At 52.7% G+C, this 58,283-nt stretch overlaps 2 protein-coding genes across 14 annotated transcripts; one reads left to right on the top strand and one right to left on the bottom strand.

Moving 5' to 3' along the window:
- Positions 1-5,235: 5,235 nt before the first annotated feature.
- GRIFIN (galectin-related inter-fiber protein) lies at positions 5,236-7,012 on the top strand. 3 transcript variants are annotated; one of them, XM_037007633.2, is made up of 6 exons: positions 5,236-5,362; positions 5,695-5,753; positions 5,923-6,002; positions 6,091-6,250; positions 6,486-6,593; positions 6,867-7,012. In XM_037007633.2, the coding sequence occupies exons 1-6, from the start codon at positions 5,251-5,253 to the stop codon at positions 6,996-6,998; spliced, it is 651 nt and encodes a 216-aa protein (XP_036863528.1). In that variant the 5' UTR covers positions 5,236-5,250; the 3' UTR covers positions 6,999-7,012. The 3 variants fall into 3 exon arrangements, with proteins under 3 accessions (XP_036863528.1, XP_036863502.1, XP_073070267.1); XM_037007607.2 differs by having other exon boundaries at positions 5,695-5,807; XM_073214166.1 differs by having other exon boundaries at positions 5,695-5,807; positions 6,486-6,652.
- Positions 7,013-17,439: 10,427 nt separating this feature from the next.
- CHST12 (carbohydrate sulfotransferase 12) lies at positions 17,440-57,278 on the bottom strand. 11 transcript variants are annotated; one of them, XR_005058580.2, is made up of 6 exons: positions 57,139-57,269; positions 54,942-55,090; positions 32,662-32,710; positions 26,109-26,293; positions 23,815-24,512; positions 17,440-22,253 (listed from the first exon to the last, which is right to left on the bottom strand). XR_005058580.2 is itself a non-coding variant. In XM_037008420.2 (3 exons), exon 3 carries the CDS (start codon positions 39,302-39,304, stop codon positions 38,045-38,047), a length of 1,260 nt encoding a protein of 419 aa, XP_036864315.1. In that variant the 5' UTR covers positions 39,305-39,389; positions 54,942-55,068; positions 57,139-57,278; the 3' UTR covers positions 37,653-38,044. The 11 variants fall into 11 exon arrangements, 5 of the variants coding, with proteins under 5 accessions (XP_036864315.1, XP_036864305.1, XP_036864318.1 ...); XR_005058576.2 differs by lacking the exon at positions 23,815-24,512; XR_012122090.1 differs by lacking the exons at positions 23,815-24,512; positions 32,662-32,710 and having other exon boundaries at positions 54,942-55,068; positions 57,139-57,278.
- Positions 57,279-58,283: the final 1,005 nt, after the last annotated feature.

Genomic DNA, 58,283 nt, shown 5'->3' with positions numbered 1-58,283 from the left:
TGGCTGCCTGGCTGCCCCACTGCGCCCTGTCCAGCCCACCTGAACCCCTGTACCCGCCCAGCCACGGAGGCCCCTGGCTGCACCCAGCTGCCGGCCCAGTGCCCACGGCCTTGCTCGCTAGCCTGTCGGGGCGAGTTGAGCTTCCTCGAAGGAGGCTGCCAGTGTGGGCTCGGTTTCCACTGCTCGGGGGCCAAGTCCAAGAGGTTCCAGGCAGGCCTCCACCTGCCCATCCAGGAGGCCTCTCCTCAGCCCCCCAAAGCCATACCACCAAGAGCTTTAGAGCCCCTCAGGTACACACTTCTCCCCAGACTCCCTGGTGACCCCTCAAGAATCTCACATTCACAGCTGTGACCTCCCAGGAAAAGCACACACTGACCACAGCGGCCTCTGTCCATCCACCAGTGACAGGGGAACGGAAGCCTCTCCACGTAAACAGCCATGAGCTTGCTTGGAGGACTGCAAAGCAGAGCCCTGGTTAACACATTGAGCCAAGGAGCATAACTGTGGGAGCAGGGGGGCTCTGTCCTGCACCCCAAATCATGGCCCCACCTCTGCAGGGCTGTGGTGAAGAGCACCATTTCCCCAGTGGCCAGCTGCCAGCACCTAGCCAGCTATAGCTCGGCTCTGGGCCTCGGGCGCTGCATCTATAAAATGGGAGGTGGAAGAGGATGGGGGCGAAGGGCCCTTCCCAGGGGGCTGTGAGAACCCGGGGCTAAGGCCTGGCCCGGGCTGGCTCTGGTGGAGCGGTGTCTGGGTGGAATCCCGCTCTCTGCCCTCGGCTCAGGCCCACCAGCAGGGCAAACACTGGCCTTGCAGCCTGGTGTCTCAGCAACCCACCTTCATGTCCCTCCTTTGGGCTGAAACCAGCCTTGCTTCTGTCTGAGCACACGGGCTGTGCTCATTATCCCTTTGGGAAACTCCAGATGGAGAAACAGAGGCCCAGAGAGGGGCAGGGGCTCTCTGCTTGTCTGAGCAGGTGGGCCTGCCTTGCTTCACAGGAGGAGGGGCCAGTATGGAGGGAGGGCCCCCTGGGGTCCCCAGCCAGTGCCAAGTGTCCTTTGGAGCCACTGGCCCAACCATGCCAGAGATAGGGGCAGAGAACTGGCAGCCCCTGCTCGGCATTGGCTCCAGGAAACCTTATCAGGCCCCAAATGCCCCCAAGTGAGCAGATTGTCTGGGTGATAAGAGGCTCAGGGGAGGGTGGAAACACCGGACATGGACAATGGCTGGTCACTGAGTGGGCAGCCTGGCCAGGAACAATTCCAGCTAAATTAGGGGTGGAAGGTGCCACCTGGCAGGGGAGGCCAGGAAGGGCTGCACCCCAACAGGGCAGCAGCGGGGGTGGGGCGCTGTCTTCTCCATCACCATCCTGGCCCTCCCCAGGCCCTTTGCACATGCTGCTTCCTTTACAGGCAACACTCTACATGCTTCCCTTCTTTTGGCTATAGCCCCTCCTCTTCTGGGCTCAGCCCAAATGTCCCCTCCTCCTGGAAGTCCCCCTGACTTGCCTGGATCAGGCCAGTGCCCCCTATACGTGATTGTCACTCCCTGTCTTTTCCCTTCAGCACTTTCATCATAATGATGATTTGATAAGGTGACCCTGGATTTGTCATTTAATGTGTTTGCCCGTCCCTAACAAGGACTGAGTCTGTCTGTCTTGTGAACCACAGCTCAGGGCCACCATGTCATAGGTACTCACCAGGTATTTGTTGAGTAAAGGAATGGCAGCCGGTTGCTTTCCTGCATCAGTAACAGGGGGATGGTAGGCTGGCTGTCAGAGCAGTAAACGGTAGGCACTGGCACGGTACTGAGCACATTGTAGGGGCTCAGCTGAGAAGTGCTGAGCTTTAGATGGGCCGAGTTCTGAGGCCTGAGTTCTGGTCTCCCTTCCCTGAGCCTGGAGCCTCTGTCGGGTCCCAGTGACAGTAGTAACATTTTCCTGAAGCCCTGCTGTGTGCCAGGAGAGGGGGTTCCCGCACACCAGGCACATACCTGCCTCTTTCCCCACAGACCTCTGAGGGACCCACAGGGCCTCAGCGAATGGCTTGGAATGAAAATGACCTCTGTCCTGAGCGACAGGGTGGGATTCAGAGGGAAGGAGCCATGAAGGTCTTAGGCAGGATGGAACCAAGCTTTGAGAGGAAGGGACTCAGGACAGCTGCAGAGGCCCCAGAGGGTGGCAGGGTGGGGGCCCCTGCTGTCCCCTCCCAGCACTGGGCCGCTCCAGGCTTCAACAGGCCTCACAGGAGCCACGAAGGGGCAGCAGAGGCCAGCACTGGGTCCCACAAGCTCTTGGCCTCCCGAGCCTCAGTTTCCCCATCCGTGTAACTCCCCTGCCCTCACCCTGCCTGCTGGCCCAGAGGGCACGCTCATGTCCCAGCCCCAGCAGGTAGGGAATGAGCAAGCCTCCATGTGCCAAGGCCACCTGGGGCCACCCCTGCCAGTGGAAGCTGCCCGTGCCTCCTCCCTTGGGGACTGGGACTTCCATGTTGACTTCACAGGGTGAGCAGTTCCAGATGTGGGCTGGGGGGCAGGGCTGGGGGTCCTAGGAGTGTCTTGGAGGTTGAGGAGGGCTCTGAGGGCAGCCAGGCCCAGACCTTGCCATGGTGGGCCAGGCTGGGTGCTCCCGGGGGTTGGGGGCTCTGGACTTGAGAGGCTGGTCTGGAGGAGCAATGAACTGGAGGAGCACTGGGGGTTCAGAGGCCACACCCCTAACCTAACTCTGGGGAGATCTCTTCCATCTGAGACAAAGCTTGTCAAATTGTCCTGGGCAACTTGTGCCCGCCACCCACAGGCCCACTGAGGTGTATCAGACCTACCCGCAGCCAGCCCTGCCTCCCCCATGCCCCCTGCTGTCCCCTCTCTGCAGCACCCTGCCCTTCCACCATCTAACTCCTACTCATTCTTCAAGATCAGCTTTAGGTGCCCCCTCCTCCAGGAAGCCAACCTTGATAACCTCCACTGTGGCCTGGGGAGGAGCTCCATGTCCAAAGGGCTGACTGCTAGGTCTACATCCTGGCTTTGTGGCCTTCCAGCTGTTGACATCTCTGTGCCCTCAGATCCTGCTCTGTAAACGGGGTCATGGAATTGCCCTCCATGGCTGGGTGTGGTACACATGGTGTGTGTGCAGAGCTTAGCCAAGTGCCTGGCATTGAGTGAGCACCCAACAGAGGGTGTCTTGGGTGGTGGGGCATGATTTACCTCCTGGGCTCCAGCCCTGTCTGCAGTGGAAGCACTGGGGCTGAGGACCAGCCATAGAGCCCAGGCTGCCAACCTGCTGGCTGGTGAAGGTCCTCAACTGCTGGGTGGAGGCCCCCTGCCTCCTCAGAAGCCTGTGAAGGTCAACAGCCAGGGGCAAAACTGCACATCCGGGATTGGGGAAGGGGTGGCACCTGGCCAGCAGGTATGTTTGCCCTGGGCCCTGAGCCACAGCACCCAGCCCTGGCTGGCCAGCAAGTCCTGGGGCCCGGCTGGGGTCTGACCTGGTCTCCATGGGACTGGGGTGTGCCCGCATTGCTGGGCTGGCCATGTGGGGTCTCAGTGTCTCCCAGCCTGTAGGGCCCTTCTGGACCCCTTTATCCCAGTCGCTAAGAGCTTCTGCCGCTCCTACCCTCATGGGAGAAGTTCCAAAACCACAGTGAGGCCAGGCGGGGTGAGACCACGGCCCAGCCAGGTATGTGCTCAGGCCAGGTAACGTGTCCCTGGGCAGGTGGAGGCCCAGAGCTTGCTTTGTCCCAGGTGGGGTTTTCTGAGATCTCCAGGCTGGCATGAACTGGCCGGGCTCACAGCTCTGCCTCCTCCAGGCCCACTGGACTACCTGCAGCACAAACCCCTATTGTCCAGCAGGGGAGGCTCAGAGAGGGGGGGCCTGCTGGAATCAGGGGCCCCACAGGCCTCCTCACCCAAGCCAGGGCCTCTCCAGGCAGTGGCACATGGGCCTCCTGATCAGCCTATCTGGGGGCCAAGCCCCACCCATGGGGCCTCTGAGGCCAGTGGGGCTCTAAGCCCCTGACTCCATGGTCCCTCCCTGGGGCCCTGCCAACCACGAATCAAGGAGACAATGGCCCAGCATCCTTGGCCAGCCAGGGCTGTGGCTGCCTGGGTCACCCTCCTTGCCCAGGGGCAGGCTCACAGGGGTTGGCATTGTGGAGCAGCTGAACTCCAAGGCGCAGACAGCACTAGCTTGAGGTGGCCAGCAGGTTGGAAGCCTTCCTGGAGCCCTAATGCATGCTCTGCCCTACTGGGCCCCTGGCCCGGCCAGCGCTGAACCCACAGCACAGGCTGAGTCCCACCCAACAGCCAGCCCCAGCACCCCTGGCAGGGGGCAGGACAGGGAGTGGGGAGGCAGGGCTGGCCTACCCACTCCTGCTGGGCCAGCCTGCAGATGTGGTCTGGGAGGCAAGCTGGTATTAGGACCGTGCCACAGAGGGCCAGCTCGTCCGGTGGCACCTCCATTGCCCAGGGCCCCCTGCAGGCCCACCAGCCTGCCCAGTGCCTGGCAAAGGGGCACAAGGACACAGCCGCTGCACACCCCACACGGCAGGCCCATTGCCATGTCCCTTCCCAGCCTTAGCATCACCCGCCTTGCCTACACTGGCCAGGCACATGCTTGGACTTGCACAGGAGACCTGGGGGAAAGAATAGCCAGAGGGGAGTGATGGGGAGACATGGGGCTGGAGATTCTGCCAAGCATCCACAGGGCCTGGGGGTGCCCAGGGGCCTGAGGGTCCAGCGTTGTGCCCATCCTCTAAGACACAACTGTCAGGGAAACGACAGGGGCACCTGGAACCACACACTTGCCCTCACGCACACCTGACACACACATGGGCTTGCACACCCACACAGCCACACGGTCCTGAGCTCAGTGCATGCTCCCGCTCACCTGCACACCCACACGCTCACCCACACACCCACATGCTCACCCACACTCACCTACGCTTCCTGCACGCTCACTGCACACAGCAGCCCTGGTGCTCAGTGCGCCCAGCCCCACTCTTCCTTGGAGCAGCTCCCTGGACGGTCCATCCTGGAGGCCCCCACAGCTGCCCCCAAAGCCTGGAGGGACTGCGGTCTCCCCTGCATGCTTCCCGAGGGCCCCAGGCCAGCCCCCTCCCCCGCTCAGCTGAGAGAGGCCGAGGGGCCAGGTCAGGAGGGGCGTTGGGGTGTGGGAAAGGCCCTCCCCTGTGCCTTCTGCCAGAGCCCTGGAATGCGCTGACCACAGGGCCCAGCCTAATCCCAGCTTGGGGCCCCATGGGGCAGCTGGGCCTGCTGGAGCAGGGCAGCCAAGGGCAGCAGGGCTGGGCTGGGGGACACAGGCCTGAGACCAAGGCGGTCAGACGGGCCCCCAGGAGGCCAGGGCAGGGTTGGTAGGCCTCCCTCCTCCCCCACCTCATTGAGCATTGAGAGGGTTTGGGTCTGGGAAGCCTGGAGGAAGAGGCTGGGGGTGCCTGGCTCAGGCCCACCCTTCCTGCGAGAATAGGACGGAAGCTGCTTTCCTAGGTGTCCAAGGATCCCTGGAAGCAAAGATGGAGAGGAGGGCCTGAGGAAGTGGGTGTGGCAGGGGTCTGCGCAGCCACCCTGCCCCTGTGCCTGAAAGGGGGACCTGCTGGGGGAGTGGGGGAGACAGGGAGGGGTAGAGGGACCAGTCAGGCATCCTGTCCCACAGTGGGCTGCCCCGCCCCCTGCCCCACCCAGCTGCCTACATCCCTGGACGCGCCCTGCCGGCAGCAGAAGCCAGACAGATGGCACTGCAGGTGGGTGAGAAGGGGCCCCCAAGTCCCTGTGCTCCTTCCCCTGCCTGTCACGGAGTGAGTGTTACCCTGCGGGCGTGGGTCGTAGTAGAGAGCACGCGCTGGGAGGTCAGGGACTGGGACCAGGGCCTCCTGGACAGGCCAGCACACCAGCTTGCCTCTGCTCTCGCAGTTTGAAGCCTTCTGTGCCGGGGGCCTGGCCCCAGGCTGGAGCCTGCTGGTCCGGGCATACTCTGATGCTGGGGAGGACAGGTAAGGGCAGTACCCCCGCAGGGGTCCCGTCTTCGGCCTTGGGCAGGGTGACTACCCTGCTGCCAGTGGCTCTCATGATGCCCCCCAGGTTTGAGATCAACTTCTTGTCTGAGACGGGGGACATTGCCTTCCACATCAAGCCCCGCTTCTCCAGTGTCACCATGGTGGGAAATGCCTTCCAGGGTGGCCGCTGGGGCCAGGAGGAGGTGTCCAGCATCTTTCCGCTGGTGCTGGGGGAACCCTTTGAGGTGATGGGGGCAGGGGCGAGTTCCAAGTGGGTCAGGGAGGCCTGTGGGGGCTGCCAGCCACCCACTCGCCAAGGAGAGATGGGCTTGGTGGGGCTCCCTGCATGGGGCGCCCATCTGGGTGGGCTGGCACAATGGGGGTTGCACATGGTGAGGGGCCTGAGGCACGTCAGAGCCGGACACAGGAGCAGGACCCAGCCCCCATAGTGGGGCCACAAGTCGCTGGTTCCTGCTGCAGATGGAGGTCAGCTCAGACTCGGGGCACTTCCACGTCCACGCCCAGGAGCACAAGGTGCTACAGTTCGCGCACCGCCACAGGCCACTGACGGACATCACCCGGGTACAGGTGCTGAGCGACCACCGCCTGGCCCAGGTGGAGCTGGCCAGGAGGGACCTGAGCTGGTGGTAATGGTCCTGCCCTGGCCTGCCCGGCCCTGCCCACATCCCGCCCTGGCAGGAACGGCAGTGTGTCCTTATCCCTGGACCCATCAGCCTGGGAGGGGGCTACCATCCTACTCCTTTGCCAGGGGCAGGGGAAAGGTCTGCTGTCCACATCCTTTCCCCCAGCCCACACTGGGGGTGGGGCTGGAACTGAGGCTGGGGTCTTGGATGCTTGCAGGGATGGGGGCCACTGAGCTGCGCCCGAAGTCCAGGAGCAAGTTGGCATCAGACATCCCATGTCCAGTGGAGACCACCCTGGAAAAGCTGGTGGGGGGTTGCGGTTCTGGGCCACCCAATTCACCTTCAATAAAGTCTGAGCAGGCAGCAGGAGCTTAGCTGTTGTGAGAGAGGCCTGGGGTGGGGGGCAGCCCTAGACACCCCCACCAGGGCCAGGGGCAGGGGTTCCCTGAGACCTGTGCCTGAGGATTGTCCGACCTGTCCCTTCATCCTGGGGACACAGGCTTGTGAGGAGGGCCCTCACCCACCCACTGTGGATGTGGGGGGAATGGTGTCAGAGGATATCCAATGAGGGGAGGGCTCTGGCCATGAGCCAGAAGGTGCCAGATGGTCTTCACCCGGGACCACTGGGCTCACGTCCCTCGGGCCCGGCCCTCAGGGGCACATTCCGCGCCGTCCAAGCCAGTGTGCTGGGAGGCCCTGAAGCTTCCTCTTTGCTCTGCATCCTGTTGGGTGGAGGGAGGGATCTTTCCTGTTTCTCCTTGACCCACCTGGAGGGAACGTGCTCCTGTCCCTGTCCCTCTTGAGGGGTAAGGAGTGGAAGGTGGGGATCCTGGCGGCCCACAGCCCTGGGTTCAGACCCCAGTTCACCTGTCTGTCATCTGTCATTCACCTACCTACCATCTACAGCCTGTCTTTTCTATTGCCTACCTACCTACCCACCTACCTACCAGGAGGCCTAATGGCTACCACCTTTGTGAGAGAGCTATTTAAAGAAACTTGCAGACCGGTGAGGCTGACAGAGGTCGAGCCGGTAAGGCCTGGACCTGGGGCTGAGCTGCCCAGGTCTGAGTCCCAGGCCTGATGTGAGGCCCTGGCGCTTCTGGGGACACTGGAGCCCTCAGCTCATAGGGAATGATGAAGCCAGAGGAGGGATTTGGGCGTGAGAGGCTGGCCAGCACCTGTCATGGCGCCGCCTGTGTGGAATTCCAGGCAGTGCACAGACCTGGACCAAAAATCTTGTCCTAGGAGGTTTCACAGATGGGGAAACTAAGGCTTGGTGGGGGAAGAAGGCGGCAGCAGGGTGGGGCAGGGCCGCTGTGCTCCAAGGCTGAGCAGGGCAGAGGGGAGCGGGTGCCCCCACCCCCCAGGTGAGACAATGGTGGCCCCAGACTCCAGCTGTGCAGCTTCCTTCCTGTCTCTGCTCACTTCCCCTCCTTCCTCTCTTCCTCACTTCTGAGTCCAGCAGGAGGGCCTGGAGGCTGGTGGGCGGATGTGTACTGGCCAGGCCCTGGGAAGGATGGGCCAGCAGCAAAGGGGTTAGCCCACATGGAGTGCAGGGATGCCCAGCCCGGGTCTGTGACCAGGCCAGGCTGCCCCTGCTCTTGGGGGCTCTGGGCCCACCAAAGGGGGAGGGTCCTTGCTCATGGTGCTGGGCCCCTGCTCTGTGACCTGAGCTAGCTGCTCCCCCTCTCCTGGGGCTCGGTTTCCCTGCAGACAAAAGGCTCCCCTCGTGGTGAAGTGGGGAGGCAGAGCAAGGTGGGAAGGTGGGAAAGTACAGAACACGCCAGGCTTTCTTTGCCTGGGGTTGGGGCTTACTGAGCCAAGGAAGACCTGAGGCTCAGAGTGAGACACACTCTGTTGCTGAGTTTTGCAGGGCTCTATCTGAGGGCCAGGCCTGAACCATCTCCCAAGAATGTGGCAAGGCATGGAGAGCGGCACTTGTTTTAGACGTGAAACATGCTCAGAGAGGTTAAGGGTCTTGCCTAAGGTTGCTCAGCAAATGAGGGAGGGAGTCAGGACACCCAGGTCTGCCAGACCTCAGGCACATGCAGGCACACGCACACCCCATCCATTAATTGTTGCCCTGGGCTGAGTCAGTTTTGAATCAGCACTTCTGCCCTTCCAGGATGACAGGCAGCCACGAGGCCAATCAGCCTACAGGGGCCCAGACCCCTGCATCCTTGGGTCTCAGCCCCCATCTGTGGAATGGGGAGCAGAGAGCAATGATCTCAGAGCATCCTACTGCAGGAGTTGCATGCCTTCTCGCCCCTTCCATGACACCCACTGCCCTCAGCACAGGCTGTGGGTGCCTGTCTGGCCTGGGTGTTACTGTGCCCCAGCTCTGAGCCACAGCCCCATGGCCAGGGCTGCAGGCTGGCCCTCAGCCCAGATGACACCTCTTCCTGGAAGCCCTCCCCGACCTCCTGCTGGGCTCCTATGCCCTCTGCTTCCCTCTGTCCCCTACCCCATCACACTGCCTCTTCTGGAGACTGGGGACCAGAGCATACCCAGTGCAGTCGAGCTCTGGAAATGTTTGCTGAGTAAGTGAATAAATGAGTGATGCCTTGGGGGAATCACTTAGAGTCTTGACAGAGCTAGAGATGCCCATGCACAAGGGCATGGAACCACAGAGGCATCTGCACCTGTCTGGCTACTGCTACCCCCTCCCTGGATGAACTGGTCCCTGCACTGGTGAGACAGCAGTGAAGCCAGCCCTCCACATTGCGCCCCAAGGCTCTGCACCCCAGCGCTGCCTCTCCCCTGCCCGAGGCTGTCCTTCCCAGGCCTGGAACACACTGGGCCGGCTCTGCCTCAGGGCACCTCCCCACACACTCCTCCCAGGCACTGCCAGCTGCCTGCACCCTGGCGTTTCTTCTCCATCACCGCTGCATTTTCCCCTTTATCTGGAGTAGCAAATATGGTTCAAGGATTTCCCTGCTCACATGCTTGCCGGCTACCCCCCACTGCAGTCAGCTCCAGGACACGGGCCAGCCAGCCTGCACGCTCACCACTGGATCCCCCATCTGGAACAGGGCCTGGCCCATCATAGGCACCAATAAATAATGTTAAATTAGTGAATAAATGGAAGCTGACCCTGCTTGAACCCATCTAGGGACAGGCAGCTACCAGGCTACCTGGCAGAGTATCCTGCTTCCCTGCTGATTGGAAGCCAATGTCAGAATGGACTTTTATCTGCTCCTGCCCCCGTGCGCTCCTGCTCTGCCCCTGCACCACAGTGAGGCCCCCTGGAAAGAGCCCACACACCTTGACACCTTTCCAGATCCAAGACAGAAGGGGCTCCAGCTAGAGGAGCTGTGAGTCAGCCAGAGCAGCACCTGCTCCTGGCAAGTGAGCATCTCTCAGACAACTGGTCTTCCCTTCAGTTCTCTGTGTGGTGTTGGTCAGGGGAGGGCAGACACACCTGGCTGGGGCCTGGCTGGGGAAATACAGGGGCCTTGGTGAGGGGCTGCAGCCCTCCAAGGGTTAGATCTGCAGGCTTTCAATACCACCAACTGGCCAAAGGCACCAGTTGAGGAGAGAGTTCAAATGCCTGTGGGGCCACATGACAAAGTGAGGGCAATAGGGCCTGGTGGGGTCTGTGGCTAACAGGAAAGTACATACCTCATCATGCTCAGCTCCTTCCAATTATGCACAGGGAAATGTGGGTCCAGAAGGGGCAGATTTTCTGATTTCAAAACATCTTAAGTCGTCTGATATCTCTGTTTTTAAGTACCAGCCACCGAGGTGAGGCCTCTTAGCAAGCTGCCCCAGGGATAACCAGCTCAACACCTGTGCTCTAAGACCAACTTTTGGCCCATTTAGTCCCTCCAGGGCGGAGGTTACTGGTCACCTGGGTGGGGGTGCTTTCTTTACCCCATGTGCCAGACCTCTCCTAGAGCCCCTCAGGCCCTTGCAGAACATATTCCGGCAGAGGGCACTCCAGACACAGGTTTCCTCAGCCCTGACTCCAGTTGCCAAGACCCTTTAACGCAGCACAGGGTGGGGGCTGCACTCCAGAGCTCAAGACCTTTGTTCCCGCAGCTGGAGCAAATCACCATCTCCCTGAGCCTCAGTCTTCAATTCTGTAAGATGGGGATGGCTGAGAGGGGCCTAAGGCACCTGGCAAGCATGGGGGGAATGCAGTCCACATGTGCCCCCTACCCCTTCCCCACTGAGGCAACACAGGATCAGGCCAGAGCTGCTTCTACCGGCTCATGCACTTCCTGCTGAGGCTTAGGACTGGCCCCATGGCTCAGGGGCTGGTCTCGGACTGTGTCTCAGCCTGACCTAGGAGGGCTGGGGGCGGCTGGCCAGTGTGCTCAGGGGGCTACAGTGATGCCCCCAGTGCTGTTCCCCTCTGCTTAGGTCAGGAGGTGGGCATGAGTGGCAAAGCCCATTGCCCCCAGGACCCCTGGGGCATGCCTACAAGAAGGGAAGGGAGCTGAGGTCCCCCTGGCATGGATCCTGCATCACCGGGGGCCCTGCAGGTGTTGGAGGCAGACGTCCCACAGCGAGTGGGATGGAAGGGCAGACATGAAGCACTTGCCTGTCCCCGACCCTCTCTGGAGGGGCTCAGAAGACCTGGTTGTGGGGCTGCCTCTGAGCACATGTCCAGGTCTGGGACCTGCGGGAGGCTGGAGTGCCCTTTTAATTTGCATTTTTAGTTTTCCCCCAACATTTCGAACATAGGGAAGAGTTGAAGTAATTTTCAGTGGACGCCCGTAAACCCACTGCCTGGATGCACCCCTCAGCACTTTGCCCCCTGCTTCGCCCGCCTCTCCACCGCGGGTCCCCCGCACAATACTGGAAGCAAGGCCATCAGCTTGCACAAGACACGTCAGCACGCAGACCCTCAGCCAAACCTCACCACTTGCTCAGGATTCATTTTCTCTTCTGAAGTTTTAGTTTCCTCTTCCTGCGGGTGAAAATGGGGTGACAGCCCATCTTCACACGCCTTGGGGCCGTGGGGATCCCGGCGCTGCTGTGAGGGGGATTTGGCATGTGGAGAGGGGCAGGGGGTGGGTCAGAGCCGGAGGCCTGTCCAGCTCCCCCTCCCGCCCTCCCCGGCCCCTCGCCCTCCTCGCGGCTTCTGCCTGTGGCCGCCGGCAGGAGCTGTCTTTCAGCACCCAGCAGCCCTCTGCTTCAGTGTCTGGGCAAGGAGCCCAAGTGGCCTGGCCCACAGGCCGCACCAGCCGTGGCTGCAGAGACCCTGGGGAGGAGGAGATGAGATGTCCCAGGCCCAGGGGAACTTGGGCACCTGTGAGGCAAGGCTGAGGGAGGAGTGGCGAGCAGGAGAGACTCCCTGGAAGGAGGGGTTTGGGAGGTGCTCCTGGTCTCCACCCAGCGCCTAGGGCAGGCAGGGCCTGGGAGCAGGGGAGCAAGCCTGGCAAGCAGGGCCGCCTGGGAGGCGGGAGTGTGCCTGGGAGGGTGCTTCTCATCTTAGGAATATTTGCCAGAGACTGGTGTCCTCTACAGGCTGGGGAGTAGGGGCCCTTTTCCTTGGGAGCACCCGTCCTGGATGAGACCCAAAGATTTCCCCTCTTTGCCTCACTCCCTAGCCCAGGACCACCAGGCAGGGGTTGGGGAGCAAAAAGGGAAGATTGGAGCCCCTTGCTTGCAATCCTCTGCAGGGCACCCCAGGTCACTGCTATAGCCTCACTGAACCCCGGACGTCACCTGTGGGAACCAGGCGTACTGGCCCCCAGCCATTGGGTTGGGGCGGGGATGGCCTCTCCGGCAGGCAGTGAGCCCCCAAAACTGGATCTCCCTAGCCTGCTGGTTGTCATCCTGGAGGCTAAGGTGGCACTTGCCCTGGGAACATCCTCCCTGGCATGCGTCCTGGGGTTCTGGGGGCACGTGCTTTAGAGGCCCGTGGAGGGTGGGGTCCTATAGAGAAGTGGGCTCAGTTAGGCTTCCTCCCCGCATCTTGTCGTGGTTTTCAATTGTGGGGGTGGTGTCTCTGCCTTGCATATGGGGTCCAGCTGGACCCCACAGTGCTTCAGCCCCCAGCCCCTCCATATTTTAGGGCTCCCCAACACCTGCCTAGTCCCTGCAGTGGGACCTGGGTCCCAGCCCTCCTCCTTCAGGAGGGAAAGAGCAGCCCAGACACCGGGCAGGGCGGCCAGGGCGGGCAGCTGAATTGGCTCCGAGCAGTAGAGAGGATGGCTGGAGCAATGCGCTGGATGCCTTACCCCCTGAGGCCCTCCTTGACCCCCCACCTCCTCTGGGGGCCCCTCCAGTGGGACAGTGTCACAGCCCCAGCCTGGGGAAGGTGGTGGTGGCATCCTAGCTGTGTGTCCTGTTCCCTGGGCAAGGGGCAGCCTTTCTCCAGAGTTGGCCCCACTGTGCGTGCACACGCGCACGCACACACACATTCTTACTCCCTTCTGCAAATGCTCAGAGAGGTGGCCCATCATCATGGGCCCTGAGGTGGGCCTGCTGCTGCCTTGTGGATGAGGGGCCTCAGACAAAGGACACGTCTGCCTGGGGTCACACCACATGTCGGTGGCTGGGCTGGGATCTGAACCCAGGCAGTCTGCTTCCACAGGTTTCTAGATATTTGGGTGGCTGTGATTGGAAGAATATATATATTCAGTGCCATTTTTATCACTTTTCCTCTTACTATTGTTTTTAAATAAGGTTTTGAGTTTGAAAACATGGGTTTTGTAAACAAGGTTTTTGTGGGGTCTATGACCTCCACAGTGGGGAGGCGTTGGTCTTCCAGGACCCTGGCAGAGGCCCCAAACACATGCCCAGTCCCTGCCAGAGAGGAGGACACTGGGACAGGGCATGGGCATGCACAGGGCCAGGGCTGTGCTGCTTCCGGGGAAAGCCTGGAGGGGACCCCATACTCTGGTCAGATGCCTGGAACCTCCTGGAACTTGGAGAAGGGGGCAGCCTCCTTCAGAGGGGACAGCAGTGGGCAGGGTGTGGGATGGGCAGAGGTGCTCTTATAGCCCTGCAGGGATCACACACAGCAGGCACAGTGACCCAGTCTGAGCCTGGCTATGGTTATAGGACTGTGGAAACAGCTCCCTGCCCTCAGCTCAACCCCAAACCCTCTCTGGCCAAAGCTCCATTCCCAACAGCCAGTCATGCAGAGCCCGCCAGCTCTGCGGGACAAAGCTGTGACCAGGGCCACGGGCCCGGCCAACCTGGATGGGCAGTTGGCTCTGCTGCCTTGCAGGACCCCTCACCATGGTTACAGCCCACCCACAGCTCTGCTCAGACGGAGGCCTTGTTTGGGCGCCAGGGCATGGCAAGCACCCAGGACACCAGGCTGGCACAATGGTCTCGGCATGTCTTTGGCCCTGGACGTGGAGCCGAGTGCTTTCCCACGCTCCAGCCTCTCAGGAGTCCTGGGAGGGGAGTAGGCACTGGCTTTGTACAGGAGAAACTGAGGCCTGGAGAAGAAGGGGGTCAGGGAGTCAGGACTGCAGCAATCAGATGCCCCACGGTGGCCAGGGAGTAACAGCAAATCGGCTAAACGACACATCACTGTAACCTGGGTCATGAGTCCACCCAAGCTCACCTTGGAGGCCCCTCCGGTTCCCTCCTGCCCTGGGCCGCTGCTCCCAGGCGACAGGAGAATGTGCTGCTGGGATTCACCTCTAAACTTTTGCTCCCACTGAGCACTCTGTCTAAATGTCCTGCTCTCAGCTCTCTCCTCAGCACAAATCTTGCCTGTAAATTGTCACCTTCCTGAACTCTTCTCCATCCAGTGGGAAGGACATGGTTTCACTTCCTGTTTCCAAACACATGACAATTTCTTTCTGGCACCTGCCCCTCCTCTGTGTAGTGTGGTCTTGGGGTGCAGATGATTCTGGGGCCTGTCCTCCTATTTCAGAGGCTGGAGGGGCCTGGAGGGTCTTCACTCACTGCATGGATCAGCCGAGGAGGAAGGATGCAAGCATGGGTTTATGGCTTGTGCCCAGAGACCTGTGGTTGCCACAAGGTTATAATCAAACACAGAGAGAAAAATTACAGAAGGGCAAGAGAAAACAGCCCACATATACAGGTGCAACAATAGGAGCAGCGGCTGGCTCACTTCTCAGCAGAAATCAGGGAGGCCAGTGAACACAGTGGAGTGACACATTCATACTGCTAAAGGAAAAAGAAGTCAATCCAGAATTCTATAGCCAGAAAAGCTGTCATTCAAAAGTGAAGAGTGAAATTAAAACATTTCCAGATTTAAAGTTTAAGAGAATTTGTGGCTAGCAGACTTGTCTTACAACAGATACTAGAAGATGTTCTTCAGGCTAAAAAATTATGCAAGGTGGTAAGTCAAATCCCCAGAAAGAAATGCAAAGCATTGGGAATGCTAAATATGTGCGTTAATGTAAAATACCACATAAACATATTTTTATGATTTCTTCTTCAGGGACATAAGATTGTGTAAACAAACCATATATATTTTTTTATATAACACATGATTTTCCCACTGTATTTATAACACATATAGATGTAATATAACAATAGTAGTACAAGAGAAAGGAGAGATGGTGTTATACGGACCACAGTTTCTTAAGTTTTACAGGAATTAAGTCAGTATTAATCAGGAGCCTGTGATAAGATGCATATATAATCCCCAGAGCAACCACTAAGAAAGTAAAGCATATGGTGCAGAAAAATCAACAAAGAAGTTAAAATGGTACACACACAAAAATATTTAACATGACACCAGGAAAGGAAGAACAGAAGAAAACAAGAGACATAGAAAATGAGGAGCAAAATTAAAAATGCAAATCCTACTGTGGCAGAATAAAAAGTATCAGTTGGGTGTCTGTCCCTGGTTCATAAGCTCCTAAAATTCTTGCAGTTTCCTGAATGACAGGAGTGCTGTCTGTTATTCCTAAAAGCCTCTTTGGGCCCTACCTGATTTATGTGAACGAGGTGGCTCCCCAGGCTCCTGAGCGCCTTCCACAGATGCAGGATGGGCTGGATGCCAGAGGAGACACCCCTGCAATAGTGGCTTGGAATTTCCCCCCCTGCAGCCTCCAGGGAGGGGAGAAGGGCTGCAGGTTGAATTCAGTCACTAATGGCCACAGGTTTAATCAGTGGTGCCTAAGGAATGAAATTCCATCTAAGAACCCCAAATGGCAGGGCTCCGGGAGCTTCCAAGGTGGCGAGCACATCAATGGTGGGAGGCGGTGCACCCCGGGCTAGCATAGGAGCTCTGTGTGTCCCCCACACCTGGCCTGTGCAGCTCCGCCATCTGGTGGTTCATGAGCCATATCCTTGGTGACCTAACTATAATCATAAGTACAGTGCTTTCTTGAGTTCTGAGAGTTATTCCCAGGAACTAGTGAGCCTGAGAGGGAGGTTGTGAGAGCTTCTGAATGTTCAGCCAAGTCAGAGACAAGTGCGGGTGGCCTCGGGACCCGGGAGCTGCAGCTGCGTCTGACATGGGGGCAGTCTTGTGGGGCTGAGTCCTTCACCCGCTGGGTCTGCCCTGATTCTGGGAGTTGTGTCAGAATTGAAATGAATTGTAGGACATGCAGCTGGTATCAGAGAGTTGGAGAATTAGCTTGATAGATACTAGAGTTGGCCATTGAGCAACATGGGTTTGAACTTCGCAGGTCCACTTATATGTGGATTTTTTTTGATAAATACTGTATAGTAATGTTGGGGGAGCATTGTGTATTTTCCTCAGTCCTTGTCCCTCCTGCAACAAAGAATTGAAGGGCAGAGACACAGCAGTGAAGTAGAGTAAAAGTTTTATTTAAAGTTACTTAAAGAGAGGCGCCTTGAAAGATTTAAGCTTTATTGAAAGAGAGAAAGTCTGAGCACTTAGAAAGTGCAGTCAACCTCAGAGAGAGGAGCACCCTGAAAGGTTGGGGGTTCCCCCTTTTAAGGATATTTCAGGAATGCGTCTAAGGGCTGGGGGTGCAGACTTGTTAGGTGACCTCTGAATATTTAAAATTGAATTAACACAAGTAATTTACTGCTCTGATTTCTCCCTAAGATACCTATGTCTTGGTCTGGGAGCATATCGAACAAGAATGCCCACCCAGCCCCCAAGGTGGGCTGAGCTACTATCTGTTAGCTAAAGAGTAAGTTAAGAATCTTACTTCTTAACTTCCTGGGTTTTAAAATGCAATCTTATTTTTAAGATGGAATCCTTCCTGCCTTCTATTTCGTTGTTTATAGCTGGGCCTGCTTGCTAAATTAGTTGCCCCAGTTGCAAATTATTTGATTAGGACTGAAGGAGAAAAAAAACAGCATATAGGTGAAGTTAAAAAATAAGCTGGGCCTGCATGATTAACCCAATAAAGCTGTGGGCTCTGCTGAGGTACCCTCCTTTATCTGGGGAATATTCAAACATTCCAGGCCAAGTTGCTCCTGGCTTTTTGAGCTTTAACTGATTAACTGATTAACTCTGGGTCTTTTTTAGAGGCTTCCTTTTTAGAGCCTTCTCTTTCCACCCTGCTCATATCTATTTTCCTGCCAAACAGTACTGTAAATGTATTTTCTCTTCCTTATGATTTTCATAGCAACATTTTCTTTCCCCAGCTTGCCTCATTGTAAGAAATAGTATATAATACATATAACACACGAAATACATGTTAATTAAGTGTATATGATACATATACACATATACACAGCAGGCTGTCAGGAGTTAAGTTGCTGGGGCATCAATAGTTATATGCTGACCTTGGATTGGGCAGGCAGTGGGGTCAGCACTCCTAACCTCCGCATGTTCAACAGTCAACTGTAATTATGCCAATAATAACATAAAATGTGAATTTGGGTCTACACACTGCATTCAGAAGGCAGAGATTTTCAGACTGTGGTTTTTAAAAATATTTATAATCAAGACGTAACTTTATGTTTTCTAAAGCTTAGATTCAAAGATACAAAGAGACAAAAGCAAATGGACAGGAAAAGACAGGCATGCAAACAGAGGCCATGGACAGCTGGGGTGGCTACGCTGGTGTCACACAAAATAGACATGGTGACAAGGACTGTTAGCAGAGTCAGAGACATTTCATAATGACAGAACCATCGTAAATACATACGCTTCCAATAACAGTCTCAAAATACACGAAATGAAAGATGACAGAACTGAAAGGAAAAAATAACAGTATAAGTTGGCGACTGCAATATTCCATTCTCAGTAACTGACAGAACAAGTCAGAGAGTCAGCAAGGGGAGAGGAGACTGGAACAGCACTATGGCGGCCTAGACCTCACACTTACGGACATGCGCCTACCAGCGGCAGCGTGCACTGTCCCCTCTGGTGCACCCGGATCTCGGGACAGACCTTAGGCTGTGCCATAAATCAGGTCAGCATCCATAAGAGGCCTGAACTCATATGAAGCACATTCTTGGGCCACAGCAGAATTAAATTAGAAAGCAACAGAATATAATCTGGGAAACTCTCAAGTATCTGGAAAGTAAACAACACATTTCAAACACCAGTAAAAGAAGAGACTGCAAGAGAAAACAAAGAATATTTTGAACTGAATGAAAATGAAACCACAACATAGGAAGCAGGCTTAGAGGAAAGTTATAGTCTTGAACAGCCTGTATCAAAAAGTCTCAAATGGGAGACATAAGTTTCCACCTTAAAAACTAGACAAAAAAAAAAGAGGAAATTAAACCCAAAACAAGCATCAGGAAATAATAAAGACTAATGCAGAAATCTGATAGAAAACAGAAAAATAAGAAAAATCAATGAAATACAATATCAGTTCTTTGAAAACACAACAAAAATAATACACCTTTAGCTAGACTGACTAAGAAGAAAAATGGAGAAATAACACCAAAGAGGGGAAATACTAGCCCTACAGAAATACAGGCTTGTGAGAGAATTTATAATAACTTTATGCCAACACCTAAGTAGACAACTTAGATGAGATGGACAGATTCATAAAGATGCAAGTTTTGAAAATTGATTTAGAAAGACACTGAAAATTGGAAAGACCTGTACAAAGTGAAGAAACTGGATTAGTAACGTAAGATCTTCCCACAAAGCGATCCTGCCCAGACGGCCTCACCAGTGACGTCTAGCCAGTATTGAAAGAAGAAATTGTATCAAATCTTTCACGACATGCAGGAGGTGGAACCATTTGTCAGCTCCTTCTGTGAGGCCTGCATTACCCTGATACCAAAACCAGATGAAGACAGGGCAAGAACACTACAGCTCCAAGCCCTCAGGAGCACAGATACAAAAATCCTTTGCAAGATATTACACACACACCAAATACACCAGAGTGTGAGAGGATCATCGTCCACCATGAGGAGATGGGATTTATCCCAGGAATGCAAAGTTGGCTTGACAGGAACTAAAAATGATTAGTTCATGATCCATGTAATGCAATTAATACACTCAAGCAATGTAATGCACTGTATTGATAGAATAAAAGATAAAAACTGCATGATCATCTCTACAGATGGAGGAAAAGCATCTGACAGAGTCTAATACCCATTCGTGATAAAAACTCACAATTGACTAAAAACAGAACGGAATTTCTGCAAACTGATAAAAATCCATGAAAAGTTACAGCTAATATCATATACTTAATGATGAAAGACTGAATTTTTTCTATCATTGAGAATAAATCAAGGCCTCTGCTCTTGACCCGGCATCTGGAAGACATCCAGGTTGCAAAGGAAGAAGTAATTATTCATAGATAACACAGTCCTGTATGCAGAAAATCCTAAGGAATCCTCCCAAAAAGCAACTAGAACTAATAAACCACTGTAGCAAGGCAGCAGGATGTAAGACCAAAATACAAAGATCAACCGTTTTTCTATAGACTAGAAACAAACATTCTGAAAATGAAATTAAGAAAACTATTCCATTCACGATAGCCCAAGGAGGGGAAAAAATGCTTCAGGCTACTTGTAGCAAAAGAAGCACAAGGCTTATATACTGAAAGGGACAAACCTTGGTGGGACGAATGAAAGAAGACTGAAGAAGATGGAGAGACATGCCATGTTCAGTGCTCCCCAGACTGATCTATATAGTCAACACATACTTTAATAAAGCCCCAGTAGACTTTTTGGATAGGAATTGACAATCTGATCCCAAAATTTATATGGAAATTCAAAGGGCCTAGAATAGCCAAAACAATTTTGAAAGAGAAGAACAATATTGGAGGACTGACATTACCCAATTTTGAAACTTACTGTAAAGCCTCAATAATCAAGACAACGTCCTATTGGTGCAAGGACAGGTACAGAGATCAGTGAAACAGAACCGAGAATCCAGAGATCAGCCCTTGGAAGCATAGTCAGCTGATTCCAACAAGTTACCAAGATAATTCAATGGAGAAGGACAGTCTTTTCAACAAAAGGAGCTGAGACAGCTGGGTACTGCAAAAACAACTGATGATAAGATCTCACACTATACACAAAAATTAGCCCAAAATGCATCGGAGAACTCCATGTAACAGCTGAAATGATTAAAACTTCTATAAGAGAACACAGAGAAAATCTCTGTCCTCTTGGGTTCAATGGACACCAAAAGCACAATCCACAAGAGAAAACTTGATAAATTGGACTTCATCATAAATTAAAACTTCTCTTCAAAAGGTATCATTAAAACAATGAAAAGACAAGCCATAAACTGGGAAAAAGGTATCTGCAGAACATGTCTAATTAAGACTCATATCCAGAATATTAACAAACACAATTCAGAAAGAAGACAACCTAATTTAAAAATGGGCAACAGACCTGAATCAACTTCATCAAAGAAGATATACTAATTGGTAATAAGCCCATAAAAAGATGTTCAACATCGTTAATCATTAGGGAAATGCAAATTAAAGCCACAGTGAGACACCGTGATACATATACCTACTTGGACGGCTATAATTCAAAAGAAAACGGTAACGAGTAGGTGAGGACGCCAGGAAATTGGAGTCCTCTGCACTGCAGGTGAGAACGTGAGTGTAAATGGCAAGTACTTTGTAAAAGCAATCTGGCAGTTTCTTTAAAAAGTTAAACAGAAACTTGCCATATGACCCAGCAATTCTACTCTTAGGAATCTGCCTGGGAGAAATGAAGGAAGGCAGACATAGATGAACGTCCACAGCGGTAGCCACAAACCAGCCCTGTGATATCATGAATCATAAGGAATACATATCTGATCATTCCAATGATCAAATATACATTCCCCAGGTGTATGTGCTCTTCATCCACAGTACTGAAAACACCGCTGAGCCTTAAAGGTGAGACGGGAGTCTTGTCACATTAATGAGAGACTTTTGGACCCCTCCCAAGGGTGGGGACTGGAGGTTGGATCAGTCAATGGCCTTTGATTTAGTCAATCATGACTGTGCAATGAAGCCCCTACAAAACCCCCGGGAAGAGCATATGCTCTCTTTGGATCTCACTTCTCTGTGGGAAAGCTTCCACGCATGGGGAACCAAACAGTGTCCACGTACCCCTGAGCCCGGCCCCAAGCTCCACGAGGACAGAAGCTCCTTGCCCTATGCATCTCTTCATCTGGCTGTTAACTTGTATCCTTTAAAAACTGATAAAGAGTTTCCCTGAGTTCTGTGAGCCGCTGGGCTGGAGGTTGTGGGAACCTTCAGTCTGTAGCCGCTAGGTCGAAAGCACAAGTCTGGGGCTTGCAACCTGCGTCTGGAGTCGGGGGTGGAGGGCAGTGTTGTAGGACAGAGCTCTTAACCTGGGGAACCTGGTGCTGGCTCTGACTGATAGCGTCAGAATTGAGTTACGTTTTTTCAGACACACTCTGGTGTTTGAGAATTGCTTGGTGTGTGTGTGGGAAGACCCCCCAGCTCCTCCCAAGACATGCATTGGAATCAGGTCCGGGAACCTGAAAGGAGTTACACTGCTGTGTATACTAGTATTGTTGCATATGAGAAAACAAGCCCTGAACTGGAGACAGTCTCGGCGTCCACCAAGCGGGGAATGCATAAACCCAATGTGGTCCCTCCGTACGCTGTGATATTCTTCAGGAATAAAGGGATGAAGCACTGACACCTGCCACCTGAACCTCAAAAACACAATGCGAAGGGAAGCCAGCCACGGAGGAGCAAGTACTGTGTGACTCACCTATGTGACTGTTCAGAACAGGTGGAGTTACCAAGACAGAGAGCTGATCAGTAGTCCTCTGGGGCTCGGGCAGAAGGAGTGACTGGCTGTAAATGGGTCCAGGAAGCTCTGGGCGTGATGGAAATGGTTTAAAACTGGATCATGGCGATGGTTACATAATCAGTAAATTTACTAGAATTCACTTCAATGGGTAAAGTTTTATGTCATGTTAATTTTACCTCGACAAAGCCGTTACCCCAAATACTGTGTGGCATTGGCAGAAATGTAGACTGAAATTGGTGGAACAGAATAGAAAGCCCTGGAAAAGCCCTGAGTAAGTACAGCCAACTGATTTTTTACACAAGTGCATAAGTATTCAATGGAGGAAAGACCACCTTTTCAATAAAGGATGCCAGAGCAACTAAATATCCTCAGGAAAAAGGCAGACTTCAATCCAGACATCACACCTTATTAAAACATCAACTCAACATGGCTCATAGATTTAAGTGTAAAATATAGAACTTTTAGAACATGTTTTAGGAGAAAATCTTCAGGATTTTTGGTGAGGAGTTCTTGGAATGGGCATCAGAGTGATGATCTATAAAAGAAAGAAATCAATAAATAGAACCTCATCAAAATAAAAAACTTCAGCTCTGCAAAAGGCCCTCTTAAAAGATGAGAAGACGAGCTGCAGACTAGGGACAGGTATTTGCAAACATATCTGACAAAGGACTCATCTAGAATCTCTGAGACTCTCAAAACTCAACATGAAAAAAAAATGTTCCAATTAGAAAATGGGCAAAAGACCTGAAAAGACGTTTCACTGAAGAGGACGTGTAGATGGCGGACATGCACACAAGGATGTGTTCAAGCTCTCCAGCCAGTAGGGACACAGTGGGGGCATGGACACACTTTGCTGTACACTTGGTAGAAGAGCTAAAAAGTGGATCGTACAGCCACAGTTAAGCACACCATGGAGTGCAGCGCAGCAGAAAAAGATGAGCTCCTGTACACGTAATGATTCTCATGAGTCTCATGGCATTTGCTGCAGGAGAGAAGCTAACCTCACAAGGCCACGTGCCGTATGATTCCATTTATATGATGCTCCCGAAACGACCAAATTGTAGATGGAAAGCAGAATGGTTGGCTGGGGAGGGATGGTGGGTTTGGGGATGGGAGTGAATGTCAAGTGGCAGCATGAGGGGGTCATGGTGGTGGTGGTGCAGTTCTGGGTGTTTGCAGAGGTGGCTCTGCAGATCTACAGCTGGGATAACGTGACGCAGAACCACGGACATTGAACCGATATATTATCTCCTGGCTTTGACATTATACTATGATTATGGAAGATGTAACCACTTGGGTACACATGGTACCCCAGTACTGTCTTTGCAACTTACTGTGAATCTACAATTATTTCAAAATAAAAAGTTAAATTGAAAACGATAATTTTTTATATCACAGCTTCTATAGGTCAGGAAGTTGAGAGTGACTTCACTTGGGGGTTCTGGTTTGGGGTTTCTCATGAGGTTGCTCTCAAAACCCTGGCTGGGGCTGCTATCATCCTGGGGAGGGAGGACCCCCTTCCAGGAGCCAGTGAACCCACAGTGGACCCACAGCACTGTCTGTGGGCAGGGTGCTCAGTTCCTCAACCGGTAGACCCTTTGCAGGGCTACTGAGTGTCCTCCGGACATGGTGGCTGCCTTCCCCTGGAGCAGGTGATCGGAGGGCAGAGAGGAAGCTGTTGTCTGGGGAGCTTGGAGTTCCCCAGAAGCTCTGAGTGCCTGGAGGGGTTTGCCAACTGCATGGGCCAGCTGGCGGGGGGGGGTCTCCTCTGGTGCAGGTCAGAGTTCCCTGACCAGATTCCGTTTCCTGAGTGCATGCGAAGTCTGTTCCCATCTGTGCTGACTGCAGAACCCCTGCCCCTTGATGGGGCCTAGGGTCCCCAAGAAGCACCAGCATTTATCCCCTTAGAGCCAGACTGTGGGGGGGACTACATGGAGCTGGGGTGGGGGCACCTCTCACTGCCCCTCAACCTGCTGCTTCAGACCAACCCCCTTCCTGGAGCCACCTCTGCTCAGGCCCTCTGCCCAATGGGGGCCACACGTCAGGCTGGTCTCAGCTTCCCCGTGGCTGTTTCTTAGGATGGCTGTGTCACTTACCATTTGTCATCTGCTTCCAGTCTAACCTTTGGTTGCTGTCACATCCTCTCCTGTCCTCCTTGTACTTGCAGATTTATGTCCTTAAAAATAGCTCATTACTGTCATTTACGTGAGGCTTAATACAAGGGAGCAAAGCAGCTCTTTGTTCCATCTACCATCTTTACCCCAGATGTCAACAAATGTCTAAATGTTGCTCAATTTTGGTTGTTTATAACCTTGTCTGATCTACGTCTTCTTCCAACAGGCATCTTCTCCCAACGGGAGTTTGTAGAGTACTTGCTCCATGCCAGGCCCAAGGCCAGAGTGTGGGGTGGACATAAATAAGGATGTTACAGGGGAATGGGGAGGCCCAGACAGCGAGCTAGGGCAGGTCACATGAGGGAGGGACAGCCCCTGGCTCAGGGAGTTGGTCCTGCAAGATCAGCTGAACTTAGATGGAAGGAAGAAGTGGGGATAGCACTCCCGGCCAGGTGGGACGCATGGACAAAGGCATAGAGGAGGAAGAGGAGGTACACAGAGCTGGTGTGAGAGGACGTCTGGTGGGACAGTGCAGAAGGGGACCACTGGAGACTGGCCTGGAAGGGTGTGGCTCCATCTGGGCTGGCTGAGGATTTCTACAGCTGTGTAGGTACTAGGCATCTCTGGAAGTCTGAGCACCAGAAAGTGTTCTAGTCAAGCCGGGCCAGAGGAAGAAGGCTCTGCAGGCAGAGCAGAATTAATTGCATGGAGGGAAGGGAAACCGAGGCAGGACACTCCTGTGGCGACCCCCATCACCAGCAGCTGGAAGTGTGCTGTGTCTTGGTCTGGCAGGTGGTCACACAGCAGACACTTATATGAAAATTCATGGAGCTGTGCAATCCAGATGTCTGCACATGATGATACACAGCTGGCCCCTCAGAAGGCAGGTGATGATAGTACTTTAAATGGTTCAAGCAAGAGGTAAGAGGTGATTAGAATGTAAACCTGGGGTAAAGCAGGGTTTGGAGAGCTGCTGTGTTCCAAGTTCAGGTGCAGCAGGAATTTAGTGGTCAGGGAAGGCTGCCTGGAAGAGGAGCCTCATGCTGTGTAGGACACAGGACCTGGGGAGCTACTGTGCTGGGACAAGGCTGGGAGCCCTCAGTGGGCTGAAGCCTCAGGAAATAGAGGGGCAGAACATTCCAGAAACAAGACATTTCTGGAGTGGAAGTGGATCCAGGTGGGGACCATGGTTCTGAAAAAGGTTGGATGCTGCCCCAGGAAGCTGGGCCAGGCCTTCGTTTCCCAGGAAAGAGACCAAACGGCCCTCAGCAGGGGATTCCAGCAGCTGCTCTGCAAGGCGTGAAAATGGGATTTCTGGGTCAGAGGCCGAGGTCCAGGAGATGACTTCTAGGAAGAGAGGTCAGCATTCCTTGCCTGGGGGTACCCCAAGTGGACAAGTACGTGCTGGAGGGCGGGCTGAGCCCCCTGCCCAGAGTGGGCCGAGGCTGGGTCCCCACGTGTCGGTAGCACCTGGCGTGCAGGCACACGTCCTCATCCACATGCCTGCAGGCCCAGCGGCCATGGCCGTGACAGAGGAGGCCCAAAGGCAGGCCCAGGCTGGTGGGCCTGGGAGGCCGAGCCACCCTGTCCTGGAGTCCCCAGGAGGGGCCCAGGTTGGGAGCGACCTTCCTCAGAGGGTACATGGGTGATAGCTGAACGTGAACCTGGGCCTGGGTAGAGGACCTCACCCTGAAGGGCTGCTGGGGGCTCAGGGTGTGGGGGCCTGAGGGCATTCACAGGGAGACAAGGGACCCGGGACACAAGAGGCCAGGCATCCGGACCCCTACCCTCCATGCCAGCTGTGCTGGCTCAGCCGTCTTGTGCCCACCCTGGCCCGTCACCCCAGAAGGACTCACGGGCCGCGAACCCGGGGCACAGGCGCGTGTGATCCGAGGGCCGCGTCCCTGGCCCTACGCTGCCCCCTGGCGGGAGGCGCCGGCACCAGCAACCCCAGACCCCCACAGCCCGGACAGGACAGACTGGGGGGGAAACCACAGCCTCTCAGCCTGTTTCCTCTCCTATAAATCGGGACACCCAGCAAAGTTGTGCACACGGTCCATTATGGCGGCCATCTGAGCCCCCGAAATGCGGCTAGTCCGAGGGGAAGTGCCGTCAATGTAAACTACACGCCAGATTTCCCAGACTTAGTGCAACAAAACCCCAAAACCCCAGAAACCCAGGACGTGAAGTAGCTTACAAATAATTTTATAGGGTTCACAAGTTGAAATGACAATATTTTGGATATATTGGGTCAAATATATTAAAATCAATCTCACCTGCTGCTTCTTGCTTTCAAGGCAGTTACTGGAAAATTTTAGATTAACATGTGGCTGGCAGGGTGGGTGGGCAGACTGAAGGAGGGCACCCACCATCTGGGAGTCCTGATGAACGGTGGCCAATCCTGTGGTCGCTGGCAGAGTGGCTGCTAAAAGGTGGGATTTCTCCAAAACCTTGTTTTTATCTGAAAAAGTCATAGTAATGTTGCATTCTATTCTATCATCAATCTGTCCTTTTCATGAAAAAAAAAAGTAAACAAAACATGGATCAAAGTCAAGGAAGATGTGCCTCCTTTTAACCTTAGAGTCCACGTGCCTCCGTGTACTCTGGCAGGGGCTGTACCCACGGACGGCGGGAGGGGCTGGGCCCACCTCACAGCCACAGTGCTCCCCGCTGTCACAGCCCCCGGCCCATGGCCCCTGCTCTGAGGAACACAAGAGAAAGAGCTGTCTGTGCTGTTTTCATTCCCCAGGAGGGGCTGGAGAGGCTGAGCCACACGCTTCCCAGAGTCCCCAGGAGGTCCTGGGGCAGGCAGTGGAGCCACAGATGGAGGCCGACATCAGGAGAGGAGCAGAGGTTGAGTGAGGCTGAGATGTGAGGACAGAGGTCCCAGCTGTCTCAGGAAGGGGAGAGAAACCAGGGGAGACTTCTTGGAGGAGGTGGCACCATCTAAAAGGCCAGGACTGAGAGAAAGCAGGGCAGCACCCAGACCCCTTCTGTGGCAGGTTTCCCAAGCCAAATGTGAGCACAACTGGCCATCCCCACCCTGGGGAACATGACAGGCGGCTGGCCCTGGTACCCCTCTCCCCTACCCACCACACTAACAAAGCCCTCCTCAGAGCACCTCCACTGCACTCCTGCCAGCCGAGCCCCCACAACACTCCAGAGGGGGCTGGGCTCATGGTAAGCCAGAGATGAACCTCACCCCAGGCACTGAGGGCTGAGCTTTGGGGAATTTGGAAGCCTCAGAGTCCTAGACACCAGGATGCTGGCCTCAGTGCCTGAGGGCCACTGGTTTCATGCTCCAGTCGCACTGATGGCACACAGGGGGTCTGATTTCACATCCTCGCCAGCACTTGCTGCTCTGACGACAGCCACCCCGATGGGAGGGAGGGAGGCAACCCCTTGCTGTGGTCTGGATTTGCTTTCCCCTGATGATCAGTGATGCTCAGCAGCTTTTTGTGTGCTGTCGGCCATTTGTGTATCTTCTTTGGACAATGTCCATTCCACTCCTTTGCCCTCTTTGAAGGGGTTGTTGTGCTTTGGGTGTCGAAATTTAGCTCTCTCTATTCTGTATACTAATCCCTTATCAGACATATGGTTTGAAAACATTTTTCCCATGCTGTGGGTGCCTTTCACTCCGTTGATAGGCTTTGGTGAGCCACTGACCTTGTCTGTGGACGCCTCTGCCCATGTGCCTCAGGAAGGGCCCTGCTTGCTCTCTCCTTGCCTCCCTGACCACAAGTAGTGTAAGGCACCAGCTCATCGGGGGCTCCTGGGGCTGCTGATTCCAAAGCAGTGACAGGATGGTGGCTGCAGTGGGGCAGGAGGTCAGGCTCTGTTTAACCTCCACTTATGCCAGTTTTCATATGAGTTTCTTTAACCTGGGAGACAGGCCACAGCATCTGGCTTCTGAGATCTAAATGCATCTAACATGGAAGAGGCCACAGGTGTGTTCTATGTGGCTCCTGAGCTCAAGGGAGGCAGATTTGGCCAAAAGCAGGAAGAGACTGTAAAGAGCAGACTACCCAGCCATACAGGGGCAGTGATGTAGTGAGCTCCCTGCCACGGCAGGTGTGCAAGGTGAGGCTGACCCACCTGCCTGGAAGGCTGGCATGTCTTTTGGGTGACACCAAGATCTCCTGGTGAAATACCATCTGGGTCCAATTCCTTTATGTGTGCAGATTTTAGAAGTGTTTATTCACTCAACAGGTGACTAGGAAGGGGGCAAGAAATACATCAAAGAGCAACCTTGGAGGGGAGTCCTGCAAAAATGACCTGTGTGTTTTCATGTGGCCCCAAGAGCACTGAAGGTCCATGTAGGGTGTGGAGATACAAGAGGCAGGGGGTTTTGGAGAAAGCCTGTGGCCAGGACTCGAAGGCCTTTATGGCCTGAAGCAGCTGTCCCAGAGAAAGAATGGGTTAGAAGTGGTCAAGGGGAGACTTGACTGCCATCCTCACCCAGTGTTGGAGGTATGGCCTGGGACTGGCCTCCACCAGCTAAGATGGTGGCTGCAGGCAGCCTGGACATAGGTGGGAGCAGATTTCCATGGCCTGGGATGGCGGGAGTGAGGGGGTGGGTGGAGAGCCAGGATCTGTTGTCAGGAGGCTGCCTGCCACTCTCCTTCCTTCATCTGCCCCTAGTCCTCTGGGACCATCAGGTACTCTCACCGTGAGGGGACTTCATAGTGACGAAGGGCTACCGCCCCAGGGGTCCCTGCACCCTGAGGCAGGAGCAAGCTGAAGGAGCTGGGCAGGCATGGGTGTGAGGGCTCTGAGCCAGCCCTCCCTGAGACCCCAGCAGCTGGGCAGGCAACAGAAAGGAGGAAAGCAGGCCACGTGGGTTCCAGCAGGAAGTGACCCACAGAGTCCAGCCCTGCCCTCGTGCAATTTCCCAGACAGCCATGGTGCCGCCTCAATGCCTGCAGCCTTCCCCACTGCCCAGCTGCCACCCCAAAGGATGTTCACCCAGCTCACCCAGACAGCGTGCCAAGAAGCCAGCAGAGGGCAAAAGTAGAGGGGTGGTTGGCCAGACCCTAGGAGCTCATTGGTCTGTGGGGAGGTGGGCCACAGTGCTGAGCTCTGCACCCCAGCATGTCAGGCCAGGGCTGGGAGGTTCCGTGGGGAGCATCCTGACTCGTACTCAGCCTGGAGCTCCACAGCCAGAAGCTGCAAGGAACCCAAAGTGCATGTCTCTGAGCTGACTTAGCAGAATGACACCTCTACGGCCTGCAGTCTTGCCTCTGGGCCAGGCCAGGTAACTACCATGTGTGTGGATCCATCAGACATGCAGGAGGCAGCTCCAGCTTGGAGACAGGCAGATGGGGATGGACAGCCAGGGCCACCTGACTCCTCATGGACAGTGGGCACAGGTTTCCCACTCCCCAGCATGTGAGGGTTCAGGGGAACATGGCTCGGCAGCCTCCCCAGCTGCGTCAGTGCTGCACAAGTATCTTTGTATTAGGATGGCTTCCTTTTGGTCATATCCCTGAGATCTGCCCCTCAAGGGCTTCAGAACCGGCTTCTCGAAGGAGCCTATGGCCACAGTCAGAGGCTTGGTCATCCCCGTCATCTCACAGATAAGGAGCCAGCAGGCCAAGCACAGGCACGCCCAGCTGTCCCTGGCTGCCACCCAGGCGGCGTGAGTTCTGCTGGACAGGACGTGGTCCCCAGAATTAATGGACACATTTCAGCAAGACTTTCTTGGTTCCCGGACGGGCACTGTGCCAGGGTGGGGCCGCTCCCCGTGTGTGATGGTGTTTATGCCCCAGCCACTCCCTCAGCTAGCGATGTTTTTCCTAAGTGCTGGATTTTTCCTCTCTCCTCCCCTCTGTTCTGGGCCTCTCTGCCAGCATTCTGAGTCGCCCACATTACTTCACCCAGGACATTCGGCTGGCTGTCAGCTGTGTGCCCTTCCCGCCAGCTCCCCACATTCCATCACCATCAGTGTGAGGGCCAAGGCGTCCTGAGGCCATGCCCTTCCTTCCAGCCATTGTCTAGTCTGAAGCTGCTGCTTCTAAAGGTCGGGCCTGACACCAGAAAGCTGGGCCTGCTCAGACGGGCAAGTGGCCTGTGCAGGAGCAGACAGAGTGGCAGGGCTGCATCAGGTGCCCCCAGGGCAGGCAGCGCTCCTTAGCATGCTTTGGGGGTTTGGGGAAAAGCAGGGTTGAGGGACCTGGACAAACGCTGGGACACGAGCAGACCATCACAGCCTCTCTGGGTCTCATTTCCCCATGTGGAAACTGGGACAATAAACCACATGATTATGTAGTTTGGCTCCACCCACGGCTGTCCAAGAGGCTCCCACAAAGGCTGGCGGTTTCCAACAGCATGCATTTTCCCAGACGACCCTCCTTCCTTGAAAGGTCTGGTCCCAAGTCAGCTTTTTCCTCCGACGTGGTGCCCATGGAAGGGACCTGGAGAACTGGGTTAGGCAGGACGACATTAGGTCTGCATGGAAGAGGGCCCTCACAAAGAGACAAGGACACACCAGCAGAGTGGCCCTAGGGGGACGGCTGGAGGCATGACACACAGGAGCTGATGTCTGAGGACACACGTCTGAAGGAGCCAGCCATGGGACACAGTGCGCCAAGCCCCTTCCGCTCCTGACTGAGGCTGTGCACACAGGCCCTCCTGGGGCAGGGGCGGGCTGCCTACCTGGTCCCCCAGCCATGGCACCCCACTGCGGTCTCCTCTCTCCACACTCCTGCCCCCTTTCCCAAATCGCTGTGGGAGCTCTGTGCTCTAGGAAACATTTTTGGGACATTCAGGGACCAAAACATTTTTCAACCAAACCTTTTAGGAGCCCAAACCACTTTCAAGCCATCCTACTTTGAAACCTGACACTTTAAAATCCACTTTAAAATCTGTGCCCCACAGTTTGAAACCAAGACATTCTGGGAATCTACTGGAAGCAAGATGCTCTGGAAGAAAACACACTGAAGATGGCAAAACAGCTTCATCAGGATTGTTTTTAAGCCCCCAATTTTGTAAATTGCTTGAAAAAAAGCAGTTTTGTCAAACCAGTTTCTCTGAGAATTTTCCTGGGAAGTAGCTCAGATGTTTTGACTGGGCTCAGAAGCACTTGCTTGTCCTATAAGGACACATGTGTGGCTGTAAACAAGGGCTGTATCCAGATCTCGGGAGGAGTCTTGGACTTTTCCTTTACACACTTCTCTCTCCAACTCTCTGACTCTCCGCCCAGCAACGTTGCCAGACCCTCTGACACTTTGTCCTCTAGTGACAGGGCCAGAGGAGCCCAGCCCCACACCAGCCATCGGAACCTGCCTTGGCCAGGCCACAGCTTCTCAGAGCCTCCTGCTTCCTTTCCAGTGTCCCAGTGGGCAATTCCAGCCCTGATGCTGTATGAAGGGGCACAAGGTGACAGAACTCGGGGATCCCAGTATACAGGCGGGGCATGGATGGGCAAGGCGGGGACAATGCAGAGATGGATACTTTGAAATCCTGCCCCCACGCTCGGATCTGTCAGCTCTGCTCACTCTTTCCCGCTTTCAGCCCTCTGACGGGCCTCACTGAGCACCACCCAGTATGGGCCTGCAGGCGAGGGCATCAGAATCCTCTGGGGCTGCCACCCACCCCAGTGCAGAGGCAGGCGAGAGCCAGGAGCAAGGAGCAAGGAGGGACACACGGAAGTGCCCAGGGGCACCAGGGAGCCCTGGGCAAGCGAGGGCGGTGGTATGTGCTTCAGGGTTTGCAATTTCACTGCTTTCTGTACCGTTTTCATCCAGCTGGAGTTTAGGGCCTGTTTTCTCTTGGGGCAGAGTGACCTCCCGGGTTTCCCGTGAGACCTTCAGGGGCCAGGTGCTCCCAGCCTGGTGGCGACGCACCCAGGGAGTGGCTTCTCCCCAGCTGGAGGGTGAAGCTGCCACCTCCTTCGCAGGAGATGCACAGCCTGGGCTGGACGGTGAAGGATAACAGCTCTGCACGGTCCCTGGTCTGGGATGGGAGACTGCCCTTTCACCCGCTGTACCTGCCCTCCCGCCTTGGGCAGTGACCATGGGGGCCACCCCCCATCTCAGCTCACACGAGGGTGCCAGTCACTGGACACAGGTGCAAGGAAGCAAGTGCTACCGGGGGCACTAACTATGCCTTCACATGTCGTCTTCCGTAAGCATTTTTGACGATGAAAATAACTGAAATTCAATTCTGCAAAAACTAAATATAAAATTACTACGTGATCCAGCAATTCCAATTCTGGGTCTGTACCCAGAAAACTGAGAGCAGGGTCTTGTGCACACTCGTGTTCACAGCAGCTTATCCCAACAGCCAGGAAGAGGAAGCAACCCTGTGTCCACTGATGGATGAATGGTAACAAAAGGGGGTCCATCCCCACCTTGGCACATGATCCAGCCTTGAAAAGGAAGGAGATTCTGACACCTGGTCTGGCACAGAGGGACCCTGAGGACACAACACTCAGTGACACGAGCCAGTCACAGGAGGACACACACCGCGACCCACTCCCGGGAGGTCCCTGGGGAGCAGGTCACAGGACATACACTGTGACCCCCTCCTGGGAGGCCCCTGGGGAGTCAGTCACAGGGACAGTGGGCAGCGGGTATCAGGGGCTGGGAGGAGAGGAGGGATCCTCAGTGTGGACAGAGGGTCCATGTGGGGAGATGGACAGGCCTGGAGATGATGCTGCATGATATGAATGTACTGAATGCCCCTGAGTTGTTTGCACTTAAAATGGTGAAGATAGTAAATCTAATGTTATGTATATTTTACTGCAATTTTAAAAAGAAATGAAAGTCTACTGAAAGCGTCACCAGCCCACCCCCAGTTCATCTGAGAAAACATATTCACAAGGCCTACCTGTTTTTTCTTGTGAGAAACCCATTCTCCTAAACAGGACTGCAGCCATCTAATGATAAAATAAATAACTTTATTATTATCACTGTTATGCTACTGGGTGACAAAAGCATTTTACATGTTTCTAATCCAAACTTGCTTAAAAGAGGAACTGCATTCCAGGAGAAGCCCTGAGGTTGGAAGTCACTGCCTGGCCCCTCGCTGGCTCCCTGGAGGTGGCTCCCTGGGCCAGCAGGCTGGGTCCATCTGGATGTCAGGAAGCAGCAGCTGCCCTGCCCTTCGCCTCTGGGGCCTGGATGCCTGCGTGAATCTCTGTTCCCTGCCCCTCTCGCTCTGGCTGTCCCTCCAGGGCCTGTGGGGATCCCCCAGTGGAGCCTGGCTGGCCGGCCTCCGCTGACCAAGGTCAGGGCACTCACCAAGCACTTCGTAAGCTGAACATCGCCCCAAAAACCAGAAAGGACAGCTGTTCTCTGCTAGCCAACCTAACGTTCTGGAAGGTACTTGGGAAAGAGATGGCTCCTGAGCTTTCTCCACGCAGGGGCTTCAAAGTGTGCTGGGCAGGCTGCCTGACAGCCACACACATGGCGGTGGTTTCTCAGGCCTGCAGAAACGGCCAAGCAGAGTATGGCTGGCCCCCTGCCCGGGACTCATCAGGTATGAACAGCAGCACCACAGCAGTTCCAGGCTCTCACCAGATGTTCTGTTACACCTGCCTGAGAGGTGGTGCTCTTCTTCTGAGGTACAAAACCTTTCTACCCGTGTGACGCCATGTTACCACACAAAGGAGGATGAAGGGAGTACATGCAGTCGCCTTGCCCACTGGCCTGGCAACCTCAGGGCACCTCGCTAGCCAGCTGGGCCAGCACCACCTGTGCCTTGAAGGAAGCCCCTCCTCCACATTTAGGGCCTTTCCCACTCAGTCTGCACCTGTCCTGAGCGGCCCCGCCAAGGGGCCCCGGAAGTTGCAGATGCCCAGGCTCTGACTCTCAGCTCAGGCCAACACTCCCCCAAAGACTGGAGCTGCACTTCTCAGGCCCACCTCTGCAAACACTCACAGCATACACTCACAGTCCTACCAGCCTGCCAGCCTTCAGGCAGGGCCTCAAGCTCTGTGCTAAGAATCCATGACCTACAGAAGGCAGGAGGAAGACTGTGTTCATTCATCATGGACACAGTCGCCCAACAGACTCTCATCACACAAGCATGACGGAGCAGTCACCGTGAGCAAATGCCATCCACATGGTGCCCAGGACAGCCGGCTGAACCGTCTCAGGCGGGCCTGAGGGGCAGCATCTGGCTTGTACCAGAGGCAGCCAAGGGCAAATACAGACGTGAGGTCAAACCAGGTGACACTCCTCGTTAGCTTCTTTTTGGACGATGGGTGAAGACACGATTCCCAAGGGGGAAAGTATCCCAGTCCCTCATTCATCTCCCTGCTGGTTTGAAGTGGTATCCCAACAGGGGACCTTTGCCCTGTCACTGGCTCTTGGAAGAGTAAAAAAACGTAGATTCACAATGCTCATAAATATGTGAACAATTATCTCCACACTCAGGTCACGTGGCTTCTCCTCGTGAATGGGGCACCTTTCACCCCAGGCAGGTGCTAAAGTGGTGATTAAATGGTGAGTCAGGCTCCCGTACTAAGTTCCAGAAACCCTCTCAGATGAGCCTAAACAAGTGGAGGCCCACCGGCCCCTCACCCACAGAGTGTAGGGGGCCAGTCTCAGCCGTGTGTCCCCGTGACTTCACACTGGGGCCTTAGTCTCTGTGGGGCTCTGCTGAATCGCACAGCTGGTCATGCTACTCCTGGTCTGTTCCATCAGCCTGGCAGAGACCCTTCCCAGAGGTTTCCTGCTGAGGGCACTGGGGTGGTGGGAAGGAGGAACGTGTGTTGGCAAAAACTCACAGATGCTTACCATTCGTGATCATTCCAAATTTCCCCTTTGGAAGAAACATTTAAACACTTGGCAGATTAATTATGTCTTGCTATTCAAGTTTCACCTTTTCCTATTTCTAGGGTTTGGAGTGTGGGGCTGGCAGAAAAGGATGTGAGTTTATAAATGAACGAGCAGTAACTCTGACTGGGCACTTCACTTGGGTAAGGGCCCTCAGGTCTGTGTGACAGCTGGGAGCCTGGTCGTCTGCAGGGCGTGGACTCCAAGCAGGAGCGGCCGCAAGCCGGCCCAAGAGCCTCACGCGGCCCTTCTGACCAGGGAGAGCATATGCCCGGGGAGGAAGTCCCACCAACAGCCAGGCTTCCTTCCACAGAAACCCAAGAAGACTCCAAGGCCTCCATGCAGCCCGACGTCCTGCCATGGGAACCCATCTGGTGCCACGTTTAACACAGGGCTGGCTCAGCTGGTCCCCCACAGGCTGCAACCAAGGTCACTAATGTGTGGCACGTGCCTGGGACAGCTGAGGACCTGCTGGGGAAAAGGCCCAGAGCGCTCATAGAGCGCACATAGAGCGCACACCTTGCCTGCAGGCCCACTGTGCATGACAGGCATCCTTGCTCCCCCCAGGGCTGGGCCAGCCTGCCTGCATCCTACGCTCTGCTCTCCAGCCTCAGGCCTTGCCTACAGGCAGGGGGGGAGGGGCCGTGGGGAGGGAGAGGGCAGCCCGCTGGCTCCTGGTTAGCAGGAACTGCCTCGGCAGAGGGCATCTGCCCGTGGACACAGCAATCCTCACTCTCTGGAAGGAGGGCAGGGCAGCTTCTTCCCTTGGTTAGAGGGGCTACCAGATGGGGATGAAAGGACACAGTGTTATTTTCTGAGACAGAGGGGCAATCAACCGCTACCTGCCCTCATGAGCCCCTAGACTTGGTGCCTTGAAAGCGCCAGACATCAGACAGGGTAAGCTCTACACCCACGTAGGGCCAGTCACTCAACCTCACCTTATTAAACCCATGGAGGGGGTGACAGCAGCCCTCCTGGCTCACAGGCCAGAGCAGGGCTTGAATGGCATCATTCCCTCACTCATTCCCTTGATAAACAGTCACCGTGTGCCCACACCATGTCAGGCCCCACGCTAGGCACAGAGTGGATGGGCAGGAGATTTAAACTTAATAAGCTGTGCCATTGTCCACACTTGAAAGCAGAGGGTCCGCTGTTATAAAGCCCATGGGACGTGAGTCCTGGAAATACTGCTGGGCCGTGTGCTTTCAAATGGAGCTGCATGGGGCAAGCCATCCACACAGCCATGCTCCTCACAGCTCATCTTGCTCTGTCCCACAATATCTGAATGACGATCTTTTCTCAGACAAAACAAAGGCCTCTTCCTTTCAACAGACCCTTCTTCTAGCACCCAGGGTGCCTCCTGACGCCTTCACACTGGCATCCCCTGCGAGGCCCCTTCTCTGCTGGGCATGCAATCACGTGCTAGCCGGCCTCCTGGGCCCTCCACTCCACTCCCAACACCAGCCTGATCCCGAAGCACCGTAATTCCTTTATCAAACACCTCCACAGCTCACCGCTGCCTAAGTGGAAGCTCAACTCCAAGGCCTGGTGGCCAAGGCTGCCAGACTACACACTCAGCCACCTGTCCTTTTGGCATGTCCCTGTCCCCATCCCTGTGGGGTAACGGTGAATTGTGCAGGCTCAGGGTACACCTGCAGCCAAGTCCCGGCTGCACCCCATCTCTGCTACTCAGTGTCCTCCCTGGAGAAAAGAGCACTGGTAATGCATCGGCTTCAGAGAAGAGAGGACGTGACACACAACACACTGTGTAAAGAACACCAGAGGTTTGCATCTGCTGTCTCCACACACGCCCTGAGCTTTTGCAATGCCATGTGCTCTGCTCCGAAACCACCACTGCCCTCAGGGAGCCTGCTTTCCTCTCTCTTATTCTGCGCATGCTTGGTTCTTGAAGCCACTCAGCCCACTGGCCTGAGACCAGGGGTCCCTGCTCTCGTTTCACACTGTAGGACCACAGAGTTCCCCAAAGGCAGAGCCAGCTGGCCCACTTGGCATCCTGAGGTCAGGACATGAGGTGCCACAGACAACCACTGAGTGAACAGGTGTCCCAACAGACATCCAAAGTGACAATATCTCTTCAGTTATATTAAAACTGGACACTCAGGTCTGAGTTTCTCTGCTGGGCTTTGGAAAGGAAAGCAGGCGGTTTATAGCACTTGTAGAGCCCTGGGTGTGTCAGGAGAGCATGCAGAGGCCATGGGCTTAAACAAGCCTCAGTGCCACCTTGATGCCAGGAAAGCAAGGTCCCCACACACCATGGAGACCTGAGAGGAGCACTTCTAGGAGCCAGCTCATCAGGAACTGGGCACCGGGGACCAAATGCAGAGATGGAGGAGGCAAAGGCAGCCACAATGCCCAAGCCAGGAGCTGACTGCAGATTTCTCCCCATTACAGGTCCACAGGAAACCACAAAGGCATTTGAACAAAATGTTTAGAAGGAACCTCCCTGAACTGGCAGATGCCTTTACCAAGTCAGGGCCATCAACCACAATGACCCCGGGTCACTCACATCAAGGGTGAACCTCTCAGGAGCAGAACCCAAACTGCCAGGTCAGCGATGAAAACAACAGCAGAGCCTTACTTTGTTGACGTCAGGGCATGTGACTGAGGGACAAACTCCTGCCCACACCATTCCTGTCCTTATGTCTGTGATTTATAGGAAGGATTAAAGGATTAATCCTGTGATTAAAGGAAAGGCTGCAGTTAAAAATCCTACTTCTGTAGCTGTGACCTTGAAGTCTGGCTTACCTCTGACTTCATCTCAAATATCAAACCCTATTTAAACTTCTTTCCCTTTAGGATACATCACCTAATAAGAGAACTTCCACTATTGCGGATTTGTAGGCTACTCTTTCAAAAATAAAGCCTGATTCCAAAATTAGGTCCGTCTTTCTGCTGCAACCAGGAAACCTCCCTCCTTTAACTGAGTCCCTGAGCCGAAGTGTCAGCCTTTTAAAGTGCCCGTTGCCCTGTGAAGGGCATCTGCTGCTCTACCAGAAAACCACAAGAGCAGGCAAGGGGTGGATGTAACACTTTACTCCATCACTTCCTTCTCCAGTTTTCATATTAAATATCTGAAATATATTAATCTTAAAAAACAATATTAATACAGTACTCAAGGAATACAGGCAGTGGAGTGAGCAGTAAGTCCAGCTTGCAATATCATAGGTCATTTAAAATACCAGAGCATGGGTGTGGTTGGCTCCAGGGGCCTCAGTGGCCTTGTCAGCAGAAGCACTACGGACTCTGCAATGTGTTGGGCTGAGAGGGTAACAAAGCATAAAAAACACGCATGGCAACTGCCACTGCATGGTCAGGAGGCCAGCGAGGGCCAGCAGATGCCCACTGGGCTCCGAAGCAGCAATGCAAGCCCATGCATTTGTTGTCTGGGGTTATCTCCCCTGCTGGTGCCTTCAGTCTCTAAGCAGGTTTTCAGGCTTGGGGTAGCCAAAGAGAACAAAATCTGCCTCATAGAGTTTGTAGAGCTGCTGCCTCCAGGCCAGGGGAATTTGGGCAAACCAGTACTCCTCCCAGCTGCTGGCAGTCCTGTTGCGGTAGCTCGGGGGGAAGCGGAGCAGCTTGTCCACTCTGAGAAGCTGGAGGAGCTGGGCGGCGTCCTGGTCCAGTGTCTCCAGCTTCCCCACAAAGTCATAGTCGATCTGGCAGGGGTGGCAGAGGCGGTGCGCCTGCCGCCAGTGCTCGTTAAAGGGTGCCAGCTTCTCAGTGTGGGGGTCCAGCAGGTACTGGATGAAGTTGGTGAAGGACACCTTGAGGCCCGCGCTGAAGGCCTCACTGACAGAGGCGGGCAGGCTGGTGTGGTTGGAGTACATCCTCAGCATGGGCACGGCGAACTTCCTGTAGAACTCCTCGTTCTCCAGCTCGAACTTGCTGCGGAAGGCCGAGATGAGGCGGACAAAGGGGTCCCGCACAAAGAGGAACTTGGTGTACTTCTTCAGCTTGATCTTCATGAGGTGGCGGGAGAACCGGCCATAGCGACGCCAGAACTTGTTGAAAGTCAGGTGGGTGCTGGAGTTGTGGACGTACTCCCGCGGGATGTCCAGGGGGTCGCGGTACGGGGCGCCCTGGTCCAGGAGGCTCTCGCTCAGGACGATCATGACACGCTTCCAGTTGGTGCAGGCCACCTTGGGCACATAGCAGTAGATGACCCCATGGCGGTCGTCCACGATGAGGTGGTTCAGCTCATAGTTGGGGATGTCGTCGAAGGAGCGCTCCTTGGCGGGGAACATGAAGCTGGTGTTGGTGCAGAACTCACGGAGCACGCTCCTCCTCTTGGCCTGCCGCCCATCGGGGTCTGGGTTCTGCGGGGCGCCCCGTGTGGACCAGTCATAGCCCCTCACACTCTCCTCCATGGCGCTCAGCACTGGCTTGCTGGACACCAGCAGGGAGGGCTGCTCCACACTCCTACCAGAAAGGACGCTTTGCTTCCTGCCTGCACGCAGCAGCTTGTCCAAGAACTCGTCCACGTCGGAGGCGAACTCCTTCCCTTCCTGCTGCCCGGGGCTGGGGCGGGGCTCCGAGGCTCGAGGCCTGGACCAGGCGGTGCGCAGGTAGAAGTGGGCGGCGCCCACGCTGTCCCAGTACACAATGATCAGGAGGATCATGAACACAGACCCCAGGACCAGCCACAGGCGTACAAGGCAGGTTTTGGTCATTCTGTCCGCAGACAGGGCGGGGGCCCTTCACCCGGCCCCTTTCACTTGAGCCTCATGAGAGGCTGGCCGCTGGGTGCCCAGGGACCTGCAGAGGTGACACGAAGCCAAGTTAGGAAGTCGGGCCCTGCTGGGGTTTCCTCCTGCGGTCTTGGGCCCCACGGGCGGGCGCTTGCTAACGTCTCGGATCCTCTTTCAGCCTCACTGCCAACCTCCCTGCTGCTCCCCCTCCCACCACTGTTGTCCGGCTGGATTTTGCTAGGCTCCTTGATCAGAGGCATAGCTTCTTCATGTTGTGAGGTCTCACCAACAAGCTGGTGGGGGCCAAAGTCAGCAGGATGCTCGCCATGCTGGGCGGACGCTCTGCAGCCCTTCTGCCTGAGTCAGCAAGGCTCCCAAGCCTTGAGGAAAGGCCCAGAGGAAAAACAGCCCCAAAACGGATAAACTGGGCAGAAATATGGTGCTCATGTCCTCAATGGGATTCCTCAGAACAGGGAATAGCCCTAATCCTTGCTCCCTCACATACATGGCATCCAAATGTGCAGCTTGCTCTTTTAGGACACTTAGTAGATGTGTCCTTGGGACATGGCTGATACACTGATAATGCAACCAAACTCTTTCCTGCGGCACCCAGTGTTGTAAAAAGGCATATAGGCTGACCCCAGGCAAAGGGCTTCGGAGCAGTCTGACCATAACCCTCTCTGATGGACTGTTACCGCAGGTCATGGCCTCAGTAACACTCTGAATAAACTATCTTAATACAACAACCATTTAGATTTCAGCCGACAGTATAATGTGACTACTTCTGCTTAGAAGGGCCCAAAAGGACGCTGATAAGGGAGGGGGCTGGAGATCCTTTATCACTGCACTGGAAAGAAGGTGTGTAACAGACTAGTCACTGGGTGGGAACACAGACCCTTGTAAAGCGGAGAGCAGGAGAGGGATTAAAGCTTAGGACAAGCTAGTTTATAAGATGCCAAAGATGCCAAGCAATGCCAAAGATGCTGCCCCCACCACCTACCATAAAAACCCTTTTGCTGTGTACACTTAATCCAAACAAACCTGTGAGAGGCAGGTGCTGCGTGTGGCTGGTGCGCACTATGCAATATGCACTGCCTCTGCTCCCTGTGGTTAGCAGGGGCCTGAAGCCCAAGGTCAGTGGGGAGGGACTGACGGTCTACAGGCTGCTGAAAGTGGGCCCACGTGGGCCTGGCTTCTAAGAGCACTGTCAGTGGTCCCTGGGGAGGAGCCAGACAGCAGCAGAGCCACGACTAAAGGTGGAAAAGGCTGTTGATCAAAACCAAAGTGGGGGGGAGAGACAGGGAGGCAAGTTCCGATGGCCGCGAAGGTGAGCAGCTGTGTGGGCTGTCGCTGTATGGCAGGGTGGGCCAGCAGGCCTGGCCAGCTCGTGCGGCCGAAAGAGAGACTGGTACTGGGTCCCCAACTATCCTGAGGGCTGTCATGCAGGAGACGGGGCAGGCTTATCCTGAGTAGCTTCAGAAACAAAACTCAGAAAAAGAGTGCAGCCAATAAAAGAATGACTATGCTAGTAATTACAGCCTGGCCCACACACAGAACAAGCCATTTCTAAGACACCAGGACCTTTGCCACAGAGGACAGACAGCAGCTCACATCCTGGGGGTTCTAAGGGAGAGTCCCAGCGTGCATGTTCGAGGGCCTCCCCCAGGGTAAACATCTCCGAGTCTGCACTTCTCTTAGGCAGTCACTATGTAGGGGGTACTAGCACATCAAGTGAACCTCATCAGTAGGCTGACATCCCCATCCACCTCTGAAGCTTTTGTTTACTCTTCATATTTTTGGTAGTGGAGAAAGCAGCACATGCTCGTAGTAAAAAGGGTGGCCAGGCTTCTTTGTGAGAGGTGCTGAGATAGTCATCTGACAGAAAAAAGCACGTTCTCTGCACTGCCACCTTCGCATGGTGTTTCCTGAGCACCCAGCTCTCAGCACACCCCACAGGAAAGGAAACCAGCAACTACCAGGTGGGCTCAGCCCTCTCACCGCTTGGTGCTGCCTGGATACACACAGCTTTGCATCTTACACAGGACAGGCGGTAACCGCGACACGAGGCCGCCAAGGCCAGGGTCGGAGCCCACGGCTGTGGGCAGCGAAGCTCCTCCCCTTGGGGACTGGCGGGTGGGGAAGGGCACCCCTGCACTGGTCAGAATCCCAGCCTCACAGCCTGTTTACAATCAGATCCTAAAGATTCCAGGACTGTCCCTTCTAGAGAAGGTAACACAGTGCAGTTTCTAGAGATGAAGATGAAACCATACACAATTAAAAAGGGGGGCTGTCAAAGTCTGAGAAAGTGGCAAGGGGAAAAAAATAACTTAAAACGTTCAGTGACTGAGTGGCCAGGTTCCAATGTTAAGGTCAAGACTAGCAAGCAGAGGAGACACTGCAGACCCAGAGTCACAGCCATGGACACAGGCAAAGCCACAGGAGGAGGGTGGTGCTGCCATTCACATACCCCAGGGCTGAGAGCCGGGGAGCCACCAGGCCTGATGACCACACTCCTCTGCTGATTTTCAGCCCTGCCACGGTGCACCACAGCAGCACAGGCCTGTGTCTGCAATGCTTTGCATCAAATGACCCTCCTTACTACTAATTCAGTTAAGACTTCAGTTTAACTGCAAGGGAAGACGTGGCCTAATATTTTTAGGATAATAACAATATACATATTGGTAATATCTTTTTAATAGCAGCTGCCACTGAATAAGCTCTTACCTAATCTGGGTGCTGCCAGGCACTCAGATGAGCATCTTACATACATACGTAGTTTCACACCCTCCGCACACAATGTCAGGGGACAGCACAGACCCAGACAGCCGGGGGAAATGCTCAGAGGTATCAGACCAATAGCTGCACTCAAGTCTCCAAAATCTGAATTTGACCCCAAAAGTCAAGCTCACCACACACACATACCCTCAGCTTTCCTACCATTAAAGTACACTTTCTTCTAAGCAGCTTTCCTGATATATGAGTAATGCACAATAACCTGCACCTACTCAAATATATGATTTGACAGACATCATGTATGTATGTGCCCCAGACACCACTGCCACATCGGACATGAGCATCTCCATCCCCCACCAAGCTTCCTGGGGCATCCTCTCCCTGCCCTTCCACAGTCTGATCTGTTTGCTGTCACTATGAACTGGTCTACATTTTCTAGAACATTGTGTAAATGCAATCACACAGTATGCACTTTGAGATTCATACGCATGGTTGTGCTCATCAATAGCTCCTTTCCTAGAACTGAGTGGGACACCATAAAAAGTATTTATGCATTAATTGTCATCAGATAGGACATGCCTGCACGATGGCCACATCTTCCCACCTCTTCCCACCTCTTCCCATGGACTCAAGTCATACATACACATTTCTTCTTATTCAAAGTTCAATCTGGCCAACAGGGATCATGCTCCCCTGGAAATTCAGACTCTGGCTTTTGAATCTGTCACAAATGAGTATGGGTTTCCTGGCTCTTCTGGCCCAACACAACAGAGGCACCCATCCTGGAGGCCAAGAGCAACGGCTGCAGCCGGAACGTCCCTACTCAGAACTGCTCGGCCCAAACGCTCCCATTAGCCTGGTCTGTACCCCAGCAGAGGCTGAACAGACTCGTCTGATGTTTCCTTAACTGTCCTGAGTGTGGCTCTCAAGTTCAAAGAAAGTATGCCTATTTTTAACACAAATTTATTTAATTAAAGTCACCCTAATTTTTTCCTCATTTGGTGTATTAGCACTAAAAGCTATAATCCTTCAGTCTTTAATACAGTTAACATCTAAAGTTTTGTTCTTAGTGAATAAAAAACCTACTTAACCGTGACTGGGATCCAGAGTCCACGTTCAGGCCCCATATGTATTACTACCTGTCCTGGGTCAGCGGCAGGTCACACAGGCTTCTTCCCAGGGCTCTTTCCTCATCAGCACAGTGTATCTGCAGCTTTTTTAAAAACAGCCAGTCATTAACTGATCTATAATGAGACTCATAACTGGTATCATGCAGACTAAACCACTCAGCATGAACTGTGCAGCCTCTCCCTGTGGGCAGCTGCAAGGAAAATTACCAGGTTATGGTCTGGTCACTTGGTGGGCATGGATGGCACACAGGGGTAAGAGGGCACCAAGCCCACTGCCCAAGTCCACAATGGTGCCAGTAAATAGCCCTGGATAGTGGCATCTGGATAATTCTGATTTATTTCTTTATGATTTTCTGTATTTGTTTTTGCTTACATTGAGCATTTATTATTTTTACCTATAAGAAAAAAAGTTTTTTTTAAAGATACACAATAAAAAATTAAGGTATTAACAACAAAAGAAAAAACAGACAACTTGAACTTGATGCACATTTAAAAATGCATCAAAAGACACTATCAACGGGGAAAGGGTCCCAAGAATGCCAGAAATGCTTGCAAATCATTTATCTAATAAGGAATTAATACCCATGATACAGACACCTCAAAACTCAAGAAAAAACCCCACACGACCTAATTCGTGTGGGCAGAGAGTCTCAGCAGACACTCCTCCAGAGAAGACACCCCCATGGCTCATCAGCACATGAAAGGATGCTCCACATCACTGATCATTCAGGAGATGCACATCTAGACCACAATGAGGCAGCACTTCACATGTATTTTGATAGTGTGGCTACTGTCAAATCAAGTAAATAGCAAGTATTGCTGAGGCTGTAGAGAAATTGGAACATAGAAATAGAATAACTCTATAGAAACAGAGAACTTGGCACCGCTGGTGGGAACAGAAAACAGTGTGGCTGCTGTGGAAAACAGTATGGAGCTTCCTCAAAACTTAAAAATAGAACTACCACATAAAATTACCATATGATCCAACAATTCCACTTCTGGGTCTACACTCAAAAGAAATGATACCAAGGACTCAGAGATGTTTGTACAGCCATGTGCACAGCAGCATTATTCACAACAGTTACAAGGTGGAAGCAACCCAAGCGACCGGCCACTGAAGGATAAGGAAATGGGGTCCAGCCACACAGTGGAACGTTATCCAATCCTAAAAAAGGAAGGAGATTCTGGCAGCCGCCACACTGTGCATGAACCTTGAGGACGTGATGCTGAGTGAGATAAGCCAGACGCAGATGGACACAAATTGAATGGCTCTACTTCTCTGAGGGCCCTGGAGGAGTCACATTCACAGATGGTGGGTGGTGGGGCCAGGTGCTGGGGAGCGGGTGGGGAGGGAGTGTTCAGTGGGAACAGGGTGTCAGTTTGGGAAGATGGAAAGTTACAGAGATGATGATGGAGATGTTGCACAATATGAGTGAACTTAATGCCCCTGAACTGTACACTTAAAAATGGTTAAGATGATAAATTTTGTGTATTTTACCATAATTTTAAATTTGAAAGAAAAAAAAAAAAGAGAATGAATTAGAGCTGTAATAGTTGGGCCTGGAGGAATTTCCAAGAGGTACTGTTGAAGGAATAAAGCAAAATGTAGGACAGTGTGTAAAAAAAAGAAGGCAGCCTTAAATATGGTGGAGAATTGCCTGCTCGTGAAGCCGCAACTTACCTCATAATGTTGCACAAAAGCTCAACAGGCTGCCTTTACCTGCAATTTGTTTATTAAATGAAGCTTAAAGTGTTAAGCATTTATAAGGGGGGGAGTGGGTGTGTGAAAAAGAGACAGGTCTGCCCATCAGGACAGCCCTGACAGTGTGTGTCTGGTTATTCAACAAGGAGATTGGTCTGCTCTGGAGTCCTGCCACAGATCCGAACTGACTTTAGCTGCAGCCCCTTCCAGGTCTTTCCAAATCAAAGTGAGGAGCACAGACCCCAAGCTGGGGCAATATTTATTGATGAGGCTGAGGCCACGGTTCATGGTCAATACCAAGGAATGGGGCAGTTCTCTGTGTTGTCATTTCTGACATCAGAAAAGCCACATAAACAGCAGTTGTGAAAACAAGATGGGTCGTGTATATTAAGTGGCCTGTGAAAGGGGTGCCTGAAAGGAACGGGCTGGCTGCTCTAAAACATACCTGGATCATACATGTAGTTTTTCAGAACTGCAAAGAGGCAAGAAGAGGAGGGATAAAAAGACTGCCAGGTAGCATTGCGACAAGTTTCACTTTTGAAAGGGAACGGGGCATCTGGGAATTCCAGGCCCAGGTTACTAGGCATCCCAAGCTGGACACTCCGGGGACCCTTCGCTGCCTTCTGAGAACAAGAGAGGCACAGCGTGGAAAGACAGGAGGGCACGGAAGTCACCATCCTCCCAACTGCCTCGAAAGCATGTCAGAGAACAACACTGACCTCAGCAAGTAATCTCCATTTGAAAAGTAAGGGCATTATTTCCAAACGTAAATTTCCCACTATTTCAAAAGGCACTCAACCAAAAGCCCTACAAGTTTTGAAGAAGAGCATGAAGAGACTTCACAGAGAAAGCCATTTACAGCTGGCAGGCTGCACACCAGCCTCAGGCTTCCACCTCCAGCAAGAAGAGGGACAGCAAAGTCTCCTCCAAACCCTCCATCCTTTGGTGGCTAGGTTCCTATGAGGACTCTGTCAATGCCCTTGTAAATGCTACCGGATAGAGGAATTAGGTTACATTTAAGCCAAAACACGTGGTGAGGCCGACAGAGCTGCCTCCTAGCTCAGAGTGGGGCTGCTGAGTATTTCTTCTGGTACGCAGCATGGCAGGGTACGACACCAGGGCAGCTCAGCAGCCCCGGACTCAGGCATCCCCCACTAGTTGCCCATATGAGGCTGCTGGTCCGAGGAGCCTTCACACCAGTAGCAGGCAAAAATCAGGAGAAAGACAGGGAGGTCTGGGGCAGACGCTGGGGGCTGAGCTCCTTCCATTCAGGTGTGTGGCCCCAACACGGCCATCGGTCATCCTGGTCTGGAAGAGAGGACCAGACCTACATCACAGCCAGCATAAGGCATTTTCCAGTTTCACAGCTGCGCTGGCAACTGTGGGACAGAAAGGTCACGTGGTACATCTGGTTAATTGACATGTCACCCTGACTGAGCCATGGACTGCCCAATAGTTGGTAGCACATTATTTTGCTTGTGTCTGTGACAGTGTTTCTGGATACTACCATTTGAATCGGTAGGCTGAGTAGAGGAAATGCTCTCCCCAGGGTGGGTGGGCCTTGTACAACCTGTTGAAGGCCTCAACAATGACAAGGAGGAGGAAGGGAGAACTCCCTCTGTCTCTGAGCTGTTGTCGGTCTCCTGTGTTCAGACTGAGACTCACTGGAACTTCCACCTTCAGTGATCCTGGCCTCAGAATCACATCAGCCAATTCATTACAATGAATCTGTTTATACACTCCCCCCACCCCCCACTGGTTCTGTGTCTCTGAAGAATCTTGACTTACATGTAACTGCTTTGCCATTTGGCCAAAATGGCGAGGGAGTGAGTGAGAAAGAGGGTGTGTGTGTGTGTGTGTGTGTGTGTGTGTGTGTGTGTGTGTGTGTGTGTGTGTGTGTGTGTGTGTGTGTGTGTGTGTGTGTGTGTGTGTGTGTGTGTGTGTGTGTTTACCACATATAGGCAGGAGGAGTGAGAAAGAGGGTGTGTGTGTGTGTGTGTGTGTGTGTGTGTGTGTGTGTGTGTGTGTTTACCACATATAGGCAGGAGGAGTGAGAAAGAGGGTGTGTGTGTGTGTTTACCACATATTATAGGCAGAAGTGTGTGTGTGTGTGTGTGTGTGTGTGTGTGTTTACCACATATAGGCAGGAGGAGTGAGAAAGAGGGTGTGTGTGTGTGTGTGTGTGTGTGTGTGTGTGTGTTTACCACATATAGGCAGGAGGAGTGAGAAAGAGGGTGTGTGTGTGTGTTTACCACATATTATAGGCAGAAGTGACCCAATTAGTGTGTGTGTGTGTGTGTGTGTGTGTGTGTGTGTGTGTGTGTGTGTTTACCACATATAGGCAGGAGTGAGTGAGAAAGAGGGTGTGTGTGTGTGTGTTTACCACATATTATAGGCAGAAGTGACCCAATTAGTGAGAATTGAACAGTAGGTGTTAAGAAATGGAAACCGATGTACTTGCCACCGTAGTAAGGCCTGCCTAATGCAGAGAGCTTAAGCCACTACCCAGTACAGGCACTCGCTTCAGGGAGGGATCCATGCCCCACACGTACCAGCCAGCTGTTCCCGCACCCTTGTGCGAAAGGCCGCTCCTTCCTGACTGGATCTCTCTAGCAAAGCTGCCTTTCCTTTATTTCTCAAATAGGCTTACTGAGGTCTGATTTACCCACAAGAACACCCACTCTCTTGATCTCTATGGTCTGATGAGCTTTGGCGAATGTAAACCACAACTGAGGTTACACTGCAACTAAGAGACAGAACATTCCCTTCCCCTCCAAGAGCTCCCCCATTCTGCCAACACCCACTCCAGGCAAGCCCCAACCTGTCTGCTGCCCTACTGGTCTGCCTTTTCTAGAATGTCATACAGTGTCATGATCACAGGATTAGGATCTTGTGTATGGCTTCCTTCACTCAGAAACACGCTGCTGAGACTTGTCCGGGCCATTCCTGTGTCAGCAGAGGCTCCTTCATTGCTCAGTGGACGTCCACTATACAGATACATCACTATTGGTTTATCCAATTAGCAACTGATGGACTGTTGGGTTAGCTCCCTTTTTTGGCTATTATGAATAAAGCTGACATAAGTATTTTTTGCATACAGATCAGATTTTTTTAATGCTAAGACTTTCAAAAAATCAGAAAACATGGTACTAGAAAGTATCAAGCAGATTTTTCAGCCCCCAGAAGGTTCTGTAAGATCCAAAAGTAGACATTCTTTTTTTTAGTTTAGATACAATCTTATGAAGGTTTCACATGAGGAACATTGTGGTTTCAATATTCACCCATATTATCAAGTCCCCACACACACTCCATTGCAGCCCCTTTCATCAGTATAGTAAGATGTTACAGAGTCACTCAAAAAGTAGATATTATTAATAATGCAGAGGGACTCTATTTAAAGACCAAACTGACCATCAAAATACAATGTAGAAATCTTAGATTATCAATGGTTTTTCAAATATAACATAAGGGCTCAAGTAATCACAGCAAGGTTACAGAATGCAAAGTTAATGTACAAAAGTTAACCACTTTCCTATATTATCAGCAACGAACAACCAGAACTTGTAATTAGAAACATAATTCCATTGACATGAGCACTCCCAAAAGTGAAATGCTTAGGTATATCAATCTAACAAAATATGTACAATTTCTATATGAGGAAAACTACAAAATTTTGATGAAAGAAATAAGAGAACTAAATAAATGGAGAGATGTTCCGTGTTCAAAGTGCAAAAGGGATAGGAAGCCTCAATATTATCAAGGTGTTAGCTCTTCCCAACTTCATCTACAGAATCAGTGCAATCCCAATCAAAATCCTAGCAAGTTATTTTGTGGATACCAACAAGCTGATTCTAAAGTTCATATGAAGAGGCAGAGACCCAGAATAGACAGCATGATATTGAAGGAGAACAAAGCTGGAAGACTGACTGCCTGACTTCAAGACTTGCCATAAAGCTACACAGCCAGGACAGGGTGGTACAGGGGAAGGAACAGACAAACAGATCCATGGAACAGAAGACAGCCTGGACAGACCCTTGGAAATACAGGCAACTGATTTTCAGCAAAGGGACAAAGGGAGCAGCCTGGAGCCAAGAGAGTCTGTCTCTCAGCAAAGGGGTTGGAACACCTGGACACCACATGCTAAAAAAAAAGAATCTAGGCACAGACCTTATTCTCATCACAAAAATTAACTCTAATGGATCATAGACCTAAATGTAAAATGCAAAATTGTAAAAGTCCTAGAAGATAACATAGGAAAAAACCTACATGATCTTGGATATGGTGAGGCCTTTTAGATTCAACACCAAAGACACTCTCTGTGAATGAAATAACTGTTCTCACAAAGATTTGTAAAAGAATGCTCACTGTAGCTTTATTAAAAACAGCTACAAACTGAAAACAACTCAGAGATCCATCAACAACTTGGTGTAGTCATCAATGGAAAACTACTTAGCAATGAAAAAGAATGAACCACTGACTCATGCAACAACATAGATATTATGCTGGACAACAGAATCCAGACACTAAGGGCACATACACATGATTTCATTTATGGCAGTTTTTTAAAAAGGCAAAAATAGTAACAGAAATCAAAGACTGCAAGGGAAGAGGAGGAAGCTTTGCGTGATGGAAATGCTGTGATTATAGTGGGAGTTACACAGATGGATATATCTGTCCACACTTGTTGAACTGTACACTTTACAATGGTGCATCTTACTGCATGTAAATTATACCTCAATACATTTGATTTCAAGAGAAAAATGTCAGTGGTCTTATTAAGGCAATCTCCAGAAGCTAAAACTTTTCTCTTTAAGATGAACACCGTGAACTAGCTCTTGGCAGCTTCCACAATACAGGATAAAAACATGAGCACCCAAGTTTGATACAGACATTTAGAAACTGGAAGGAGGATGGAAAGAATTTAAGGCTAAGCCCAGTCTCTGCTGAGTGGCCTGAGACATCAACTTAAGGCTGAGTTTTAATTCTTTATCTACAAAACAAGACCAATCAAGGCTTTTCTGCTAACCAGAGCTCAAAACAGCTGAAAACTGAGTATTGAAACAAGAAAATATCAGCTAAGTATGCTGTGAAACAGTAAATTGCTTCCTTTAAACTATACCACAGGCCTTATTTATCTTTCTGTCTTCATAGGGCCCAAAAATATATTAAGGATTTTTATTAGATAAATAAATGTTATTTTTATTATTACTCATGCTTTCTACCAATAGACAGTTATCAGCAAAGAAGACTGTTAATTCTGAATAATTTTTTAATAACAAGTAGTAGGTTTTCAAAAGTGCTGTTATAGGGCCTTGCATGTATTAATTTATTTAATCCTCACACAAATTATGATGAAATTAGGGCACAACAGTCAGGCAACTTGCCCAGGTCTACACTGCTGGCAAACTGTTTAAAGCTGGCATTTGAACCCAGGTACTTTATTTGATAGCCTACCTTCCCAGCCACTACCCTCCACCAGCCTTTACAGTATATATTTAACGGTTGTTTTTTACTAGACACTCGGACTTGTATTACCTTTATTTCTGACAGAAGTCACTTCTTGTCCAAACAACCAACTTCTGAGCATTAAATCAAGTGATGGCCTTCATTAATAAGTCCAAGAATGTTTCAAGGTTTTATTTATTTATGCTACTGGCAAAAAGACCAGAAACTACCTACTTTTTTTTTTCCAGCTTTGCAAACAGCATATAAGGCAAATAATTCACTGTGGCCCCATCACCATCACCAAAGTCCACAGAGATTCGGAAAGTTTGTTACTGGCCAACATTCACTCTCTGCATGGCCCCCAGCCCTGTCCCAGGCCCTGCCGTGGGTTAAAGGCCCAGGTAAAACAAACTGTCACCCAGTGTCACCAGTACTAGGGTTTATTTGCTTCTAAAATTACTTCCTTTGTATGCAGTTAGCCCTGCAAACTAAATCTGACAGTATATCCAAATAAAAACAAGTAATAAACATTCACGGTTGCCATATGTCCCAGAAGACCTGAATGAAAACCCAGCCCAAACCTGGCCTTCAAAGTAATTTCCACACAGAGCCGGGCCCAGGGCACAGACGGCCACATGCTTGGCCTAGTCTCTAAGCCCGTCTGTATCTCACAGGTAGATGAGTGTAAGTGGGGGCATCCCAGTGGCACACTCCCAAACCAGATTCCAAGTTCTCAGAAGGCAGGGCCCAATCTACTCTATCCCCTACATTCCTCGTAAGACTCAAATACTTGTCACATGGTACTTGACTCTGGAATCCAGACAATAACTCATTTCTCAGAGTTATGCCAATTCAAATAAATTATTTCAGGGGAAATGATAATAAATTTCACCATGATTAGTTTAAGAGCCTGTCTGCTGCTTTACCTTACAAGCACATCCAGCTGCTAGCCTCTCTCAGCCCCTCCACTGCCCGACCTGCCCCCCGCCCCAAGCCAGCCCTCACCAGCTGCAAGGCTGCCTCCTCAGTCTCCCTGTCTCTGTTCTTGAGCCCATACCATCCATTTTCAACCTAGTAGCCATGGTTATTCTGTTAAAAGTCAGATCACCACACATCTCTGTTCAAAACCCTCCAATCACAGGAGTCAACAGGCTTCCCATTTGCAGTCCTTACAGTGGCCGTGACGAGCCCTGTAAGGCTGCGATCCCACACTGTGCCTCTTCCAGTGTCCCTTTACTGGCCCCAGTCCAGCCGCAGAGGCTTCCTTGCTGCTCGCCAGCTCTGCCAACCAGGTTCCCACTGCCCGGCCCATGTTCACTGTCCCTGCTTGGACTGCTCACCCAGGGAACCCTGTGGCTCAGTCCTGCACTTTGGATCTCGGCCCAAAACTCACCCCACTGGAGAGGCCTTCCCTAATCACCCCCCACTGCACTCCCCATTCTCCACACTGGCTTTTCCTCCATGGCATTTGTCCTCACCTCCAATACATATTCACTGGTTTATTTGCTCATTTTGTCTTTGTGCTGTAGAACATAAAGGTTAGAAGGGAGGTACCTGACCTGTCTGTCACAGCTGTAGCCTCAAGGCTTAGAATAGTGCTTGGCCTACAGTAGATATTCAATACAGTTGTGATGCTAACAACAAAAGACAGAAAAATGAGATTGGCCCTGTTTTTGTAATTCTGAAACTGGGTGACAGCTAAAGAAGAGTTCATAATACTCTTCTCTCTACTTTTGGGCATGTTTTCACATACCTTTATAGTACATAAAAAGAAAAAAAAGCTATCTCTCTCACTTACCAACTTTACATTTCCCTGTATGTCCCCGGAAGATGACTGGTTAGCCAGAGACGTGGGTAAGATTCCTCAAGGGAGGAACAACCTAAGACAGGCACAGTCGCAGGGGGGCCATCAGGTGAGAAATTGGGGATCAACAGAGGTGAGGCTTAGAACCTCACCCCCCGTTTTGAGAGAAATCTGCATCCGTGGATGTTTTGTTGCCCTTGTCTAGCTTGGATTAATACTTAGTCTATAGGCACACACCTGATCATCTACAGTTGCCCTCCTACAGCACTAAATTATGTTTTCTACCTTTATCTTGCATCTACCTACCACTTCAGCATTTTATTTAAAAATAAATAATAATAAGGGAGAAATGTGGGATTCACATATAAATCAAGTATAAAAATCAAACGAATAATCATATCTGACTTGTTTATAGTTCATGATGCATGATCAAAACTGAAAGCTTCTGTGAGACTGTTGAGAATTAGGCTTGGGTTGATTAATGATTGTGCATTGAGTCCCCTATACAGAATTTTATTGTTGTTAACAACCATTTGATCAATAAATATGAGAGATGCCCTCTCAAAAAAAAAAAAAAAAGAAAAGAAAAAAAGCTAAAGAAAACACCGAATCCCGACCACAGCCAGTGACGGATACAGAGAACAATGACAAAGCGGAAGAGGAAACAGACCCAGTAAACTCCCAGATAAGCGAACGGCCTGGCAGCAATGCAGCGTAGTGCACAAAACCAAGGCTCAATTAGGGCCTCCTCTCATCTGAGTCACGTGCTTACCTTGACTTTGTCTCTATTTTTATCCATGCTATGCACGAGTGTGTGTGTCTGGTACACACACATTAAAGGATTAAGGAGTATTGGGGAGTCTATCACAAAACACAGCAGCCCGCGTCCCTCTGGCATCACTTGTGTCACTACTCGCCCTCCTTTTGCTCAGCTCAGGCTCTCGGTGTGACCGAACCCTACATAACAGCCTGGGGTGTAACCCCCTTGGTTCTGCTGGGGGTGATCTACTGCCTACCCTGCTCCCGGGCTCTCTTCCTCCCCTGGCACTTTATACAACCATGCCCTTCTTATCCCCACACCTTCTCCAGATATGCATATCATCATTTCAATTAGAGTAGTAGTTGATGTTTACATAAATTAATATCATTGTGCAAAGGCTATTCACAGCTAGCCTTGCTGTGTACCATAATTATCTTTCTTTTTCCGTACAACGGTTTATTTTCCCTGGAACTAATGACAGTTCTGTTTTCATTTACTTTGTTTTCTACACTTATCATTAGTCCAGCCCCAACTCTGCCAACTGTCTAAATCTTCTTTCCAGATTCCCAGTACATGGAGGACCCTATCTTCTTCCCCTCAAAATCTGAGAAGCCATCTCACCAGCTCGGGTTATGAGATGTCCACTCTCTCTCTTCATCTGGTGGATTCTCTCCACCTCCCCTGAGGAAAATCCCATCTTCTCTAGTTGTCTTTCTGGACTCACCACCTCGATTAAGCAGGGCACACCAGCCAGTCACTTTCTTAAAGTATGTGAGAGGCAAACTTTTGGAGCATGTCTGAATGTATCTTTACTCTCCTTTGTCTAAGTATAGAGTTCAAAGTGGAAAACTGTCTCCTAGAACTCTAAAAGCCATGCTCAGTTTTCCAGCTTGCAGTGTTGCGCTGGACAGGTGTCCAAGCCACTCCACCATACCCCGGGACGACCTGCGGATGGCCTGTTTGATTCCTCCTCTACAAGCCAGCACAATGTCCTTGTCCTGGGGTTCTGACATTTCCCAACAACGGGCCTTGGAGTGGGTGTGTACATCTCTCTCCATCTGAACTCTCATTATCCAAATTCTGGAATGACAGCTCCAGAGCACTTCCAAGGAATCCCTTGTTTCCAAACTCTCGCTGGTGCCTGTGGGAAACTAAGCACCCCTCCACTGCCAGACACCCCCCAACTGCACATTTCCCAGGTGGGGGAACAGACAGGACGGTGGAGGACCCCTGCACTGGCATCCCGGTGCTTACTCGGCGGCCCTTCAAGTCCCGAAGTTTGAGGTCCAGGAAGTTATCTTGTATCAGTTTGTGGATGATTCCTCCTATTTTCTCTTTTCTTTCTTATTATTTAGCTGAGGGCCTCCTAATCTAACCCTCCCATTTCCTTTTTCCATTTTTTTAATCTTTGCTTTTCTGTCCCTCAGTGCCTCAACTCTATTTTTCACGCAACTGAGGTGTTGTTTTTGGTTTCTCTGCTGTTGTGTTTTTATATCCAAGAATTCTTTTTGGCTTTGAATGCTTTTTCTCAGAGTCCTGTTCTTGTCTCATGAATACAGTATTTTCGTATCTCCATGTGTACATTGGTGACCATTTGCTTTCTAGGTCTCCTTCCCCACTCTCTCCACTGCTTCCAAGTGTGGGTGATGATCTCTATTTTCCAAATCAGAGGATTCTTCACATGTCCTTGGTTACCTATTCCTGCTTAAGGGGAAGGGGATTAAAAGAACTTGGAAGCTTTGAGCCCAGGGAGGGGGTTATTAATTATGAGCTTCATTAATGAGTCATCCAGCTGGGCCTCCTTAGTCGGGCACCCCTGATGTTACCACTTTTAGATGCTTTCTCTGTGGCTACTCCCATTCCCCAAAGACTCTTCCATTCTCCTGCCTGGGGGGCAACATGCCAGCTGGTGGTGATCTGGGAGCCGCAGCTCCATTCACTGCACCCTCTTGTGTTATGTACAGCAGGGCACCCGGGCACCCACCTGCTTTCCCATTCCTCTGAAATATTTTTAAAGTTCTCTAAACAGTTAAAGAAGCCACCACCTTGGTTAACTGCAGGAAGTACTGAGTTCCTGGGTCAGTCATCATTAGGCACATCTGTTGGCAGGTGACAGGAGAGCCACCAGCTCTGGCTGCAGCCACAGACAGGTGTGAAACCAGCCACAACTTTCTGAAGAGAGAGAAAGAAAGAACTGAAAAACAGAAACAAAGATGAAAGGGTTTTTATAATAAACTAGCTGCCTTTGTTTCAGTATTACCAATAACCAGTCTCATTTCCACAAAGGGAACTTCAGCCTTAGACCTTTCTAGAAGTGAATCGCCCACCAGGTGTGGTGAGTGCAGGGGCACTAAACTGCATGTCCCAACCACCATGCTTCCCTCCCACCGTCTCTCGCTTTCAGGCTGATATTGCCCAGGATTCTGCCCACCACAAGAGCATATCTCACCCAAGTGGCCAGCAAATACTGCACACTCTACGTGACTAAAAATCAAGTGTGCTTTTCTTCTCCCTCCTCCAAAGCGGTCCCAGCTTTCCCCATCGCAGAAACCGGCTAGCCCTTCAATCGCTCAGGCGAGAGCCGGTGGTCTGCCTTTTTTCTCTCCCTTCCATCACATCCCTTCCTGTGGACTCTCAAGCTTGTTTCTACCTGGTGCCTCTCTCCACCTCTTGGCCACTATTCTGGACCCACATGCCCAAAACTGTCCCAACTCAGCCTCCATCTCCCAGTATCCGGGTCCATCCCCCACATTATGACAAGTTACTTTCCTAAAACACAGATCTGTCATATCCCACCCAAAACCTTGTCACTCTTCACTGAAGGGCTAAAAGTCCAGTAGAATAGCATCAAGGCCGTCAGTCAGACACCTCTTTCCCACCTTAGCTTCCACCCCAATCCTCAAATCTCCTCCCACAATGAATAAAGGAACTCACTTCCCCCAAACATCCTATTCACTCCCCCATCTCCAAACACCCCACTGCCTCCACCTGGAATGTTCGCTCCAATCTCCACTCATTTCTCAAGGCCCAATTCATGTCGCCTCCACCCTGGAAAACTTCTCCAATACCAAAAAACAGGCTGAGTTGCTCCCTCCTTTCTTTGCACTTTGTGAACGCCTACAGGACAGCACGGATCACACTGCTACAGTCAGGCTAACCACTTCAGCGGCCAGCCCAGCCTGGCATCTTACATGACTACAGGCTCACTCCATGTCTGCCCAACTGACCAAGCAGGCGCACACTGAGTTGCAGTGAGCAGCGCTGCTGGCCTGAAAACACCAGCCCAAAATTCTATAAACAAATTGCAAGAAAAAGAGGTGTCTGTATGATTCCACCCAGGCGCTCTCTACTTCACCGCCGTGCCTCCTTCTATCGCAGTTCCCTAGGTGTCAGCTACGGCTAGAGTGCTGACCAGACTGCGCTCTGTGAGGTGAGCGTGTCAACACCTGCGCGCCCTCACCTTACACGGCGCTTCTCAGTCAAGCTTCCATTTAGCGTCCTAATAAGCCCGTTCCTGCTCCTTCTACACCCGGACAGCAACCCCCAAGTCACCTTCCCAGAACCCGACGCTCAGAGAGGGCTGTGTCCGGTGAGCGGCCGCGGGGACCGGCGCGGCCACTTCCCGGCGTCCCAGGGGACGGTTCCCGAAGCCGCGCAAAGCGCCTGCACCCGCAAGTCGCACTGCCACTCTTCCCGGTCTCCCTGCGGGGGTCGATTATAAGCTAAATAATCTAATAACCGTGGACACCTTGCGGCTCGTGCTCCGCACCAGGCGCACCCTCGGCCCGAGCCAACGGCTCGCCCGCGAGGCTCTGAGCCCACACAGATGTAAGTCCCACTGTTCGAAACTAACCCGGGGCTCCCTCTGCTGAAGCAGCAGTGCCGCTTCGGGGACGGGCGCTGCGCGGCCCTCTCCCCGGCCGCACGCTGGGTCCGCAGCGGTGCCCACGGCCGGGGTGCCCACCGCCAGGGAGTCGGGGGCAAGGTGCCCAAGGCTGGGGGCACCGCGGCACCGCGGCTGCTGAAACCACAGCCGCCCTCCGCCCGGGCCAACAGGACGCTCCGCGGGGCAGGGAGAGGCCGCCTGGGCCCGCGGGCACCAGCGCCCAGAGAGGGTGCGGGCCGCGCCAAGGTCACACAGCGACCAGGCGGGACTCGCGCGGGGCGGCAAGCCCGGCCCTTGCCGGCGGAAGCGGCTGAGACCGCCCGGGAGCCCGCGCCCCGCACTTCACATCACCTTACCTAGCCTCGCCTCACCGCGTGCAGCCGCCGCCGCCACGCGCGACCCGCAGGCCCTCCTCAGGTGGCCCCTCCATCGGCCCCGCCCCGGGCGCCGGGGCCCCGCCTCCCGCACCTCTTCTCGCGAGAAGCTGCGACCCGCAGAGGGGCCACGGAGGCCGCCGGGTGCCAGCCCTCGACGCGCTTGCGCCCTCCGCACCCCGTCCCCGCCCGCCTCAGCCAGTGCCCTGTGGCGCGGTATTTATGACCCGCCTCCTGGGGCCCCGCCCCATTCCGGCAGCCAATCCCTGCTGCGGGCCGTGGCGTTGGCCCCGCCCCAGCGGCGGGACGGCTGCCGTCTCCCCACAGAGCGTGAGCACTGACTGCGTGCAGGTTCGACTGCCTGCAGAGCGTCGCGTGTCCCGTGCAGCCGGGGCCTGGGACGTGCAACGGCCCTGGGCGAGAGACGGGCCAGGGTGGTAACAGCTCCCACGCGCGGAGTCGGGAGCCAAGGGAGGCGACGCGCGAAGCGCTCGTAACGATTCCCGCGAGCCCTGACTTAGTTGCGGACACGTCCGCGGAGAGTTCGCTCCCTAACTACGCCCCGCCCGCTGCCCCAGCCCTCGCCAGGTTCCCGCGGCCTCCGGCGGACCAGGGCAGCCGCGCCTTCTGCCGCCCTTCCCAGGCCGCCTCGGCGTCCCGAACCCCGCCCACCATGGAGCGCTGAATGCGGCCTTGTCGGAATTGGGTTCCCTCCCGCTCTGTCCCTGGAAGGGGCCTCCTCTCCGCGGGCCGGGAAGCAGACACTACTTGCATCCGAGTCCTACGGACGTGTCATCCTACTAATAGGATTCAGCACCGGCACGTAGCCGGTGTTCCGTATGGTTATCAGGTGCTGGGGCTCCTGTAAAAGAGTTCAGCCCCGCGTGTTAGCAGCAGAGTTCAACGCCCCCAGTTCTGGAGGCTGAAGGTAGTCGGGGTGGGCTGGCCGGGAGAGAGAACCTGCCCCAGGCCTGTCTCGTTGGCTTAATGCCATCTTCTCTGTTACCAGCTTCCCTCTGTGTCTGTCTCAGTGTCCAGATTTCCCCTTTTTGTAAGGACACAGTCATGCTGGGTTAGGACCCACCCCATGATTTAACTTTTGATTTCCTCTGAAAAGATCCAGTCTC

Source organism: Manis javanica, chromosome 10 (assembly GCF_040802235.1).
Source record: "Manis javanica isolate MJ-LG chromosome 10, MJ_LKY, whole genome shotgun sequence".
Lineage (NCBI taxonomy): Eukaryota > Metazoa > Chordata > Mammalia > Pholidota > Manidae > Manis > Manis javanica.
The sequence above is the reverse complement of the archived record's forward strand: the minus strand, read 5'-3'. Positions and strand labels throughout refer to the sequence as shown.

Coding starts and splice junctions, on each gene's coding strand:
- CHST12 (XM_037008420.2), bottom strand. CDS start 39,304: ATGACCAAAACCTGCCTTGTACGCCTGTGGCTGGTCCTGGGGTCTGTG.
- GRIFIN (XM_037007607.2), top strand. CDS start 5,251: ATGGGGCAGCTGGGCCTGCTGGAGCAGGGCAGCCAAGGGCAGCAGGGC. Junction 5,363..5,694: donor CCCCAGGAGGCCAGGGCAGG/GTTGGTAGGCCT, acceptor TGCCCCACCCAG/CTGCCTACATCCCTGGACGC. Junction 5,808..5,922: donor CTTCCCCTGCCTGTCACGGA/GTGAGTGTTACC, acceptor CTGCTCTCGCAG/TTTGAAGCCTTCTGTGCCGG.